Genomic DNA, 72,089 nt, shown 5'->3' with positions numbered 1-72,089 from the left:
GAAGTAGACATTTAAACAAATTATTCACATTATTCAAATTATTCAGTGCATTCGTTGCGACATATAGGTTTGCAAACTGTAATTGTAGAAGTCCCTTATTTCTATAACCAGAGTCTTTAAAAGGTATAAAAAGATCAAATGTGGTACAATTAAAATTCAGTGGTGTCATCCGAAAGAGATGTCTCTCATTGACTTATCTGTTTTGATAGTGAGCCTACAACATTCAGTAAAGTTCTTTGTGTTCAGAAATACAAAATTAATTTCTAAGAGAAAATTGTCTTAAATAAATAAAATATTGACACTGTTAAAATTTGTGAGATCTACCATTTGCAGATGAATGAAAGCCACAAATGAATGCTTTGTGAGGAAACAGTATCTAAAAGGAACAATTGCAAAATTGAGGGAGTAGTAAAAGTGTTCTTCACTAATAAAGGAAGTTCACAAAATATTGGTAAGTTCGGTGGAGTAAATTCTAGGTCCTGAGTATACATTGTGCATACTCCTGGGTCAACAGCAAGGATTTACCACTTTTGTAGAACAATGTAATTTTCATGAATCTCTCTCAATGCCTTAAATAAGACTTTGAACAAATTGTCTGGAATGTGGCAGGTTGGACATAAGTATTTAGAGTGAAAATTAACCTCAAAAGGGTGCTTAATTGACTGACTGACTGACTGACTGATTGGATTTACAGCCCATCCAAATCAGCCATGACTTGGGGCAGCATACAGAATGAAAACAGTATAAAATTCTAATAAATGTAGCCCAGATATAAAAGGTATCTGGAGAAAACAACAAGACCAAACAAGCTAATAATCTCACATGGAGTCTGCCGGGCATACTAGCGCAAGGCTTGGGGGAAGGGCCAGGTTTTTAGAGTTTGTTTAAATAAGCTCAGGGGCAGAGCCAGATGAATCTCAGGGGCATGTTGTTCCAGATGAGAGGTGCTATGAGAGAGAAGGTCTGCATCCTGGGTCCCATCAGATTTAATCAGTGGGATCTGGGGCATGCCTACTCTGCTGGATTGCATAAAGCAGGTAGAAATTATGGAAGTTAGAGGGTTCCTCAGATAACCAAGCCCTATGTCAGCGATGGCGAACCTTTTTTGGCTCGCGTGCCATAAGCGGGGGGAGTGCAGGGGGTCGTGTGCGGGCGTGCCGCACCCATAATGCAATGCGCGACCCCCCCAGTGTGCATGTGTGCACTACAGGCGCTCCCCCCATTTTTACATGCTTTTTTCGCCCTCCCCAGGCTCCAGAGGCTTTATATGAGCCTGGGGAGGGTGAAAACAGCCTCCCCCGCCCCCCGGACGGAGGTGTCAGGGAAGCCTCCGGAGGCTTCTCTGACATTCCGGTTTGCTCGGAGGGTCGTTTTGAGCGCTCCAAAGGTGTCAGGGAAGCTCATGAAGCTTCCGGAGGGCCTCCGGGGGGGGGTGCTCTTTTCGCCCTCCCCAGGTTCCTATAAAGCCTCTGGAGCCTGGGGAGGGTGAAAAATGGCTTTAAAAGAAGGGTGAACTCAGCTGGCCAGTGCGCACATGCGGGCTGGCCAGCTGACAAGGCAGCACCTCGCGTGCCCTGACAAATGGCTCCGCATGCCACCTGTGGCACGTGTGCCATAGGTTCGCCATCACTGCCCTATGTGATCACCCTTTTGCTATGACTTAAAATTGCGTTTAAAACATTGTTTGCTAAGAAGTGAAGGAAATTCACCCACAAAACTTATTAATCTGAAGATTCTCAATATCTTAAAAATAAATTAACAAGCAATTTTCAAAAGTGATTAGAAAAGGAAGTATGCCAACCCAGTGTCCATAAAGGTGCCAACCAAGGTTTGGGTGAAGATGCCATTTCCTTGTCTCTCAGAGCTCTAAACTCAGCGGATACTGCTGTCTTGTGATCTCCATGCGAGGAGCAACTGTCCGGAGCACTTGTGGGCAATCTTAGGTCCTTTTCTTGTTCAGAGAGGAATCTTGAAGAGCCAGTTCACTCACCGGCTCTTTATTTCTCCATGGAAAACATCTTCAGTTTGCCATTTCTACCCTGGAAGTCATTTCCAATTTACTGCTGATCTATCAAAATAATTATAAAACCTTTCCGTGAAGGAAGAGTCTCTCTCATTCATAGGCTCCTATTACCTAACTTTTCTCCACCATGATAAGACAGTGTTATTTTTTTCCCCTTTCTAGCAAGTTGGAGTGGGAACCCTGGTGGGAATGAAAGTGCATGATGAACCAATGTCCCAGCTTGTCCTGCAGTGAAACTATACAGCTGACTCCATTCCTGTCCTCATTAGCGAGGCAGAATAGATGGACTGTCAGGGCAGAGAAAATTATACTTGCCTGGGGGAAAGTGTCTTAAAATGGTTGCATGGATAAGTTAATTGCCTTTGCCATAATGCCAGGCAGAAAAGAGGGCCAGGAATCTGGTTGATGAAGAAATTTGGTATAAGAATGGATTCTTATTTATTCTTGGCACTTAAAAAATGGTTTTATTGTTGATTTTACTGTTTGTCTTTGCCTAATGCTAAAATAATGGAAATTAAAAAAAAAACATTACAAGCCTTTTCCAAAAGGCAAAAAACAAGGGTAAACATTGCCAGATTAAGGATTGAAGCTGTGGGTTCATGCAAAACATTACACAGTGATTTCTGGCGGCCTTTTAGCTCTGCTCAGAAGCTGAGCAGAGAGATCAGAAGAAAATATTACTCGAATATCGAATGCGTAGGTAGCAATATTTGCAAAAATCTCTGGTCATATGGTGCACCCCATTGCATGGCTGCAGAAGGAGAAATGAGCTAGATTGGCATGAAAGCAAGGAATGGCTGATTTTAGTGCAAAGACAAAGCAATGGTAATAATAATTACTGGTGGTAATGATTGAAAAAAAAAACCCAAGTCACCAGAGCAAGGGTACTGCATTTAGGAAAACGAAAACAATTTATAAAATGGATGCAGTGCTCAAAAAAATATTGAATTATCATTTGAAGCAGTCGCATTAGACACCCCTCCACCCCCATTTGAAAGCACCCTCCATTTGAGAAAAGAAAATTAGTTTATTGCTTTCATTTAGAGCAGTTTACTTCTGTGAGGCAAGTACATTTTGAGCATCATCTGCTGCTGTAATTACTTTAGAACTCATTATCATGGAGACTACAGAAACATACTGTACATAGTGTTAGCGATATGAACAATACATGTTTCAGTCTGGCTATAGCATTAGCAAGTCAAACGGTGCACTGAAACTGCAAATCTAGCTAAATGTGTTTATTATGCTCAGTTAAGATTCTGTGGGTCATGACGCTTGTAAAACTAAGGGCTGGACGCTAATCAGGATTTGCAATAAAATTGGCTCCAAGTTTATTAGCCTTCTGAAAGTGTTTTTTGTTTTGTTCTATAGTTTAGTATAACAAAATTTACCGGGCATTTCTGATGCTCAAAAAAGCATATGTGAAAAGTAAACTCATTAAAAATATTTAATCACTAGTATGGGAAAAGTGTGCTTTTAGTTTTATTATCAATACCCACAATGTAGAGATAGGTAAATGCATCCTTTAAATACTGTTTTGGAGGTAGGCAAACAGATGCATGAGTTGCCTTTTATTTCTACTTAAACTGTTTCCATGTAACAAAATAATTTACAACCATAATATAACATTTCAGGAAAACAATGTAATTTGTTTTAATGATAGAATGATGCCCTGCTCTTTGAGGCTTAATTAATTGACAAATCCAGCATATCTGCATGTGAAGGTCTTATCTACTTTTTTTCACTCTCAAGCTGACTGCTCATAAATACATCAGTAATAATCATTATTTTTTTTTAAAAAAAGAATCTTTTCTACTTTTGGAATTTTTAACAATAAGCTTTAATTGCAAAACTGTGAATGTTAAATCTGAATGGTGTAACTTCTAATCCATCTTTTCCTCTGTCATAAAGCTTGGTAAGTGACCATAAGTTCTCGTATTTTTCAAATTCATGCTTCCCAGTTCCTGATTTATGATGCTTTTCATGCACATCTGACTTATGCTACTCCCAACTAATCTCTTGCACTCCTCCTTCAGGACCTCCCTAACCTGCACCCCACTGTATCCTTCTCAACCTGGGTTGTACCCTTGCCTTCCGCTTGCTCCCTGCCTTATCCAGAAATAGCCACTTACCAGTCTGCTGGATTTGGATTTGAGATTTCCTGTTGTCTTCCCCACTGTTGTCCACTGTTGTCCTCCCTCAAATTTCCCATGAGCAAAATAAAAGGGGAAGCAGCAGGAATTCTAGGCAGGGATGGAGGAAAGGGAGAGCTGAAAGAAAAAAAAGGAAAAGGAGGGAGGAACAAGGAGGAAGGTTCTTTTTCTTGTTGTCACTGACCACATGCTTCATGTGGCTGGGCTTTGACTTTGTTACAGCTCTGGTCTTTTCATATTCTGATCACTCTTTTGGCTGAGTACTGGCAATCTAAAGTCTTGCTCCCTAATGAGTCTCCCTTTGTATTTCAGTACAAGAAGAATTCCTGATAAACACACTTTGTTGCAAAGAGAAAACTTACATTGTTTTTTCACAGTAGTTTTTCCCCCCTGTAACTTCAAAGAGGCAAGGACTTCCATGCCTTTCTCTTAGTTCCTTCTGCCTTTCTTTAAAGCAGGGGTGTCAAACTCATGTCATCATGGTACGTCACGTTTTTTCCCCTTCGCTAAACTGGATGTGGGCATGGCCAGTGCGTGACGCATCTGGCCCATGGGCTGGGAGTTTCACAGCCCTGCTTTAAAGTAATGTTTTTCTAACCTGGCAATCTTATGAAGTGTGGACTTCAATTCCCAGAATTCCCCAGCTACCTTTGGAATCCATTTATCTACAGCAGGGGTCCTCAAACTTTTTAAACAGGGGGCCAAGTCACGGTCCCTCAGACTGTTGGGGGGGGCAGACTGGCTTGGGGGGGGCATGGCTAGGTGGTCATGTGACTGGGTGGGGGTGGGTAGGTCATTTGACTGGGTGGGCATGGCCAATTTAACAGTCCATTGAACAATGCACACAAATTAAACTTTAATTTGTATTGCTCCTGGGGGTGTTTTATTTGCTTTTGTTTGCATATTGTTTTTTTAGTTGCCTTTTCTTTTTACTAGATCATTTTTTTCAGTTGTTTAGGAATCTAGTGGTCCACTTCAGGAAACTCAGTTTTGCAGCAATTCTTTTCAGCCCCAAGGAGCTTAGAAATCTCTTTGTCTCTGTCTTTCTCTCTTTCTGTCTCTGTCTCTGTCTCCCTCTGTCTATCTATCTCTCTTTATCTATCTTCTGGAGGTGGGGGGAGATGAAAAATGGAAAGTTTTTGCGGGTTTTTTGGCCTCCTGGGACATCCCGTTTTTCACCCTTCCCCACCTTTAGAAGCATTCTGTAGCCTAAAAACAGGCAAAAACGCTCTGGGGTTTTGGCCAAAAACAGCTCATCTTTTGGCCTCCTGGGGTGTCTATGCACCCCGTTTTCCACCTCCCCCACCGCCAGAAGCATTCTGCAGGCCAAGAACAGACACAAACGGCTCATTTTTCACCGTTTCTGGCCTCCTGGGGTGTCTATGTGTCCCATTTTTCACTTTTCCCATTTCCAGAACATTTCTGCAGGCCAAAATTGGCCTTACCTTTCAGTTCCAGCACGTGGGGCTTGCAAAGGTAAGTCCTGTGCTTGGCCAAAGGGTGGGCGTGGTGATGTAAGCAAGGCAGCCTCGTGGCTCTGTGTGGGCTGGATTAATGGCTTCGGTGGGCCACATGCAGCCTGCGGGCCATAGCTTGGGGATCCATGACGTACAGCCTTTCTGTCTATAATACACAATTTACTTACCACCTGAAAGGTAGAAAAAATACCTAAACAATTGTCAAATCCAGGTGCCCCTGAACACAAGCAGGTCTTTCGAACAGTTTATTTAGGTGTTTGCAGATGCTGACTCATCTCTTAATAGCACTTATATTTTTACATAGAACTAGGAAGTGTCTCCACAGTTACTACATAAAGTAATTTAGGCTGAAACATTAGTGGATAATCACCTAGTGAGCAATGTGATTGAGTAGAGATGAAAACCTGGATCTTCCTGATCTAAATCTAACACCTTAAATTGCTGCTGAACAAAATACGGACTGAGGTTTTATAAACATAGTCAGATAGTGTCTGAACAAATTGGTAGGCAAAACATATGTGATATGAATTTGCTGTGGAGAGGGAGAGGACAAAGTGTAGCACTCAACTATTGATTAAAGCTACCATCGAATGTGTTTTCTTAGTGATAACAGTAGGAGGTAGCAAAACAAAATCTTTCTGCATTTTATTAGAAAGTGACAGTTTCCCAATGACTAACAACGGACTCACTGATTTAAGTTTTGCAATCAAAACTGTTCTGCTGAAGAACATCCCTATTCTATCCACTGAAATAAACAAATGCATCATGAAGTTCTGCTTTCCTCTTAGCAAGTCCCAATATATATATACTATATATCACCATTATCCTGAAGTGAGCCTCCCTCCCTCCCTCCCTCCCTTTTCTACAGCTGACCATCTCAATCAATGACTCTGGATGGCTTACAGTTCCAAAAGTATAAAAATAATAAAGCGCCCCAAATAAATATACAGCAGCTGAGATACTTAGCCCTTTAACAGTAAAGCCAAGAAACATGGTCCTGTAGGAGGTTAGCACCCACCCCTCTCCTAGAAAAATGAAATATCCTGGAAATATTGAAAATGCGGAATATTATATTCCCCTGGATCAGAAATGGGGAAACATGCTTTTAGGTAGGAAGCAGACTCACTCTTAATAGCCCCCACTTTTGTCAATGGGTCAGTCTATTCTACATAACAAATATCTCCCCCTTCAGCTCCAGGGTGATGGGATTAAGGCATGATAGTATTAGTCCTTTGCCCATCTCACCACAGGGCACCTGGAAAGAAGCAAGGCTCAACCAAACCTGGATTCAAGACAGCCTACAGAGTTGCTCCTGCATGGCCCCATGGGAGTCTGACAACCTATCAGAATACAAGATCAAGATCAAAGGCCAGAGAGGGCACAAAACCAGGAACTTTCAGGCCTTCTTTCTTTCTTCTTCACCCAACATCTTAAAGCATGTGACCCTCTTTTCTGTTCAGGAACTCAACCCCTGTGATTCAGTCCACCATTAAACCATCTTTCCAAGCAGCCTCCATGTTTCCAGTGTCTCTTTCCCCATTTGGAACTGAACCCAGGAGAACATTTCTTCCAACAATCCTTAATATAGTCAGCACTCCAGGCTTTGGAACGCAGTCACATTTTTAACGTCTTACAAAAGGTCTAGAGCAGAGAGGTGGGTTGTCAAATTTTTTTTACTACTGGTTCACTCGTGGATGAGCGTGTGCTCGCACATGTGTGCAACATGTGTCCGGGCAGATGGGTGGAGCCTCCCGCTGTCCCTACTACAGGTTCACACAATATGTGCCAAACCAGGAGCACCCCACTTTTGGCCTAGAGGGCATTGACATTTCTGAGGGGAGGATATTCCACAGAGCAAGGGCTACTTCAGAAAAGGCCCATATTCTAATCTCCGACAGCCAACACTTTTTGGCTAACAGGATCTGCCCCTTGCCTAATCTGCTAGATTGAACTGGTCTCTTGGAAAAAGACGGTCCTTCAAGTAATCTAATCCCAAGGTGTACAGCTGAAATCCACATAGTTTAAAGTTCTTAAGGTTGTGAAACCTGTAGAGGATGATATACTTACTACACTGGTATCCCCCAGCATTTGTACCAAGAATAATAATTAAATGTTTTCTAGTTGTTCATGTAATTATGTTAAAATATTTGAATGGTAAATTGAAATTTCTGAATAAATCTTTCTATGGATAAGATTAACTAAATTACGTCAGTGAAGGACTATTTGCATATTGAAACTAACACTGATTGAAAAGATAAAACCAAGGAAACGTCTATTTTTATTATATACAAATTTTATTTCACTTACTGTTTAATCTTTACTGAGCATTTCCCGTAATATATTTAGATTTTATGCACTGCACTTCCCACATGTAATATGTGTCAAAGATAAGGGTTTTCAGAAGTTTTAGTTGAATATGTAATTTCGGTCATATAATTATAAAAACCTTGAATTAATCTCTGTGGTTGTTTTGACCATAATGAGATCACTACTATCTAGGCTTTACAAATCTGGCTTTATAAGATTTTACTAGTTGTTACTTTTCAAATGTACATTGTTACATTTTTGATTCAGCAACTGCAAATGTGAATTCTCAAAAGCTATACGGCTGAGTGAAAATCATGGGTCATGTATTCATATAAAATATTTTTAAAATTTATTGTGACAAATTTCAGGCAAGACATTTGAGCTCAATTTTCCAATAAGATCTTATGTGCCAGAACATCTGTTTGGCTTTTGTTCTTATAGTTTCAAATGTCAGTTATGAAATCTTGATGGATTTAATTTAATATTTGGTATTGCTTTTATACCACTCACTGTTTTCACACTCTAGTCTCTCACAAAGCCCTGCTTTTGAAAATCTGAAAAGACTCGGGGAACATGCTGAGCCAATCAATATTCCCTCCAAATCGCTAATAGGAAAACTGAATCATTTGACCAGCATCTTGTCTCCAATTACCACCATTCCTGAATTGATAAATACATTCTCACCTCATCACTCCACAGAAGGGCCATAAAATAAATTGCTAACACCTCCATAATTGCAATACATGCTGTGTACATTTGGACCATTGGAAAGGGGACAGAGAGAGAGAGAATGAGTAGTTGCAGTGAGAGAAGCTTTCTGGCTGCAAACACACCATTCCTTCTGCCCAAAAATGTGTTTTGCAAACTGTGATAGTGAAAGAATAATATGTTAGCGTTTGGACATAGCTTTTGCTGTGATTTCTTGGCTGAGGTGAGGGAAAGACACATTCTGAATTACGCCATAGGCACCAAGAGCAAATCTCTTGATTGTGGAGAATAATGTGGAAGTAAAAACTTGTTTATGTTTTAAGTGTTATGTGGCATGCGCTAAGCAAAGGTAATATAAGGGAATAATATTATAAACTGCACTGCATCTATAAGTTTAGCAATCAGTTAACCAAATCAGTCAATCATTTGTTTTGAGCAAGGTTACAGTAACATCCGCTGGTTAGATAAAATAAAAAGTTTGATATGCAAATATATCTTACAGAGTTCTTAGCAGATCATCACTGCAATTTTTAAAGAAATAAAATTTAGCTCTGCACTTTGTTGAATCTAATGAAATCTGATGGTTTTCAGAGGGCCCTGAGGAGTTTGGCCAAGACCCTGGTCTCTTCCTAGAATAGAAGAACACCAATGCACTTCCTAGAATAGAAGAACACCAATGCACTTTGTGAGATGCCAAGTAGTAGCCACTTCCCTCTTCCAGATCCTCTATTGCTCCTTGATTTTCTATGAAACTTAGGGAGCTGATGTACCAGAGAAGGCTAATGCTAATGGAAGAAGAATCATCTTAAATCTGACCAGCTATTGCTAAAACCTCATGTCTTGCGCATACGCAAGGGATGACATAGGCAGCCACATGTTTTTATCCTCTCTGTTGAATACTACCCAGTGGCCTTTATAAGGTAATTTGTGTCCTGTCTGAGGGAAGGAGGATTTCTAGCCAATCTGACAGGATACCATGAAGAATTCTTGTGGTACAGTGTTTGTAGACAAAACTGCTCAGGTATGAACCAGGTCAGACTACATCTAGACAATCCAATGCCAATGGAGCTAATTTGACACCATTTGATGAAGTTACCTGAGAACAATTTAAATCTGACAATGCTTAGTTAATGGCTAAGGCTCCCTGTAATACCAGTTCTGCTACTTCTCAGCTGGAATTTGGACCTTTTGGTTGGTTAAGCCTCTTGTGGGTGATGGGATGTTGGAGCAAATGAAGGGAATACTGTTGATATACAAGATAGGGTTTTTGGAATTCCTTCACGAATCCTTCTTTACATAGAATGGGCTAGAGGCAATTATGGGCAGAAAGCAAGGTATGCAAAAACATATCTATTAAATATTGTTAAAATAATAACTTCTTTCATACAGGAGGTTGAGTAGAACAAGAGAGAATAAAACTTTTTCGGAGCACTGGAATGTTGTAGTGGGTCTGGAGCAGATAACCCAAACTCTTTCCCTCCTGTACTATTTTCTTAATAACTAAATATAATGCACAAAGGGAAATTAGCAGGTGAGGAGCATATGGTTGTGCCATTAGATGACCAAAAAAAAAAAAGGAAATGTTTTTCAAATAAGATGAAGTGACCAGAAAGAAATTGAATAAATTCTGTGCATCTGCCATTATTACAGAAAATATATGACAATACCTTCGTGTATTTATGTTCTCAATGACACAATTGGCACAGTGAAAGTAAACTGAGGTAATAAGTCTAGACACTTGAAAAATTATAGCCACAAATCATCAAATCCTGATGGCATATACACCTCTGGTTTCTTAAATAAGTCAGATGTAAAATTGTTGACTTCATAGTAAAAATATGTAACTTTCCCTTCAAAGAATACCAAACAATCTGAAAGTAGTTATGTGATACTTGTTTTTTTTAAATAACAGGGAAACCAGAATACAAGAACAAGCCTTGCTGAAGGGAAATTATAATGGACCCTTTCAGCATTTCTGCAAAGTTCACTGTCTTTTTTATATACAATGATTTTATTTTCCAAATCTGCCTATCAACAGAGGAAGAATTTCTCATGCCAGAGTGGCATTTTCATAGAAAAATTCTTAGAATGGAATTTTTCAAAGATGAGAATTAATGCTTTCACAAGCATTAATGTATCGTGACTTTGCCCATTCTCTATTATAGTATGCTGTATGCTGTATTCATATACTTATCTGTGCATTTCTAGACAGAAGATTGTCACACCACATATAATTAATCACAGATGGTTAGTTTTTTTATTCACAGGTCTGTTTATTAAATATATTTCTTTCAAGGACACATTGCTTTCATGAATCAGTTTATATAAAACTTCAAAATACATCTAATGCAACAAACTGACATTGTAAACCATTAAATAAAAACAGCAACTCAACATATTTCATGCAAGCACATTAAAAACCAAACTCCAAATGGAATTTAAAAAAATAGTGCTTTTTAAAAAGGCAGCAATTTTAAAAATGGTATCTGGGGAATGGAATTTCCTAAACCTATTATTTACAATTAAGTTCTTAAAATTCTATATGTTGGCAATAGGTTCAAAATAGACTTGTGCAATAAAATCCACATACTTGTTTCTCTTTGCAAAAATAATAAAAGAATACAATAAACATGACTGTCGTTAACTAAAGTACTGCTGTACATAGCAACATAGACCAATATCAAGGACAAACAGAGTGTAATCTCCTCTTTGAATAGTCTTTTTGATTGTTGGATTCACCTACCTTTGTAAACCCCTAAACTTAGATTAACAAAATAAAATAGCTGCATACATATAAAATATTTTGTCTAAGGGAAACATATTTTAGCTTAACATGATATTATTCCTACAACTTGCTAAAACAATAGCTAGATTCCTATAAATTCCAAATCATAAATCACACAGCATAATTTAGACAATTATGTGAACTCAGCCTTTGAGTATGTTTTAAAATGTCATACATTTAAAAAAGGGGCTAATAAATGGGGTAATTTTTGTGTACAAGGGAATGGACATATTCTTTTAATGAATACAATTGAACCTGTTTCACAACCACATACGTACATAACATAGAAAGGAACAATGAGTCGTGTCCTATGGAAACTTACATTGGAAGATAACAGTAACTCTTAATAAATGCTAGAATTTTCCAGGCAATCCACAATCTGTTTAAAGATATTTCCTGACACAAACAGAGAAACAGAATGACCAAGGGCATTTTGTGATTACTAATATATTCTCCCTTTCATCCTTATTTGAGCATGTTCAGCTTTTTTTAAATTGTTTGCAATTTATTTGGCAGTTGCCTCATTTTGGCTACAATTCTATCAACTTTCAGGATCCAGTACTCCACTGTTAGCCAAATAAATATAATTGCTCTTCTCAAGCCTCTCTACTAATTTTACAGTATAACCACAATTTCACTCCCAAATCCTCATTTATCCATGGAACCATGTCAAAGGATGTAGACACCAATATCCTTCTTATATAAATACAGACATACTCCAACACAAATTGTGTCATATTTCACATGAGTTTTGCTTCATATGCACCTTATGAATATATAAAGGAGCAAACTGCCTGTTTGTGAACCCAACAGTGCGATAACTTATTCTTGAAGAGATGATTGGCCTTGAATAGACCTAGGAAGATATAATTTCACATTTTGCACAACATCTCTGACAGGCTCCAGATCTTTCTCATTTATTATTTTGAATTGGTTCCTTCTTCTGACAAGAATAATATCTGTTTACTTACAACTCAACTGGCATTAATTTAGAATTGTGTAACTCTGGAAGGATGATTGTTCTTCCATCCAGACAGTAAGCCTCCCCCTTCTCTGAAAGGAATTTTCCTAGGGAGAGCTAAATGGTAGTTTGAAAAAGAGGATTAATTGGAAAATGTTTACAACTTAGGTTGTAAACTGTGGTAAGCAGAACTATGCTGGAGTGGAGTATCTGTTTAGGTGTTAAAAACACAAGTGAAGGAGAAAGTTAATCTGTTGTTGGAAATCAGTTGTATTTTCACAGTCTTGTTTCACTTTGTTGAGCAATGTAGGTTGTGAGCAAAACTTTTTGATTATTTCTGTGTCTTTTTTGTTCCTTGCTTCCCGCCTATCTGTCTTTAACTATCTCTTTGAAGTTTGTATACCACATATCCTTTCTCTAGCCAATCCAGAGGCTGGCCTGAGCGTTGGATCTTAGCTTTGATTCCCATATGTCACCATCTTTGGCTAGAAATAGTGAAATCCAAGTCCAAGACATCTAGAGCACATCATACATTAGCATCATCAAAAATGACCATAATTTGGATATGTGTGATAGAAAATAAATAATTTTCTTTTGGAAAGGCATGACCAATGTACCTTATCCATGCCTAAAAGATAAACATTCCTTTGAGTCAAGCTTGATTACATGGGCAAATCAATCTGGTTTTCTTGACAGCTACTTTTTTCAGCAAGGCGTTTTACAGATTTCCAGATCTAACATACAATGCTGTGTTTTTGTTTTTTTGTGGAATCTCATTCATGTACTAATAAAGCCCAAGCCTGTTTTTTTTTGCAGCAGCAGCAGCATCAGTGGTAGGTAGGAAGGGATCATCCAAAATCAGCTAGGTATTGTTTTGCCAAGTGTCAGGCAGATACCAGTCAAATGGTTCTTTGGAGGATCCAGAAACAATGAACAACCAATACATAAAGAAAATTTTAAGCTTTATTGTTTAACTGTAGCAGGTAAATTGAACAGAAACCTCCAAAGGCAACATACCAAGCTAGATATTCTTCCTTCGGCTGCTGGAAGCCCTGTTTCAAGCAGTGGAGATATTCCAAAGCCCTTGGTGAACAGCACCGGATGTTCAAGTCTGTCACTGCGTTAATTGGTTTGACAACTTGTGCTTATATTCTAAGTTATACAGTAGACTGAACTGTTTCTTATCTGACAATGATTAATGCGCATGTCACACAATACGTCACACATTCTTTCCTTTCCTTCTGATCTTCTGTTCGCCTGCCAAGAGGACGCAGGCACATAACTCTGCCAAAAATGTAGTTAATTGAGTTAGCAAGATTTGTATTTTATTTTATATTAAAATGTTTTTAATTAGAACACGCTCCGGGTTTTATTTCTGCTTGTCTTCAGAAATATGCTGCTAGGAGAGCCAACGGTCCACGCCTCATTAATTCAGGGTGGAACTTCCCCTGACAAAGCCTATGCAGAGGCTCATTCTTAGTGAGCAATTTTTAGGACTTTTATTAAAATTTGGCACCAAGATGAACATTTTATGGCCTTGCTTCCCAGATCACAAGACTGCAAGACCTGAATGTGCCTAGATAACTCTGAGATGCAACTGAAAGTCTGATAAGACAGTGCTCTTCACAGCTGTGTGAAGATTCCCCAGTATTTTTCAGCAAGAGAAAAAAGTAAGTTCAGAACTGGCGATAAACTTCTATACTTTTTCTAATATGAAGTGGAAATCAAACTATGTCACTAAACTTGAAATATAATGGTTTTCTAAAATGCCTCTTACAAGTATGTATTAACAACTGTTTGTGGCACCAAGATAGGATCTGCTTCAAATGAACATCGTTTCCCATTGGCTTGTGAATTTTTCAAAAATTACTTTCCTAAAAATAAAGTCACAATTTTACAACATAGTAGAAACAGAAGAAAAAAAATATGTTTAGATAAATTAGTTTTGCAATTAATTGTAGAAAAGTACAATTAACATAATTTGGTTATTTAAATAATTGATTTTATTCTGTTTATTTTCCTTTTTTTTAAACAATTCTTGGGTACAATTAAATGAGGAAACATACTTAAGAAATATAATACAAAATAGCTAAATAGAATAAGTTAATAAACAGAAAACCTGAGGAAATAAATCATACTGCTTGGATGAAAAGGACAACTAGACCTTATAGGTGCCATTACAGCTGCAAAGCTAAAAGCTTAACAAAAAGTTAAATAGTACTTTGTCTTAACTCCAGTGATCCTACATATCTGTTATAAAATATTTTATTCAACTGAGGAAATTGAAATAATTTCATTGGAACTAATTTGGTTGCAGAGTCCTTGGTGCTCTCTGAAATTTGTTTTCATGCAAAAGTTGCCTTATCAGGCTCAGTAATGTTTTCAGTGCTGGAAGGGAGGGGGGGGTGGCTCTCTGTTTATGTATATATTATAGTTGCTTGCCCTGTCAGTGTTGGTAGGGGTGATGTTTTTGCCTTGATAATTCCTTGATTGGACTGTTGTTTACTGCTTGATTGTCCAAGTTGGTAGTTCCTTGATTAGGGTCTTGGTTACTGCTTGTTTGCCTGGTGTTAATCCTTTTGTTAATTTCTGCTTGTTTGGGTTTTGATTGCTGGACAGAATGTTTTCCGCTCTTTTTGTTTCTTTTCTAGCTTTTAATTATCTCTTTTGAATTTTATGTAAATATGCTTGTTGACTTCTCTGAGAACTAAATTCTATGAAGTCCATGCATTATGCCAACATGTATATATTATGTAATGTATATTTCTCTAATTTAGCTTACCTAAATTTTAGATTATAACTATTGCCATACGTGTCCATCTGTCCAGTGATTGTAGTGTGTGAGGGTGAATGGAGTTCAAAAGAATTGGAAGATGCCATATACAGAAAGTCTGATTAATCCACATTTTTGCTAATGGTCTATCTTATATAGAAGGATGCCCAGTGAAAATTATACTTAATTTGTAAAATTAATATTGGATTAAAACATCATATGAAATATTTTAACGATAGTATGAGCCTACATTAACTATATTTAATAAAAATACACATATATGTCAATATATATGTAATATGGATTGGTTTCAGGACACATACGTCATTGAAATAATTGAGATTTTAGCCTGGTACTTCCACATTTATTTCAATAGAATACAAATTTGACTGTTTTAATTGGACCCAAGTGACCCAATACAGTCAGTAGGCATATAAAATAAATGGGCAATTTAATATAATTACTGAGAAAACATCCAAATATGCACTACTGCATAAACAACTACTTCAGAACAATCTCTATTTGGAATTCAGCAACATTTAAATATAATGGTATTATAGAATAGATTACACAACACACTAAAATTTGGTTGGTTTAACACATTTCTTTTGGCTGGGTTCTTACAACATATTAACAACACCCCCCCAAAAGCACACATTGACTTGATGCAAGGTGGGAATCAGTCACATGCCCAATCCGATCCTCAACAGAACACTCTCAAATTTGGCAAGTTTTTACTAAATATAAAATTTGACACATCTGCAATATTGCACAGGCCCTGGAAACATGATTATTCCCCAATGCCCCCTGATATTGCAATAGCCTATTTCCATTCATAGTTCTTGCCCCCAAATGCAATGTTGATTACCAGAATTATTTTAATTGTGGTGATTTCATGGACACACAATTTTCTTGGCAGCATTTGAGAACTGATTTGTCACAGCCACCTTCTGCCATTTTTTTAAAAAAAAAAACACCCTAGTCTGTCGCCTTGATCTAATCAGGTTTACCCCCGCTTAGATAAATTTAAATTAGTGAATTAAAAAAAGAACTCCACTTAACCTTAACTTCCCCGCAATTAATTTACAGACACAAATGGACATGTGCTGGATGCCCAGATTCACAGTAAGGAAAACACTTGAGCTAAAAGAAAGTACTGGTATGAAAGTCGATTCAAACTGTTGTACGTCTGATTTTGTTGGGTAAAATGATATGTTGCCCTTTCCATTTGTCCTGAGAGTAGCATGAAATGGCACGAGCTACCTGACAAAACTTCTGCACGAAGATCTTCCTAAGCAGCAAATAAACCCAGGGGTCCAGGATCTGATTCAGTGAAGCCAAGCGGATATGGGTTAAGGAGAAATTGCATTCTGGCTGCTGTTCTGTACTTTGGGTTTGGTTACAGGATTCTCTGCATTGATTCATAGGGTTGGGGTTAAAAGTCACTTTCAACATTGTCACCTAAAAAAAAAGAAAGAGCAAAAAGAAGTATGCTATTATTACTCAAAGCAATACTTTAAATCATTCTTTTATACCATGGCTGGCTGGGGAATTCTGGGAGTTGAAGTCCACAAGTCTTAAAGTTCCCAAGTTTGGACACCCCTGTTTTATACAGTACAGGTAGTCCTTGACTTACAACCATAATTGTGACCAACATTTCGGTAGCTAAGTGAAACATTTAAGTAAATTTGCCCCATTTTATGACCTTTCTTGCCCACAATTGTTAAGTGAATCACTGCATTTGGTACGTGAATCTGGTTTTGTCCATTGAAGTTTGCTTATAAGAACATCACAAAAGGGCATCATGTGACCTCAGGACACGGCAACTGTCATAAGTATGAGTCAGTTGCCAAGTGTCTGAATTTTGATCATGTGACTATGGGGATGCTGCAATGCTCGTAAGTGTGAAAAACAGTCATAAATAACTTTTTTCAGTGCTGTTGCAACTTTGAATTATTGGTAAGTGAATGTGTAAGTTGAGGACCACCTGTATAATAGTAATCTTAAGGCAGAACAATATTCCTGTCTTGTGGGGAAGAGCTGTCCTAGTTGCTTGAATTAAAGAGTCATAGGAGAAGCATAGTATGACTGAGTAGCTCATTCAGTGATGCACTTTCTTCACAAATTCTTCTTCAAGTTCCTTTCTGGCTGCTCTGAATCCAGAACCAAGACAGTTGCATCACTCTAAAATTTAGTGTGAACTTTGATACATCAAACCCAGAAGATCTCAAGAAATCCACAAAGAAACTACTGAGAGTCTTGTTTTTGTGGAACAAGAAAGGCATTTTGCAAGTTGAGGATTTGTGTGTGTGTCTGCTTAGCTGTACCATCTTGCTTAACATACTGCTTTCAAGATGAGCAATGAGATAACCTGTATACCTTATATCAGGAGAATGTGATGGCACACACCTTAATTTCCTTTGCCAGAAATAGATACTGAGAAACCGGAAATAATATATAGCTATTATAACTAATTAGCTATTATAATATTATCCTTCATACATTTGCCCAATCTTTTAAAATTGGTAACCATCATAGTATGTTGTAACAATTCATTCTACATAGTATTAAGTAGGGCAGGCATTATTCTACTTGGAGGGAGATCACCAGGCATTTCAGGGCAACAAACAATGCAGGGAAGTAAAAAAACAATTCTCTTCTGTATGGTTGCCAAAAATTTGTAGAGATAGATTTGATTACGGAGGTGATGGCTGCACCATTGGAAGACTTGAAAGGATATTAGGGGTAGATCATCTTAGAGAAAATCTTTGTGGTTGCTACAAGCAAAGAACTTGATAGAACAGGAATGCATAAAGTTTCCAGAAGGTGTGCTTGACTAGAAGGAAAAATTTTCCTCTTTTCTGTTTTCAGTTACATCTTTTTCTGCTTTGCTAGAAGGTATCAGAATCTAAAATTGGGAAGGAGGAGATGGAATTCTCCTTATCCACTTTTTAAATTCTCCTTTTATTGATAACTTTTCTGAACAACATACTCTCAAAGACTCTGTTCCTTCTTTTTTAGGCAGTTATTCAAGTCCTTCAGTAATTTTTGGTTGCTTTTTCTAATATTTCTCCAGAAGAATGGCAGAAAGAATAACTATAATTGTATTATTCAATTTATACCTATATTAAATATATGGCTTTGTTAAATATATGCCTATGTTAAATATATGACTCTGAGCTTATGGCAATTAAAATACAATATAAAAATACAAAACAAATCCAGTTTTTAATATTGCATATGTTAGAAAAATCTTGCCAATAAAAATTATTTTTATTTTAAACCATCTAAATTCAGTTCTGTCATAAATCCAAAGACTTCTGGTATAATCGATTTTAAAAAGAAATTCATTATTTCCAATTACTTTTCTCTCAACTATATTGATAATAAAAATATTTTGCGGGTTTTAAACCATTATGAAAACCAGCTGAATCAATAAAGAAATCATTGTTGGAGAAATAAATACATTCACATTTAATCATAATTACTCTCAGGGAGGAAATTGCCTTTTCCTATACCCTATTATCTTATATCCTTAGAATCAGTCCATTTTCTTCATGCAATAATTCTGAAATTATATCAGTTAGATATAAACTTGCAGTTTGATTCTATTTCATGCAGACAAGGAATATATTCTGATAAAAAGCTAAGTGGTATTTATTTTTCCGTGAATTATTTGGCATTCATTTTTTTTTTACCCTCAGCACTTTCTGTAATTCTCCATTTCCTTCATAAATACTGAAAGTACAGCTGCCTTTTAATTTAATTCTACATGAAAGGGATAAGGACAAATATAACCAGACTATCAGATTTTAATGTTACATAATTTTTTCATTAAGACATTTGTTACAGAATATTCTGAATGGATACTTTTGTAACTAATATTAACCCAACTGGTATATTCTGTTCAAATAAATTAGTACAATATGATATTGTATTACATGTATCATACAATGAAGCGGCTGTATTTAATTCCCGTCAGGCAGAGATCACCTGACCTCCTGCCTCCTTTCTTTCCTGCTTCCCTACAAATAAAAGCATTGTCATAATTTTGACCTTTTTTATTTTAAAGCGTGAGCAAATTTTTGAAACCCATTTGTTATTAATTGCGCATCACTGTATATTGTACCTATGCACTAGCTGTATTTGTGTAACATCCTTAAGTTGATTGCACCTGGGGCATGACATCATGCAATAGTCAGTCAACTGCAAGATTACTCAAGAGCAGTTTTCATTAAAAACATGCTCAGGGCTGTTTTGGTTAAAGGATCCTCCCTTATTCAGCCATGTCATGCAAACAAAGTCAAAGGTGTGGAACAGTTGCCCAGCCATGCCAAATTAGCCTTCTGAGAAAAAGTGGAGGATATAAGTAAGGATATAAGGCAGCCAGGGTTTCTGTTACAAAATGCACTGAAATGTGATGGCCCTCAGGCATCAACAGAATTTCACCTCACACTGATTGCAGGTATTCCTCCTGGAAATGCTTACAGCCAGCAGTTATTCCAAATGAGAAAAAGAGTTTCTCCTGCCCAGCTTCTGAACACATATCATGTATTTTCTTTCAGTTCAGTCAAAAAATATTGCTTGGGGGGGACAGTTTGCATAACTAACTTATATACGATGAATCAAGAATCTAGATATCAAGATTGAAGTGTGTTTGACTATTAGTAGCTCTGGTTGGTGTTTAGGCTGTTGGTTGGCAATTTGGTTGCAAACATTTTGTCACCATTTTGAGAAGACATCGTCAGTGGGTTTTGAATTGTGCTCGTCTATCAGAACACAGGTCTTTAACTACCGTATCTTTTTAAAGACCTATCTTCTGACAGACGAGCACAGTTCAGAGTGTACTGACAATATCTCCTCAAATGGTGATGAAACGTTTGCAACCAATTTTCTAAGCTCGGCGCTCAAACCAACAGCCTAATCAAACACATTACTTGCATATGTTGTATTTTGCTCCCATCCTATTCTTACCTTCTTAGTTGCCTCGTGCACCCCTGGAGAGTTTGCTGAGGTTGGGTTAGATCTCTATTGTTTCTTTCTTTCCTTTTTTCCCAAGAATGTTTTCTTATCATGGGAAACTATATAACTTTGCAGTCAGGGTCCCACCAGAGGGATGATACTGAATACAGACTGATATAACATATGCTGTGGGGTGGAAATGGGGAAGAAGGGAGGTTGTAACCAGGGTGAGTGGGGATTGTATGTTTTTGTGTGCATTGGAGTGCTGGATTGGAGTGCCATTTCCCCCCTTTTTTAAACTCTTCCCCCCACTATGGTATATGCCTTGGTCTCTATCTGCCAAAGGGAAATGGATAAGTAGTTACCTAAAGCTTTACCAGTAGTTTCCTGGCAAAGGGATTTTGCAAAGTATTTCATACAGTTAGTGCCAAGCTGCTCGTTTGTGTTCCGAATAAGGTGCTTGTGAGTCAGTACCTTGGAGTCCCTGTTCAACTCTGAATTAATACATTCTCTTCTATTAGCTAATTTATTTTTTATTTAAAACATTTATGATTCTTCCTGAAAGCCCCTCCAAAGTGATGTAAAACCTGGAAGTCAAATTAACCTCTTATGAAAATTTTATAACCATCAAATTAAGCACAAACCATCTTTAAAATAAACTAGGAAAATTAATTCTATATAAAAGCCATAAAAATGAGCTGAATGAAACAAAATACAGTCCTTGATTTACAACACTTCATTTAGTGATTGTTCAAAGTTACAGTGGCACTGAAAAGTAACCTATGTCCATTTTTCACACTTAAGAAATAGCAGCACTTTGTAGCAGCCCCATGATCATGTGACCAAAATTCAGTTGCTTGGCAACTGGTTCACTGATGAGTGTTGCTGTGTCCCAAGGTCATGTGATCACGCTTTGCAATCTTTTTGGCCAGCAAAATCAATGAGAAAGCCAGATTCACTTAACAACTGTGGCAAGAAAGGTTGTAAAATGGGGCAAAACTCATTGAACAAATGCCTCACTTAACAGAAATTTTGGGCTCTATTGTGGTCCTAGGTTGAGGACTACCTGTATAAAACTAATCTTAAAAATCATTAAGAGTATATTGTATATTGTGTGGTGTACCTCTTACCTTCACACACTATTTAAGAAAAGAAAGAAGAGAGGGAGAAGGAGAAGGAGAGGAAAAGGTCCCTCATCTGTTTTGGTGAGGGAGTCCCTAATTTGGACTCTGCCACAGAAAAAATATTAACAAAAGATGAGACTAGGAGAGAGGAAATAAAGTGCATGTCAATGTAAAATATACTAAGAGTCAAAAAAACCACAACCCTATAATTTAGGTGCACAAATCTGGGGAAAATAACCAAGGTGGTTATGACTTGACCCAGTACATTAAAGAAGCAAGATTGGCATATTATGGTTCGAATGTCAAATGTTCCTGGATGGTATTTGGGGAAAGCAAGGAATTTGATAGCATGAGGCACTGATACATGGCAAGGATAAAAGTGAGCTCTGGCTCTCAGCAGCTCCAACATCTGGTCATAGGTTTCCCATTGCTGTTTTGTTCTTTCTGGAAGTTTTATTTTACTTGAAAAAAATAAGACTTGAAACTTTTTCTATTAATCTGAATGACTGAATTTATTACTTTTTTTTTACCTCAGAGTTTGACGATAATGCGGAGACAAAGTGCTAGATTCAGGTAATGGGGATTATGGGAATTAGATTATGGGAATTTTTTTGTCCTTGAGACGCCTAGGTTTCCTTCACCCAGTCAGAAAACACTTCCTCTTTTTTCCTTGTTAGCAACATTTATCTCAAACAAATTTCAGCTGCCAACAGGGTAAGGTTGCGACTAGCACCAAATTACGTAAGGTTTTTTTAGAACAGCAAATGAACAAAGTTAATTTAGGAGACATGTATTTTTCCATTTGGAAATTTGTATCAATCTTCCAAATTCTCACTGGGAAACTATGTTCTATGTTCCACTGAGGCTCTGGTTTCTATAGTGAAAGTCAACATCTACAGGAAATGTCAACATCCATACCAAAGATAAAACCTTTTGGTGTTTGAAATGTTCAAGAGTGTTATTATATCACATCCACTAGTTATTAGGTGATTCAATGATTCAACCTACATTTTGAAATACAAAGGATAATAATGAAAATGACTTTTTGTTTGCATGTCTCATTGAAGTTGCAGTTATATGCATACATTAGTCACTTTAAGAGCTTTAACTCAGTGCGTGACAGATTTAAAAAAAATAACAAGTCAGGGTCAGTTCAAGTCATCTTGATCATTTTAAAGAGATTAAAAAAAATATATCTCCAGATCATTGGATATTGTCATATTCTGGATATCCTAATATCTATAAACATGCTTTAAGGCTCTCAACAACTAATAAAACTGTAAATACTGTTTTGATAAATTCTAAGCACATATTAGGGACATATGCTTTCATGGTGAGGCTGCAATGGGTAGATATCATTAAATTTATGCAAAAATAAATATATTTAGCTTTTAGTGGCTGAGAATTGCCTACAGCGAGCCAAGATTTCCTTACACGCTGACCCCATTGCATACAACATCATGAGACATGTGTAACAGTGGTGGAGTTGGCACTGAAGTACTGTACACTCTATCATTAGCTCTCTCCTTACTAAGGGTAAGGAGACATGGTCACAAGACTGTACACTCTATCATTAGCTCTCTCCTTACTAAGGGTAAGGAGACATGGTCACAAGACTTTTTTTTACTGCAATGGCTTAACTTGGCTAGATTGCCAGAGATAATCTATATGATGTAATGCTTAAAACTGTTGGATTGGAACAAGGAAGATCCATCACCAGCCATGGAAAATAAACAAGTGATTTGGGGCTAGCTACTCTTTCAGCCCATCTTAGCTCACAGGAACATTGTTGTGGAGGAAAAGTAATACATACAGCACTATGCTCTGAGTTCCTGGAGGAAAAATGAGATATAAATTTAAACTTATTTTGTTCAAATAATTGGAAAAATGTGGTATAAATTAATAAAGTAGAGCTGCAAATAAATGGGCATGTAGCATAGATCAAGCCATACCTACACTATATTGCCAAAAGTATTCGCTCACCTGCCTTTACTCGCATATGAACTTACTTTTTTGACCATTCTTCCAGAAGCGCATTTGTGAGGTCACACACTGATGTTGGACGAGTTTACGTAGCCTACCACTTTGTGGCTGAGTTGCTGTCGTTCCCAAACACATCCACGTTCTTATAATACAGCTGACAGTTGACTGTGGAATATTTAGGAGCGAGGAAATTTCATGACTGGATTTGTTGCACAGGTGGCATCCTATCACAGTTCCACGCTGGAATTCACTGAGCTCCTGAGAGCGACCCATTCTTTCACAAATGTTTGTAAAAACAGTCTACATGCCTAGGTACTTGATTTTATACACCTTTGGCCATGGAAGTGATTGGAACACCTGATTCTGATTATTTGGATGGGTGAGCGAATACTTTTGGCAATATAGTGTATATGCCTTATAGTCAAGCAATTAAATATTTAACATATTTCTGTCGTATGTATGAATATAAGATAAAATAGCATAATTTATAATTCACTCATCTTAATTCTTCAAATCTATTGGCAGTGTTTATCATAACCTTTAGGAAGTGCAGCATTTCTTAGGCATGTAGGATCAGTTTACATGGTACAAGGGAAACATCAGAATGAAATCATGGTTTCTTATGATACAACAATCATTGATCTCATTTGAGATGGTGATGAGTCTGCATACAAATGGCAGGTTGGACAACTGGCCCTGTGGTGCAACCGGAACAATATGGAGCTGAACACACTTAAAATTGTAGAAATGGTAGTGGATTTTAGGTGAAGGCCTCCTATTCTACCACTTCCTACAATATTAGACAACACAGTATCAATAGTAAAGACCTTCAAGTTTCTGGGTTCTATAATTTCTCAGGAATTGAAATGGACATATAACATCAAAAACGTCACCAAAAAAGCCCAACAAAGAATGTTCTTCCTGCACCAACTCAGAAAGCTCAGACTGCCCAAGGAGCTGCTGATATAGTTCTATAGAGGAATTATTGAGTCTGTCATTTGTACTTCTGTAACTGTCTGGTTTGGTACAGCAACCAAACAGGACAGCTACAGGCTTCAATGAATAGTTAGAACTGCAGAAAAAATAACTGCAACCAGACTGCCTTCCACTGAGGACATGTCTAATGGATGAGCCAGATAGAGAGCTGAGAAAGTATCTATAGACTTCTCACTTCTTAGAAATAAACTGTTTCAACTCCTCCCCCCCAGGACACTGCTATAGGGCATTGCATGCTAAAACAACTAGACAGAAAGACTCCCCCCCCCATGACATCACTCTGCTAAATACTGTACCTAAATCCCACAGCATTTTCTTATGCCTAAGAATATTTACCCATGTACCCTGTTTCCCCCAAAATAAAACCTCTCCAGATAATAAGCCCAATCGGGCTTTTGAGTGCATGTGCTAAAATAAGCCCTCCCCTGAAAATAAGCCCTCCCCAAAAATATTGTGACATAGCAGCAGCCATGAGGTGACCATGCTCGCCGCCTCTTGCTCCTCAAAAATAATAAGACCTCCCTGAAAATAAGGCCCAGAACTTATTTCGGGGGAGGGTCAAAAGAAAATAAGACCCTGTCTTATTTTCGGGGAAACACAGTAGTAGGACTGTATTGCTATTATCCTTCTCATCTTTCGTATTATCTTCTCCTATTGGTATATTATGATTATCACTTGGTTCTTTGTATGTACACCGAGAGCTTATGCACTGGAGACAAATTCCTTGTGTGTCCTATCACATATGGTCAATAAAAGAATATTCTATTAGTACTAGTACCATTACTGCTGCTGCTGCTGATTACTTAGTATTATTACTGATATTGTTATTGCTACAGCTATACAAGAACTCAGACCTATAGCTACCATTAAAATATTTAGACTAAAAAAGGAAGTATCAGTCATATATATATAGGTTAGTAGGCTGAATGCCACTGAATGCTAGTGTCTGAATGCTCCTGCAAATCATTAGGTGTGCAGTTTTTTTTTCTATACCAAGAGCTGCACTTTGCCTCTGAATGGCACATTTCAGAAAAAATTTGAATGCAGCAAGTTCAAATAGCCTGTCTACTCTTAAGTCTACAAGCCATAATCATTTTAATTTGTAAAGGTGTGGGTTTCTTGGAAAAACACAATTTTACAGTGTGCAGGGATATGTGTGTGTCAAATAAAGAAGGCAGTGTTGTGTCAATACAGTGGAAAATCTGTCCCTTTTATATGTGTTCCATAGTGTCACATACAAATACAAAGGGGTAGAGCTTAGTATGTGATACTGCTTTTATCATTTTAATGAAAGCATTAGATTATGCAGATGTCTCTGTTTACAGTCGAATTTGTTTTCCCATCACTGTACTAGAGGAAAAAGAGCTGCTTCCCTGCACAACTTGGAGGCTGGTCAAGATTAGAAAGCTAATTCATATATCAAAATGAATACAAGGTACTATAATAGTCATAAATGGAAATAAAATGCCACGAATGACATTTTGTTGTACTTGTTCGTACAAATATCCCAAGCAATTATTATTTTTTTGCTGTCACTGGTAATGAAACTATTTTGAAGTAATGTGTGTAAATTCAGTTTTTTCTTTGCAAAGTGCTGCTAGGTTTGGAGAAAAGGCAAAATGTTTAGTTCAATACAGATTATGTTTGCTGAATAAGATAAACAGAGAGATATTCAGATTTAAAAACTATCATTTATTTTTAGTCCAAATTAATCTATAACTGAAGTTTAGTCAAACTAACTAGCTCTATGATTAAATTATCCCATGAGTTCTATGACAGAGCGATGAGATTAAGAACAAGTGAAAATGTGCCATAATGGATTGCAGACTAATTCACTCACTAAACCTCATTAAAACCTTTTTCTCTGATACTTGTGGGTGAGCCTTCAAGATCATAAGTAACACAATTAGGAAGTTAACAATTGAAGATAAGGTTTTTCATGTATTTATTTATTAAATGAATAAAGTTTCCTATAAGTAGCTCCCCAGGAGCAAAAACTGCAGATTAAAATGCACAGCCCTCATCAGTAGTAGAAAACTAAAATGAAATACCACACTGATTGCATAGAACAAGGTTCTTTGCTTTGGTCATGGTTTATGACCCTTAGGAGATTAAAAGTAGATTGGAGAGAGGTTAGAAATTTGGGGTGGGGTGCTTGTGAGCAAAATCACTGTTAGAACTTGCCTCTCCTGTTCCTGGAGAAGGCAACATCCAGCTTGTCTCAGCAAAGCTTGTAATGAGTTTTGATGAGCGTCCAATGCTAATGATGGGGAAAATTGCTTGACAGTTACCTACTTCTACTGTGGCCTTTCATATACATGTAATCTTTGGAGTACTTTTGGAAACAAAGTTCAGCATTTCTGCCCACTGTTCAGATTTCATCTAATATAGCAGTGATGGCGAACCTTTTTTGGCTCGCGTGCCATAAGTGGGAGGAGTGCAGGGGAGTCATTTGCAGGCGTGCCACACCCATAATGCAATGCGTGACCCCCCCAGTGTGCATGCGCACACTACAGGCACGACCCCCCCATTTTTGCATGCTTTTTTATCCCTCCCCAGGCTCCAGAGGCTTTATAGGAGCATGGGGAAGGCGAAACAGCATCCCCCCCCCGGAAGCCCTCCGGAGGCTTCAGGGACCTTCGGGAAGCTTCCCTGAAGCCTCCAAAGCAATCAAAATGACTCTCCGAGCAAACTTCCGGTTTGCCCATAGGGCCGTTTTTTGCGCTCCGGAGGCTTCAGGGAAGCTCATGAAGCCTCCGGAAGGCCTCCAGGGGGGCAGGGGAGGTTCTTTTCGCCTCCCCCTGGCTCCTATAAAGCCTCTGGAGCCTGGGGAGGGAGAAAAATGGCTTTAAAAAAGGGTGAACCCAGCCGGCCAGCTGACAGGGCAACACCTCGCGTGCCCTGACAAATGGCTCTGCGTGCCACCTGTGGCACACGTGCCATAGGTTCGCCATCACTGTAATATAGCAATAGCACTTAGACTTAAGTGCCACTTCACAGCCCTCTCTAAGCAGTTTAGAGAATCAGCATATTGCCCCTAACAATCTGGGTCTTCATTTTGCCAAACTTGGAAGGATGGAAACTGATTCAACCTTGTGTGGGTGAGAATCAAACTTCCGGCAGTGAGTAGAGTTAACCTGCAATACTGCATTCTAACCACCAGGGCTCTTAATCCTTATTTTAACCCTTTTAATTAAAAACACCGTTTTAAATTTATTTTCTTATTTAACATGAAAATATTTTAAAAGTTGCAAACTTTAGCATTGTTTTGACATATAGATTAAATTATTTCTATTCTTATCACATAGAATCTTACTATATTAAATACAGCTAGCCAATTCCAAAAGACTCTTTGCAAGCATGCTCACAACTGAGCTCAAAATTTCTGTTGCTAAGAAAGGCAGTTAAATGAGTTTTGCCTTATTTTATGACTTTTTTTGCCACAGTTGTTAAGCGAATCAGTGATTAAGTGACCATTTCACATGGTTGTTAAGTAAATCTAGCTCCCACTGACTTTGCTTGTGGGAAGGTTACAAATGATGATTACATGACCCCAGGACAGTGTACCTGCCATAAATATATGCCAGGTGCCAAGCAACCAAATTTTGATCACATGACCATGGGGATGCTGCAACAGTTGTAAGTGTGGAAACCGGTCATAAATCATTTTTTCCAGTGCCATTGTAAGTTCAAACAGTAACTAAATGAATGGTTAAGTTGAGGACTACCTGTGTTAAAAGCAAGTGGTATATTTATTTCTTGCAAAACTTTCTTTCTATAAAATACCGTATTTTTCCGAATATAAGACACACCCTTTTCCCTCAAAAAAGAGGGTGAAAATCTGGGTGCATCTTATACACTGAATACAGATTTTTTTTGCCTCCCGAAGCCCCACCCCCTTCACCAAAATGGCTGTGCATAGCCTTAAAGAAGCTTTCAGAGTGCTCCTGGGGCTACGGAGGGCAGAAATGAGTGAAAAATGGGCCGTTTTTTGCTCAATTCTGCCCTCCTAGCCCCCAGGATCACTCTATAAGCCTCCTAAAGGCTATGCATGCCCTTTTGTTTGACAAAAAAAACAGACTCGTTTTAGCAAAAAACGGGCCATTTTGGGGAGGTCTGCAGAGTGCAAAAACTTTTTTAAAAAATTTGCCTCTTCAAAATCTTGGTATGTCTTATACTCTGAAAAATGCCGGAATTAGTTTATTTGAATGAGTCCTATAAATTACTTCAACAATTTAGGAGCTATGGCATCATCCAGTTTGAGAATTTCTGGATACTCTGGATTGTTATAAGGTAACAGTCTCTTAAAATATATTAAAGTATATGGCTTGAGTTGTTAATGTGCTAAAGGAAAGGATGGTACTACTTGCCTTTAGATAGGCCATCCTTGGACCCAAACTTGTTAACAACTCTTAGTATGTCCTATCCTATGCATGTCCCTTCCCTTAAATATTGCCATTTTGCAGTTCCTAGGCAGCATGCTTTTCCATTGCAACCTCTGGCCTATGGAACAACCTTTCCTTCAGATCCAACAGCCCCTCCTCACTTTTAACCTTCCAGAAAGCTCTTAAGGGTTGACTTTCCCCTCATATGTTGGGATAGGAGAAGGTTGGAGTAGAAGAGCTTTGTGGACTGCACTGGGCAAGCTTGATTGTGGCACCAGATTTTTGTTTCTATTGTTTTCTGTTTTTATGGTTCCACATATTGTTCTATTCTTTGGTTGTGAGTTAAATAGAATCCGATTTTCAGATGGATGGCTTCAATGATTGTAACCTATTAGTTAACAAAATAATTCATAAACTAAAAGCTATTCAATATTCTCCCCTATTCATCTGAGAAGTGTTTTAAATCTTTCAACGTCCCCCAGTATAACAAGAGTTATCATGAACTGAATTTTGTTATGTAGACCATGCCATGATTATGTCTAGCCTACAGATCTAATGGCTGAGATGCTATCTAGTGTTCACATCAGAGGTGGGTTGCTGACCGAACCGGTAGTGGAATTCAGGCCTGTGTCGCAGAACCGGCAGCAACCCAGGCCTGCCACGTCCCTGAACTGGTTCCCTTGCCGCTGCTGGGCCGCTGCCATTTTGGTTTTTAGTGACTGTGCATGCACAGTTCACTGTAAATTGTTCTGTGCATGTGGAAAGAACAATTTACATTGAACAGCACATGAGCGCGCAGCTGGCACGCGCGAGGGTTGCGAACCGTAGTCAAACTGGCAGTAAGCCACCCCTGGTTCACTTTTCTCTTAACTTCTGTTAATTTAACACAAAGGGTTATAAGTCAACCAGGTATTCTGTGCTGATCAGTTGGGCCTTTTCATTCTCTGAATATATACCTTATAGAATAGTTATTCAGAAAAAGCTTTGTGTGGCTTAAAAACTTACATGTTTATCCAAGTCTGGTGCTATATCGTCTTCATCTTTTTTAATTAAAGATAAATAAAGCAGCAGCATAATGCAATGCAATTAGTTCATTCCTGTACTGTTGGAAGTCAACTTGGTTTGGTAGCAAAGCACATGCTTTGCAATGAATAAATCCCAGACTCAAAGCATAGTTTTAACTTATTACAGAGGTCTGCCCTGAGACTCTGGAACATCACAATTAGGAAATCAACAAATAGTCTGACCTGTTTTCAAGTACTTTCCCATGTTTCTTTTGAAGGAAGCAATTGAAGTTATAGAATATACAACTGCCTCATTTTCACCTTGAGTAAAGCATTTCATATTTCCCCCCAAGATCTACAATACCGAGCAGAAATCTCAATAAGACCAGGAAGAAAACAACAAAATGCTATGATGGTTAAAATGAAATTAAGTATATCTACAACCACTTTCAGTTATAATCATCTTTAGCTAAAGACAATGAGAAACGTGTATGGTTCATCTCAAAAGATGTTTGGACATAATTTTAATAAAGCTAAAGACAGGACAGGGGTTATATAAACAGAAAAATTTCACTGACCAAAGTTGCATAGCACACTAATTAATAATGAACTTAAATGCCATCTATTTTCTTTCAAATTTTTAAACCAAAAGGAATATCAGAGCATTGTTTAAAAAATTGACACACATGTTGTAACAAGTTATGCACTTTTGCCAGTTTTCTCTAACTAGATGCTTCCCACAAATTAGATTTACTACAATAATTTGTAGCCTGGCTTTGTGCCAACAGACCACTCTGTAGCAATTGGACACATCGAAAAAACCTACCAAAAGTGGGGACCAACAAGCAAGGAGGACACACATGATTCCCAGCAACTGGATAAAGGTTTCCATGGTAATCCTGCCCCACTGCTTCCTTGACCGGGATGTTGAGCTCTTGGACCAGCAGCGACACACCAGTGAAATTATGGTTGCCATGTTGCATGCCAAAGTTACAGTGAGGGAAAAGAGCCCCAAGAAAGCAAACGTAGAAGCAAAAACAGCATTGCCCATCCTGGCATTTTCATGATCCTTTATACTGATGAAGCACCAGGTGCCCGGCCACTGAAGTGTATACTTCCCAATGCCCATCATGGGCAAGAGAGCAAAGGCAAAACTAGTCAGCCACACACAAAGTAGCACCATCTTGGTCAACCTGGTCTTCATGTGGCCTGTGTACCAGTGGGGGGCCTGGATGGCCAGGGCCCTTTCCACGGCCATGGCACTTGCAATGAAGAGAGGGCAAAGACCAAAAATGGTCATGGCCAAGCCAAAAAAGACACACAGGCCCTGGGAAGGGTCCACCGCCCGCCATTTCCGATTGGCCAAGTATACTGTGATGACCACGGGGCTGGTCAGCAGCTGCCCGGCAAGGTCCGTCAGGGCCAGAGAACCAATGCACAGCAAGAACGGTCTCTTCCGCTGGTTCTCCTTCTTCTGGTAAGCTCGGTAGGCTAACAGCATGGCCAGGCCGTTGCCCACCATGCCCGTGATCATCATGGTCAAAGGGAAAGCCACCGAGACGGAGGCGCATTGCTCCGCGAGGGTCCCGCTGCCGTTGCCTTTGTCCCGGCTCCCAGCGGCGTCGAGGGGGTCCATGGCGAACGGCGTGGAGTTGAGCCGCCCCCCATAAAGCCCGGGGAAAGTCATGCTGCGCGCGCGAAGGGCGAGAGGAGAAGCCTGGGCGGCAAGAGGGAGCGCAGCGCGTGTCGATCTCCTTCCATTGCGGCGCTCCCGCCTTTGGCGAGCCGCCTTCGGGGTTTCAAGTGGTCGAGGAAGATAACCCGCCACACTCTTAAAGGCGCGGAGGCGGAGCTTTCATTCATCAGGTGCCTCTCTCGTCGCTCTCTCGGAGAGTTTATGAAGCGCTCCCACTTTGGCGTTTCTTTCTGGCTCTCAAGCCCGAGCGCTCAGGACTCTCCCGGGGCGTGGTGTTTTTCTATAGCCCAGTCGTTTTTCCTTATCCTGCCTTCGCTTTCCCCATGTCCTATCCCTTGGTTGGGTTTTGGGTACGGCTCGTCGGGTTTTTCCTCCCTGGGTAGTGCACAGGCTCGCAAGACGCTTGGACCCCCGTTTCCCCCTTCTTCCTCAACGGCGAATGAAGCCATGGGCTTAATCGAGGGAGGGAGTGCAGTCCATGGCTCAAGGGAACGGTGTAAAAGATGAAGCAGAACGATACGTGTCCGAAATCCTGGGATGGTAATGATACCAGGTTTAACAACCTGATCTATGGAGAGTCTCAAGTTATCCCGGTCATGATTGTCCCCAAGGTGCTTTTTCAAGAGGCAACTGGATTCTGAAGCGAAACGTCTTGGAAGAAACAAACCAGAAAGTCCAGTTGCCTCTTGAAAAAGCACCTTGGGACAGGTTTAACCTTTCCATATTAGGTAGCATTACTAGTATTATCCTGGATAGGACTAGTAGTCTAGTACTCCCTTAGCTTTAGGTAATGGAATATGGGGTGAGCTGTGTGCGTGAAAATCTGTGAGGGGATTATGAAACATAGTTTCTGGGGTATGGGAGTGTTACGATGAGGTATTGCACTGCAACAGGCTTCTGTACAGAATAGTAATATAGTTTTCCATGGTTTGAACTGAGCCCTGTTAAGTCCTTTTAGGTCCATGTGGTTGGTGAATTGAGTTGGTTGGCTTTCCAGTGACAGTCCCTTTGCAAAACACAGGCTTCTGCTGAGGCCAGACAGCAACCGTTCTTTTAACTTTTCCTCTAGGGCAGGGGTGTCCAAACTTGGGAACTTTAAGACTTGTGGACTTCAACTCCCAGAATTCCCCAGCCAGCATAGTTGAAGTCCACAAGTCTTAAAGTTCCCAAGTTTGGACACCCCTGCTCTAGGGCCTTCTGGCTATTCCCTGGTGACTGAAGGTGCCGATTACCAGGAAATGTGTATTTTGTAGTACTGTCTTGATGCTATCACTTTGAGTTGCAAGTTTTAAATATTGCCCTCCTGTACTTCTCACACATCTATTTCTGGCTGCAATTTTGTTTCTAAAGGGCATTTTAAATAAACATAGCAGTAATGCCACCTAGTGAGAAGTTATATGTAATTTTCTCTAGTGCTTTAAAACAGCATTTCATTAATAATGATTTAGGCTAATTATTGAGAAACAATTTATCTGCTGTATAATGTTGACTAGTTAAACAACTCTCTCTGTGGTGCAGCCAGAACAATCTGGAATTGAACACTTAAAACTGTACATGCTATTAGATTTTAGTAGGAGCCCTCCTATTCTATCACCAACACAGTATCAGCAGACCTTCAAGTTTCTGGGTTCTATAATCTCTCAGGACTTGAAATGGATACCTAACATTAGAACCGTCATTAAAAAGCACAACTTCTGGTGCCAACTCAGATAGCTTAGACTGCCCAAGGAGCTGCTGATATTTTTTCTACAGAGGAATTGAGTTTGTCATTTGTACTTCTGCCTGGTTGGTACAATAATCAAACAATTCCAACCAGCCTGCCTTCTACTGAGGACCTGTATACTGCACAAGCCAGAAAGAGAACCAGGAAAATATGTACAGACCCCTCACATCCTGGACACAAACTGTTTCAACTCCTCCCCTCAGGTCACCACTATAGAGCATTGCATGAAAAAAAACCCTAGTTTTCCACCCATCATTCTGCTAAGCAATTACCGTATTTTTTGGTATGTTAATGCAATTTCTCCCCCAAGAGGGTGGAAATGTCTGTGTCTTATACAGCAAATGTTGCCAAAGCCCTGCCCACCCTCCGGCCCGTACCCTTTGACCTTTGCCTCCCAGCAATTTGCCTCCTTGCAGCAAATAGCGAACAGCCTGGTCAGCTTCAGCACAGCTTCATTTAGCACAAGCAGCTGATTGGCTGTTGGATCTGCCTCCCGGAATACCACCTATCAGCTGTTCCAGGCTGCGGGGATTGCCACTGCCTCTTGCCGCCATCCATTTGCAGCTCCTGCCTCTTGCCGCCTCCGTGCGTCCTGTTTTTGGCCTCCACGTGCCTCATTTTTTGGCCATTCCAGGTGCTGCCTATCCCCACCTGGAACAGGCCAAAAATTGGGTGTGCAGAGGTGGCGATGGCGATCCCTACAGTATGGAACAGCTGATAGGCAGTATTCTGGGAGGCAGGTCCAACCGCCAATCAGTTGCTCATCCAATATTCTAATTCTAAAACATTCCTCTATGTCAGTTTCATTTTATGAGTTTTTGAATTATACAACAGAAACAGCCAGTACTTTATTAATAATGAAATAAAAATTATCCAAGGAGTTAGAAACCTTGCAAAACCCAATCTTTGTGCACAATTAATGGGATTAACAATTTGTTATCAATTTGTGAATCAATGGGATACATTCCTTGGAAGAACTGAACACAGTATGTCCAAGCAAAAAGTAGATAAGAAAGAATAAGACCCCAATAACAAGTGGATGTTATATCAGAAGCAAATGGAGGATTGATGAAAGCATTTTCGGGGAAGATCTGAAAATAATTTATTACTTTCCTATAATTATAGAGTGATCATCTGTAAATTTACAAAGATTCTGCATTCAGGTTGAAACCTCCTATAGGCTTAAGATTTTTGTCAAGATCCTTTTAAAATAAAGTTATGAAATACTTCTCTTATAAAGCAATGAAATCCCACAATTCCTTGTAAAACAATTGTTCACTGCTTTGCCTTGTCCTACAATGGTCTAATCAGACTTTCTCAAATGAATCTACAGACCAGATCATATTATCTAGCTATTTGTTTTGTAGCTAATTTTATGCTAAAAGTAGCAGCTGAATAAAATTTTTACTTTGCTAATTCTTTTTCACTCACTTTTTGTAGACTTTGAAGAACCTTTTTCATTTTGCTAACAATTACTGTAATTCCTAAATGTAATTTATTTGTAAGTATGTTTGTTTATTTGGATTTATATGCCGCCCTTCTCCAAAAGGACTCAGGGCGGCGTACAACATTAAAAAACACACATCCCAAAAGTTTAAAAAAAAATTAAATCCATATCCAAAAAAACAAACCAAATTTAAAAGACAATACATTTAAAATAAGTTAAAATTAACAGGCCAGGCCAGCTTGCTGGAAAAGCCAACTTTTTAGGGCGCGTCGGAAGGACCGGAGGTCAGGGATTATGCGAAGCTCCGGGGGCAGCTCATTCCAGAGGGAAGGCTCTCCCCCTGGGGGTCACCAGCCGACACTGTCTGCCCGACGGCACCCTGAGGCCAACTCTGTGGGATCGTACTGGACGGTGGGAGGCTACTGGTGGCAGTAGGTGGTCTCGCAGGTACCCTGGGCCTAAGCCATGGAGTGCTTTAAAGGTCATAATACTTTGAATCGCACCCAGAAAACAACCGGCAACCAGTGCAGGCCGCCTAAAAGGGGTGTAACATGGGAGCACCTAGGTACCCCCATGACAACCCGCGCAGCCGCATTCTGGACCAGCTGAAGCCTCCTGGTGCTCTTCAAGGGCAGCCCCATGTAGAGAGCATTGCAGTAGTCCAGGCGAGAAAGCATAATTTATATTATGCTAATTTGATGAATACATTTCCTCATTACTGGTTCCATTGCTTCCCATTTTATCTAGGGAGATATTTGAAAAGAAAACCGAGGTGGGAAGAATTTTTTGCTGATTGGGTAGTAAATACTGGATCAAACAACTAGAAATGTATAAAGCAGGGCTTTCTAGTTTTAGTTCTAAAGTCACTGGACTGTGGTCAGATAGGCAATTAGGTATTGTTTGCTGCTTGATATATTAGGTTTATTCTTGATTTTGATATCTACATACATATTCTTACCTGAATAGGAGTTATATTTATTAGAATTTTTTTTATATATAAAACATATAAAACATATGTATATATAAATGATGGGGTGATGCTTCATAATCTATCATGCGTAGTCCTGGAGTTTGCAACAAAATGACCATATTGAAGATAGGTTCTTATGTAGTTTATATCTGCTTTCCCCCAAGATATGCTTGTGTTTAAATCCTTTCCTAGTATCAAATTCTAAATCTCAGTTTTTTATAATTTTGTTAATTATTTTGTAAGAAATTGTACCAGATCCTGAATAGGTTTAAAAAACAATGAACTAATAATTTATCTAATTATCCCTTAATAAATATGGACTTTTCATTACAATCCTACATTAATCTGTGAATTTTAAAATTTAAACTAGTTTTAAACAAACTTACAATTCCTTTTGACTTATTGGGGTCTGTAACAAAATATGTTTATTGAAATATAAATTTTTGATGTGTTCTAGAAATTTCTTCTAACATAACAACTGAGATGGAAAGGATCTTATACAGATAGTTCTCAACTTACAACATTTCATTTAGTTACCGTTTGAAGTTACGGCACTGAAAAAAGTGACTTATGACCATTTTTAACACTGATGTCTGTTGTATCATCCCATGGTCACATGATTTACATTTGGATGCTTGACAACTGACTCACATTTATAACAACTGTGTTAGTAACAACTGCAATGATTCACTTAATAAATATGCCAAGAAAAGTCATAAAATGGGGCAAAACTCACGTAACAAATTTCTCACTTGGCAACATACATTTTGGGCTCAGTTGTGGCTGTACGTTGAGGACTACCTATACAGGGTTTCTAATTAATAATCTTTTTAATTGTAGTCCCAAATTTCTAAAATTCAATGAGATATTTTTATACAACTTTAAAAAATCATTTCCACTAATTTATATACTTTGTATCCTATGAAAGAAACCAAATTCATTTGGGTTTACAAGAATATATTTTTGATGGTTTGTTTTCTCTTTGATTCCCAACCCTTGTTATATCCTCCTCTGTTGGACTTGGTATGGAGGAATCAGCAGCCCCACTGTTACTTTTATCTCCCATGCTAGATTCGTTTATTAGTCTATCTCCAGGTTTACTTGGGATCAAAATTTCCAAGTAAATTTAAATTGTTTCAACTCATAACATTAAACATAAATGAACTGCAATCTATGCAACATCTGGCAGTGTTTAAACAGAAAGGATATAAACTACAAATAAATGACATTTTTAAAACTGGCATGCTTTATTTACACATCCACAGAATTGGATCTTCATATAACCAATACAATTTGAATCCAAGCCAAATGAAACCCATAATTTTCCTTTAGTTATTCTAGCCTATCATATGCCGAGATTAAAACTTGTTAGGTACAATACTGTGAATAAAAGCACAATAATAGCAAATTGTTAACATGTAGCAATTAGCAAATCTGGTTTTCACATTTTTTTAGACTTTGAAAAAGTCAGGCACAGTTACAAGACTATTTGTACTTGTGCAATCTATGCTACAATTTAGCACAAGAAAGAGGATACCTAAGAGGAAGCAATATAGGATTACAGGCATATTTTTCTGCAAAATTTATCCAAAATATCCACACAGCAAAGCCTTATTGCTGTCATTGATCAGCCCCATCACCCATCAACTTTAAGATGTTCATGAAAGGGGGGAAAAGTTGATGGCAGTTCTGCTCCATTTGCTATTGAGCAGTTTGTTTTACGAAGCAGATCTTCCAAAATGCAAGATATTGAAGGCATAGCCTATTCCTTAGATTTGTTAATTTCCCTTAACATACTTACCTTAGATGTGACTGAAGATGACAAATACATTTCCCCCAATCAATTTAAGAGTGGTCAGTACTTAACAAATACATTTGATAGTAAAAGAAAAGTGAAAATGAAACATGCTAAGCCATGAATTAGTTGAGAGAGATGTGAGGTTTTAGGATTTCTACCCTTTTGCATAAACAATTTCAAGAACAATGCTTCTTCTCCAGATCATATCAATTTGGCTAGCTTGTAGATGTTAATTCACCAAGTTGTTCTTTGTGGTTTTCCAAAGATGGTATTCTGGCCAAAACAGGCCTATATAGGACTGGACTACTGCCAGAGCACAAATCAGTTCTGGTTCTGAAAGCTATCTTCTGGAAAAATCACTGAAATGGCAGGTTTTACACAAGGGGTTTTCTTATTTATTGCTGCAGTTTCACCAAGTGACATTAGTTTAATGTGTTCTGGTAAGCAGGAGTACCATCAATGATACATAGCTGTCTTGCCTGAAGGAAATATATTTATTTCCATATTTTATCTGCAGCATAATGCAACTATAAATTTGCTGAGTCAATAAAGAGTGAAGGACTATGGAATCAAATATGTTACATGCCTTATGTAATACATTATAAAATTCTGCAGGAAATTATACAGAAAGATTTGGGGTGGGGTTTTTTTGCAAAACATCCAGGAAATAATTTATACTAGGTTTCTTCTCTGTTAGATATCACAAACCTATTAAAAAGAGTTGTTTAGAGTTGTTCCTCTAAAGAATTATCCTACTCTGAAACTGAGATACATTTGTGCCTACTAATATTGAAAGGATGACAAAGAAAAATTAAACTAAACTTTTTCAGAAACTAGATTTTGAAATTTACATGATGACATAGCAAGAGATTAAGATGGTACTTGGCTGATACTTTCAAAATAGACTAAATTAAAAACACCTGTTAAAGTTTAAGCCCAATTTAAAAAAAATAACATATTTGCTTTTCTGGGATCAATTTATGGCTTAAAATATTTCATTACATGTTTTATGAGTTAAACTAACTGCAGTTTTCCATTAAACATGCATCTCTATTAGCAGGATGTACCATTTCTGACCAAATAAAACATCAACTTTTTTATATAGTCTCATGCAATGGACTGTTGGTTTGTTTGTGTGTGTGTGTTTGAATTTTGTACATTATTTCTTTTTGGAACTTGTACGAGATCCAGAATGAGAGGAACCAGAGGATGACCTGCGGTTTCTGAAAGATAAAAAATGGGAGAAAGCATGCAAACAAATAAGTTTTAAGTGCTATGAACGTCACAGGGAATGAAAAAAGAGGAAGAGACAGTAGGATTTGAAATGTACTTATTAGACTTCCTATTTGCATCTTAACAGTTCACATAATTAAGACTCTTCAGTTAAGAAGAGTTTGTACATTTTTAAAAAATGCAACTTCACAAGAGTGCTATAAGAATCACATGTTTTCTGCATTGCATGTGTATGATTATCTTTAAGATAATTAAAGGTAGCAAGAATATATTTTTTTAAAGCCACACTAGACAGAATAAAATGGCTATCACTCCACATACACAAACACAACATACGCACAGCTTAAAATATTCTGCTCCTTGATCGTTCCAAAGCCAGCATTTAAAGAACAACCATTCTTATTCTACAAAACCCAAACCTTTCAGGTGACCGTGATCCTGTTCGCCTTTTTTTGCGATCACCAGAAGAAGATCTAGATCGGCTTCTCTTTCTGCTTCTCTCAGTGGAGGAGGATGAATGAGAGCTTGAGTAAGATCTTTTCCTTGGGGTTGGAGAACCCCTGACGGACCTGGAGCTGGATCTTTATTAAGAAATAAATCAGACTTAATCCAAGCATAAACAAAAATGCAACACTCTACATCAAATGCAGAAATATAAATTCAGATTCAAAGAACACAATTGATGTATGAATACTTACTGCCACGTTAACAGGGACCTAAACCTCAACCATTTTAAATTAGTATTTCTCTAATAGCCTGTCCAGAACTGACTACATAATATAAAAAAGCTCTTTTTGCTGGTTTAATTTTTTATTTTCAGTACTGTAATAGCAAGCTTGAATATTAAGATAAAGAAATAATAGAGATACAAATTACTCATATGCTGAAGAAAAAGGAGGGGGTCAATTTAAATAATGTAATATGCTATATATTTAATAAACCCTTGAAAACAAATATCTGATGGAAGTGTTAAGTCATTTATATACTGTAACATCGAGAATGTTGGTATAGGTAGTTCTCAGCTTACAACTATTCATTTAAACATCAGCTCAAAGTTATGACAGTCTTCGAAAAAATGACTTAGGACCCTTTCCTTGAAGTTATGACCATCTGCGGCCATGACTGCAATTTGGGCACTTGGCAACAGGCCTGCATTTATGAAGGTTGCAACGTCTTATGGCCATGGGATTGCCACAACAGAAATCAACAGAAGCCAGATTTCCTTAACAATTGCCATGATTAACCCAACCATGTGGTTTGCTTAACAATGGCAGTAAAAATGGTTGTAAAATTGGGCTGGTTACATGATGAGGACTTGCTTAGTGAAGTATCACTCAGTGACTAACATTCAGGTCCCACTTGTGATCATAAGTTGAGGACTACCTGTAAGAGATTTGCATTTGCAAATACAGGAAAGTAAAAAGCCCCATGTTTATGGCGATTATTTCAGCCTGAATAGGTCTAAAGCTCAGAGATACTGTATAAAGCCGTAATGTTTCAGACTGATTCATCCATCCATCCATCGGCAAGAGCATATAATCATTCAAACCAAAGGGAAACATCTATTTTCAGGCTGCCAATTCTTGACACAAAATATTTGGCCTCATTACCGTATTTCCCAGAAAATAAGACTGGGTCTTACATTAATTTTTGCTCCAAAAGATGCATTAGGGCTTGTTTCCAGGCGATGTCTTATTTTCAGAAGAATATGGTACTAAATGTTTCTGTCTGGTAGACAATCTTAACTGGGGCTTATTTTGGGGGTAGGGCTTATATTACAAACAGTTAGGTCTTATTTTCAGGGAAACACAGTAAATATGGAAATTGCATAGAATATGGAAGATTAATAATTTTGTGCCTTACAGCTTTGGAGTTAGCTTTTTATTTTCTTTTTAAAAAAGTTAAGTGAGTTAACATGGATCCATTAGATTACAGGTAGTTCTCAACATAATGACGGTTCAGACAGCCTAGAAAAAGTGCTTTATAATTTGTAAAGCACTTCTGGTTGTCGAAAAACATTGCATCATCATTCACACAGTCACAAACTGGGTGCTTGGCAAACTGTTCGCACTTATACGACCGATTGCCAAAAGTGCCATGATCATGTGATCACCATTTGCTGGTTTCTCCAAAACTTCATTGTGGAATCTGGCAGGAAAGTTGCAAATTGCTGTTGCCTCCTACAAAGTCTCCCACTTGTCTCCAGGGGCTGACTGCAAGAGCTGTCTGCCAAAGACACATTCTTTGGAGGGTGCAGAAACAGAACTGAAAAGATTTGAGCTCCACTCTTGAATGCTGCTGGAGGATTTCTCTTTTGCACTTGGAGGGGAGTTACATTTTGGTGCGGTGCAGAAATGGAGATCAAATCTTGAATGCTTAAGCTCCCTGAAGGCTTCCCGCATGTGGAGGGAGCTGATCTCTGGCTTGGTATAGAAATCAGTTCAAATCCTGAAAATATAAGTTCCATTCCAGCGCCCTCCCAGAGGACTTCCTTCATGCGCATGGAAGAAAGCAGAACTCTTGATGAGCTGCAGAAATGGACTTCAAATCCTGATGATTTGAGTTCTGTGTCCTGCAGTCTGCCAGTGGAGTTCCCTTCCAGTTATGCAGAAAAGCTGAACTCCTTCAGCAAGCAACTCTTTCAGCCATCCCAAAGACAAGAACGAGCCAAAATACAAGTAGAGAATGGAGAAGGGTAGAATGAGCATGGGGTGCTTGGGGCGGATGAGGGATGTCCTAGAAGACCCACCATAGGTCATGTAGGTTTCTTCACTCAGGAGCCGATAATCCTGCTTGGATTTCGTTGGAGTGATTTTCAGCTCCTGAGTCTCCCAGAGCTTTCCCCACCCAAGGAACCCCCTACTTGGGGTTCTGTCTGCTTAATAACCCGTGAAATCACTTAACTACTGCAACTGGGAAGGTGGCTGCAGAACGAAGCAGTCATGTGATGTCTCACTTAATAACCGCTTTGCTCAACAACCAAGATTCCAGTCCCAAATGGAGTCCTAAATAAAGAACTACCTGTAAAACAAAATAGAAACAATGAGCTGAAGCCAACTTTATCTATATTTGACAAGTTTAGCTCAGTCACTAAAGAGACTATAGTGGTGTAGACTGGATTCTGAAATCACCTTAATATTCTGATGCCTCATAAAAAAATAATCAAAGAAAATAATTTTGCTGCTAAGCTCTTGTTATCTCATTTATCAAACGCTGAACTTCAGCGTTATTCCTTAATTGCATTCAAATATGCAGAATTTTTTTAAACAATGTACAATGTAGATATTTTGTCAGCTTCTGTTCACTCATAGATTCATTGATACATACAATTTGCTCGCAGTGCTTAAACCTTTGCATGCAATTGTCAGAATTAATTTTTAAAAATCCTGCCCTATACTGTAGGCAACCATATTAACTGCAAATATTTTCAGACAGATTTTTGGGAAAGTAAAGATCAGACTAGCAAGGCAGTACTTTACCTATATCTGTTTTAGACATGGGGAAAATTATCTTTGGATATACATTTTAATATAATTACTGTTTTTTCCTATTTTTAAAAAATACAAACCACCACCAGAAATAGGGAAAGAGCTTTGTTATTTTAAGATTGAATATTGAACATTCAGCATGTATGTATATAGTTTAGCTTACAATACAGATTAACACCTGCTAAATGGTAAATTGAATGTACACATACATTTTAGTTGGTTAGATTTCCTGCCTTTCCTCTAAAAACGCAAATAATTATAATCATACTACTTCTCTTATAATTTTCACAGTCTCTTGTAAAGACTCTGAGGGAGATGGGTGGTTCAAAAATGTGAAGAATTAATTAAAGCAATAAATAAACACTTTCACTCTCTTAATTTTTAAATACCTTCTTGGAGAATTTGTTATAATCATTTTGCTACTTTAGTAAATATAATTTCATTTGCTATTAAAATTATATTAAAAGAAAGACATTTGTAGCAAATGCTTATAATAAAGTAGTATGGACTTCTTCATCTCTCTCTCTCTCCCTCTGATAAGCAGAGCTTGCTACCTCATTCACCTTGATTTCGACCCACGAGATCTAGAACGTTCTCTGGAGGTGGAATGAGACCGTGACCTTGAACTGGAAGAGCTTCTGGACCTGAAACAACATGAAGATTTATTTTTTCTTTTTGGGAGCAACAGAAAAACAATAATCCAATGAATTTAATATTTTAATTTAACAGTATTTGATATTAACATTATTTTATCTCCTTCACCTCATTGGGACATTTTTTCACAGAGTGATTTAAAGAAGCAAACAAAAATTTGGTTAGGAATTAAATAGCTGTTTGATTTAATAGCAACAGCATAAGCTAACTGAGCAGGACTTATTTTTATCTATCTTGTTAGGTCAATATTTTGAAATATTTTTCCCAAATAATTTTTCATATATTATGTTTGGAAGTTATCACAGAAGATAAGCTTATTGTCTTTTTGAAGTCCAGTCAATAAATAATAATAATAAAAGATTACAGGTAGTCCTTAACTTATGACAATTCCACCACTAAAAAGATTTGGTCATGTGTCATCACATGGTTGTGCCCAATTTTAGTATCTTTTTGCCTTAGTTGTTAAGATAATCCATCTTCCCTCATTAATTTTGACTACCAGAAGTTGGCTGGAAAGGTCTCAAATGGTGATAGCACGTGACCTTGGGACATTGCAGCCATCATAAATGCATGTCGCTTCCAAGTGCCCAAATCACAATCCTGTGACCATGAGGATGCTGTAATGGTTGTAAGTACAAGGATTTTTCAGTGCTATTGCAACTGGTTGCTAAATGAATGGTTATAAGTTGAGGACTACCTGTAAATTTAAATTACATTCTCTTGAAATGATTTATTTTAAACTTTAAGAACATTTCCAATGGGTTTTGATGTGTAAGTCACAGACAAAAATGAATCTTGTAAGTTAGTAAGAACTGCACAATTCAAAACAGAAAATAATCAAGTTAAAGTTACCTATGTTCCACAATAACTTGAAAGCAATTTAAGTACAATTCAATAACTCTTGATGAAAACCAAGTTGCATGAATCTAAATATATCTACTCAGAAATTAGCCTTAGTGGAATTTGTTCTGACATAATTTATTTTACATATTTAGAAGTAAATGCTAGTATACTCTATGAGATTTCTTTTTAAATAAATGAGTATCTTCTTAGGCGTAATTAATTTCAATTCTAGGCATAGCCCTAGAGTTCAATAAGTTATTTTCAATATTTATCTATTATCATTTGGGAAAAATGTTTGTAGAGCATCTGGAACATTGCTGATTTATGATATATCGAAGTATTCATATCTTTCACTTTTAAAACTGTACATCTCTGATTATATATATTTCCTGAACTTAATGATAGGTTTTATCTATTTTAGTTTAAATAGTAGCAAACTGAAAAAACTGATGAGAGTAGTAAAAAATTTTAAACCACTTTTTATACAGCTTGCTGTTTACAGGACAAAAAATTGTTAACACAAGGAAAATGCACATGGGGATCCCTAGACTGCATACATTTATTCCATTGTATTTAAGTACAATGACAATAAAGATTATACTTATAATTTTAAGTGCTCCCATAATAGATCTTAGAAAACAAGATAGGTGTAAAATTTCATTTATCTTCAGTAAAAGAAATACTGGATTTTCCATTTAAGAAAATATTTTATTTTAAAAGAACTCTAGAAAATGAATTTAATATTACCATTCTGGCCTAAATTTTTGATTTATCAATCATACAAAGATCTAGCAACATTAAATAAATAAATTACATTTTCAATCTGAAACATCTTAATTAATTTAAAAAATGGACTAGATCTGGAAACTCTCATGAGCTGAGTTGAATTAACATTCTTGTTTGATGAATAGTACTTTTGATTATTCTTTATGAAAGATTAAACCCCCTGGAAAAATAATAAAGCATATTTTTGTAATCAATATAGATGAACTAATAGTGACTGTCAGTAGCATATTGTTTATGTGACATTGGTCAAATAGTTTGACTCATTTCATTTCTGACAAAGTTGGCCTTGTTGAAAGATAAAAGACCAGTAATTGAAGAATCTGCTTGCTAAATTCAGCAGAGGTTACTCTATATACCAGCCAATCAAATTCATAGGGACATCTAGACTCATGTATTGCACATCTAATTAGAGGCATCATATCTAATTAAGAGTCAACAGACATAAAGTCTCAGTGAAGAAAAACATAAGCACAAAGCCTTTGCTTAGGACGAGTTAAATCATGGGCGTCAAACTCGCCATGTCACACATTGCAATGTTTTCCCCTTTGCGGAGCTGGGGTGGGCGTGGCCTGTGTGATGCATCTTGCCCGCGGGCCACAAGTTTGATACTTCTGAGTTAAATACTGATAGCTGTACTGATAGTACTTTTTAATGCTCTTTCATATAATGAGAATGAAGGTTTAAAGGGGAATTATCAGCTAGTTCAACCCCCTATCAAAGTAGGATCGTAACAGAACATCAGATGGTCATCTTGACGCTTTTAAACATCTCTATGAAAGGAAAATCTACTGCCTATTAATGCAGTCTGTTCCATTCTTGAGCAGCTTTACCTTCTGGAAATTTCTATTTGTCTGATTATCGACAGATATGCACTGGACCATAGACCTAGGTATCTGTTCACTATTCAGCCCATTTTCCTTAACCTGGGAGCATGCTAGATATAACTCAGAACCATGAATTCCATATTCATCTAAAAACTTTTCAGAATATTATGTTCTAACCAGACATTCTTCTTGGGAAATTGTAGTACCCAGATGTCTAGCTAGCTAAGCCTATTGAAACTGCCTAATGAAACTGAACAAAGATCATAAAGAATTAAACACCTCTAAGTACAATCTCCTTTTTAAAGTCAAACACCAAGATCTCCATCCAGAAAGCCAGAATTCTTGCTTTTCTGGTTATCTGCAAAGCATAGAAATCAACTAAGTTCAAAAGTTCACTTGCTGAATCAATCTCCTGGCTTTATTCCTTATCTCTACCAGCTCCTTGACAGCTTACTGCAGTGCCTTACAATGCAAATATGGATTGATTTAAATCACCAAGAGAAAAAGCATAGATTTAAACTTCTCATTTGATCTAAGATTCAAACTTGTGTATTCTCTCGAAAATTATCTTCACAGCTTTCTTAAATATTTGAATACCAATTCAATTAGTTTCTGATTCACAATTCCTTCTTATGCTTTTTTTTACGTGTATGATTCTTATGTTAACTTTCCTCCCCTTAGAAGAGTTTAATTATGATACAAGGATTGAACAAAGCTATAATATGTGATTTTCCATATTATAGAGTCCAGAGGGGGGGAAAACATGTTGAAGTACGTAGTTATTTAATGTGTTGGATATCTTTAATTTATTTTATACAATTTTAAGTATAGGCTTCACATATTTATAATAAAAAGTATAATAATACTGTTTTTATACAATATTAGAAGTTTTTAGAATTTTTTTTTAAATCTGGAAAAATATATTTTTTTAAAAAATCTTTTAAAAAATTGTGTGTCTTGAGTTCACCATTTCAACAACCGAGTAAAAATCTGTACTTTATGAAGTACCGTTAATTAAAATCTTTAAGAAACTATTTTTAATTTATTTTGTAACCAAATAGTTTTGAACTTCATGATCCTTGATCCACCTGCCCTATTATTGCTGCCCAAGTGTTATTAAAAAATGTTTGGTAACAGTATTTGGATGATTATCTACAAAAGCCTGAATTGTGTTCCCTTCAGCGCACGAAACAATAACTTTATGCCGCATTTTTTTCTAATAATTTATGAACAAGAAAGAGTGAAGTCCTTTGGAATTCTATTATTTTTGCAACAAATATTTTTAATTGATTATGTGTTTTATTTTTCTTTCTCAAGTATCAATGTAACAAATGCTGTTTTTCTTAGTCCATACAGCCTTTCAAGACTTGATCTTCCTCTAGCAACATTACCCTTCCCTTTATTTATATTCAGTAATTATTGCTGTCTTCTCTCTATTTTCCAATTTTAGATCATGATATATACAATTAAGTTGTTGGTCTGTGTTTCCTAACCAGCCAAGCCAAGCCATATTCTCTTCTATAAAATAGATAATTATTTCCCCATATGTTGTTCGAGCTGTGACAAATTGTATTAAACCTCTGAATGTTAATATTTATCCCAGTAAATTTTTCCATCTGCATGTTAAGCTTATTTATTATTGATTTTCAAATGTAAGCTTGAGCTAATAAATCAGAAAAAGCTCTTTACATACAAATAAAAACCAGGGGTATTTGAGTCTATATAAGCCTGAACTCTGAGCTTTAGGACATTTCGTAGTTGTACAAATAGAGCATATGAATTTCCACATTATGGGAAATTCATCATTTATGATGATTCCCCAGTAGTAGATGGAGTGGCAAAGAAACAATTAGCAATTTCACCCTTCCCTTTTTTCCAACAAGGACTACATCACTGTACTGGAGTCCTTTCCAAAAGTGAAAGGATGTCTTTTTTTTTTTTTTTAGAATGTTATGTCTAAATATAATCCAATATAAAGAATTTTATTTTGTTCCAGTAATATCATTTTATAAAAGGTCCTGGGCTATTTGTAAGCTGATGAGGATAGTAAACATGTTTTAAATCCATGAAAAAAAAACAATCCCAAAATATGGAGACTACAGAATCCTGAAATCATCAAATTCCTTAATTGGAGTGTTAACTTTTATCCAACTTAGTTTTGCTTTAGGGATATTTTAAAATATAACTTTATTTGTGTTTGACAGTTTCTTCATATACAACTTTTTATGAATAATTCATCATAAAACTGATACAAAATGGAGGTGTGTAATTTTTGTTTAAAACAATGCTGCCCAAAACTAGGCTCTTTAAGAGGTTCACTAGGGAAAGGGCTAATATGTATACAGAGAGCCACGTTTATTTAGAAGTTTAAATAAATTACAAGCTCTTCTTCCTTTTAAAATCCAATCCCTTCCCTTCAAAATAAGGATAACTTTACTTTTTAATAAATTTCTGCCAATAAGCAGATCATTAAATACTTAGATTAATAGTTGCCTCTCACCAGCCCATTAACAAAAACGTATTTGAAATCACACAATCTCTAGGAATCAGCAGGACTATATTTAGCTGCTACAAAAATACTAAAATTAAGAACCAAATCTTTAATTTTCATGGCTTCTAAACTCACAACTGTTAAAAATCCACCTCCAATTCACTCTTTTTAAATGCTGTTAATCCCTGCAGTTGGATACGTAAGATTGATTAAACTAACTAAAACTGCAAAAAAATAATGTAAAAGTTAATCACAAAAGAGATGTAAATAAAGAAAGTTAGATACTGACATTTTGTCTGGCGTTACCCTTGACCTGTACCCGTTTACCTGGACCTAGACCTTGAGCTTGAGTGGGAGGATGAGCGAGATGAAGATCGTGAAGGAGAAGATCGAGACTTGGAGCGACTTCGTGTAGCAGCGGAAGGCTTCTTATTGGCAGAATCTTCTTCTTCACTACCATCAAGGTCATATTTAGAGAGATCAGCATCATCCTCATCTTCATCCTGGAAAACAATACTGGCAGCTTTTTATGCTCATTAGGAAAAAAGTAGGTATACTAGTCTGATAATAAATCCCAGAGGATGTCCATAAGATTCCTCAATAAGGACAAGGAAGTTTATGCAGACTGTTCACATATGTAATACAAATGATTCTATAAATATTAGATTTAGACAGAAGAGTTGGACATCTCATTTAGGTTAAAAAAAACTGATGTGGCCAGCTACTATGTTTTGACGAAGATTCATCAAAATGCCACAGAATAATCAGGTTTGCCTGTTTATCCCTAATTCCACACAGAATGAATAGTTTAGTTAAATCTATTAATATCATTTATTTTGAGGGAAAAAGAAACAATCTTTAAATATTAAGTTTTTTTCTTTATTCAACCAGATCAAACTGATATTAAAAAGTGGACTTAATAAGTTATTTAACTGACAGGAATTATGAGTTCATGCATACACTCATACATACTGTATTTTTCGGACTATAAGACGCTCCAAAGTATAAGATGTACCTAGCTTTTGGGGAGGAAAACAAGAAAAAATCTGCCTCTGCCTCCCAGCAATTTGCCTCCTGGTAGCAAATAGCAGTCAGCTTTAGCACAGCCTGATTTAACACAAGCAGCTTATTGGCAGTTGGATCTGCCTCCTGGAATACCGCCTATCAGCTGTCCCAGGCTGCTGAGATCGCTGCCACCCATCGCCATTGCCACCTATTGCTGGCTCCACGCGCCCCATTTTTGGCCTGTTCCAGGCGGCAGGAATCGCCGCCACCTATCCCTGCCGCCTGGAACGGGCCAAAAATGGAGTATGGCGAGGCGGAAATAGGTGGCAGCAGTGATGGGCAGCAACAGTGCTGATGGGCAGCGGTGATCCCTGCAGCCTGGAACAGCTGATAGTAGGTATTCCGGGAGGCAGATCCAAACGCCAATCAGCTGCTCGTGCTAAATCAGGCCGTGCTAAAGCTGACCACGCTTGTTTGCTATTTGCTGCAAGGAAGCAAACTACTTGGAGGCAGAAGCCGAAGGGTGAGGGACGGTGGCTGGGCACGGCTTCAGCAACATTCAATGTATAAGACGCACAGACATTTCCACCCAATATTCAATAAATATTTAATTCATATTAGAATAATTGTTTCCTCTCATGCAATGTTAAGCTACATATCTCATACTGTGTGTGTGTGTGTGTGTGTTTTTCCTCTAGCTCTCAATCTCAAGTGACTGTGGCAGCGTACGTAATAAAACATAAAACACAAATGAAAAATAATTTTTCAATTGATTGTGTATTTTCTTTCTTAATTTTTGAAAGTTCCTTTGAGGACCAAACAAAAAGGTATTATTCAAATATACAGAGTTGTTTTTAGAACCATTTTTAAGTACTCTCCGCAAGCATTAATAGTCATTTCATCCCTAAATGTACAAACACATCTTTTGTAAGACATTTACTGAAAACTGATCTAATTATACATTATTTTCCAAAGATGTTTCTAAAAAGTCCAGCATTCAGAGGACCTTGCATGTTACTTACCATACAGAAATAAAAGGCCTGAAGTTTCCCATCTTGCTGGATAAGGTAAGTGATCTCTGACATATTAGAGTTGAGAAGTTAAGGTTAATACCATTCTACACATTTACCTATGGATGGAGTATTACACCTTGAAGATTTTCTTTTACCTCATCTAATTTATACTTAGACAGATCTCCATCCTCATCCTCCTCTTCTTCCCCTTCAGATTCCTTATCTTCAACTTCCTTTAAGATAGATGCAGGACCAACAGGTTTCCCTCTATATTTTTTCTTTTTGCGGCCAAACTAACCAAAAACAAAACATAAATGTAAGCTGTTGGAACATGCTTACGTAGGAATTAAGAGACATTGGCTTTTTGCAGAATATGCATACAGTTTTCCATGCACAAATGACTATATTGCTTCATTTTCTTGTTGCAAAAAGGAAACAAAACAATCCAGGTTATTATGAGTTAAATAGATCTAACTCTAGCACAAGCCCAGCTATATATTTTAAGATGAACTCTTAAGAGTTTAAGTCAATGTTTGCTGAACTGAAATTTTCATTTCCTGTCTATAAATATTTGTCTATATATGTGTGCATAATAGGTACAGGCAAGGGATAAGTTTGTATGTGAAAAAATGATCTGTTTTGATATGAAGGATCCATTATTTTTACTCCTTATTTAGAGGCAGTTTATTCATTAAAGGAATTAATACTAACTTTTTGTCTACCTCACATTTCTTTGGTTTCTCGCCAATGAATATGTATATTTAAAATTCAAAATAAAGTCTCATGTATATATTGGCTGGTGGAAAAATATATCCAAAATAGTTTAATTTTTTTTTCTTTTAACCGTTTTTTTCTGTTTACGCCTTTTCATTAAATTCCACACAATTTCCTCTCAAGCAAACAGAGTAAGTAATTTGATGTACAAATTGAATTAATGGAAGGACTGGTTAGTATTAAAAAGAATCTATAGTTTTAGGCAACATTTTCCATCCTAGATATGGTTCTCCGGAGCTATCTAAAGCTGCCAACATGGAATTGTAACATGCTAAAATAGGGAAATTATGAACTATTAAGTGTAATCACAGTACCAATTTTTACTAAATAAAAATCAAATTTTGCATTTGCACTCTATGCTTTTTATAACTTGTTCGATATCTCAGGAATTTCTTCCTCTATAAAGATATTAAAACTAAGCCTTATGGTGTTACAGCCTATAAGGTTACTTTTAAAACCTTTTTTTTGTAATGTCAAACCAATGTATTATTTCAGCATAAAAATATAACTGACATTTTCAGAGCTATATTTATGAATTAGGACTAAAGGAATGGATTTAGGTATGAGTTTTCCCATTAGTATATTTAAAAAGTAACATTTCATTGCATACAGGTATGTATCACTCACCTCATCATATTCCCCATCTGACTCTTCACGTTCTATATATTCAACATTCTCTCTTTCATTGAAGCCCCCACCATATCCTACAAAAAGAAGTTTCCAGAAACCTCAAAAACTAAACCAATACTCAAGGATATGACATGTTATTTTATATTAAGTAAAAATAACAGCAGAGATTTCTACGTCAGAGCCTATTAGTTTTCATAAAAGGCTGTAAAAATTGAAAGGGAAACAGAGGTATGGAAGCTATCCAGGGTGGATAAAAATTGATGTTTTTTTTTTTAAAAAAACTAAAAATCAGATTTTAAAAAATTTAAATTGGATTTTTTTTCATTTTTATCAAATTTTGGAGTAAAAACTATCTAAATATTTTTATTTAAGATATATTAGTTTGTTCAGCATGAAATGGAGCTTAGTTATGTAGCATGAGGCTGTGTGTCTTCTGCAATATTGGGACTGTTGGTGAGTTAACAGTGGGTCAGAGGAGCTGCTGCAGGACAGAGATGAGAGTTGCTCTTTAAAAAGTATGATTTAAAAGAGTTGATTTAAATCAAGCCTTTTTACTAGGCATTTAAAACAACTCCATCTTGGAGTTATCTATATATTATTTCATTAGTTTTACTGTGCGGGTAAATTAAAGTATACAGAAGCAATGGCATAGTAAACAGAACTTCCTGGCAGTTACTTGAAACTAATCTAAGCTAAGGCAGCTGACAGATTTGAGTTGTGGTACAAGACTCTCTAAGAGTTTCAGAGAGGAAGAATAGATTGTAGAAACGGAAACAAAATCATGTTGTGTGAGCTTAATTATATGGTCAGAAACTGTTCCAGGAACCAACTGAGATGCACATTTTTCAGCCCCACAAATTCCGTTTAGATAGTACTGTTAAGGCTAAATATGTAAATCACATCTTGAGCAGCATGCATATAATACACAAATATTTCACGTCAAACTTTGTGTTAGATGCAACATCTGCCACTGTAGGAAACATTTTCATATATTGAAATTATTCCGCCCCCCTTTAAAAATCACCATCTGCCATGGCATTAAAAAACATTTACACAGCTATGGACATACTCACTAGGAAGCCAAAGATTCTTCCCCAAAACTGCAGTCCCCGTGGATCCCTCAAAACCATTTCTACAAGTTATAAAGTTCTACAGAGGGCGGTTTATATGCAGTATCAGTAGCTGCACATGACACAGGAATAAATTCTAGTATACAAGCATATATTAAGAACTTTCCTTAAATTTACTCTAAATCAAAATTAGCAAATTTCAATTAAACTGTGTTTTGTATGAGTAATATTATTTCTGTGCTCCACAAGACATCTTTTCCACCCAGCTGATGCAAAGGTTTCGGTTACAAGGGATTATGGCTTTCTGTGTCCTGAGCATTTTTTGAAATCTAGAACAAGGAAAGTGCAGTAGGCATTCTTTCACAATATTCAATACCATGATGATAATTCTTGAACTCAAAACTGCAAGTGATTCCACATTCCAACAGTTATCTCTCTTAAAAATGAGTTTCAACTTTTCTGACACCTGTCAAGCCTTAATTGCTGCATTGTGCAATGTTTATGGTTCTCACCTCGAATTTGTTTCTTTTAGGGAAAAAAAGGAATACATCACCAGAGATCTTGGGACATATTCAACATTTCACATGCTAAATATTTCTTAATACAGAGAGAGGGGCACTCCATGAAGCCACTAGTAACATTTGATTTGAACTCCTCTGAAATCTATTAGCAAATTTATCTTGATCAAATTCCTAAACTGATGATCTTTTATTAAATTGGTTGTCCCAAAATTAATTTAATGTCAATCTGATGGCTTTTTTCCTGTTCAAGGAATCAGACTGATTTGATATGATAGCCCAGCTTGGAAATCTGCAACAAATCAGTACGAAATTCCAAATGAATCAACTGAGTTATTTGAGCCAGATCTCTGCCATGCTGTACACCTTAACTATTTGGTACAGAGTATTTTCTAAAGCATGTTTAACTAAGGCTATTACCTGTTCTTTCTTCGAGTTTGGCATACTTTGGAGTGTTGCACATATTGCATTCTGACCTTCGTGCCCAATTAACATTACCACATCTTTGGGAAGAAAAATACATTAGTTTAAAAACTGAAAATAATACTAGTACAACAATTAACAAGGTAAATATTATCTGACACCTGAAGAACTGAGAAGTTTAAAATAATTGCTAATTTAAAGAGCCAAGTTTCTCTCCTATATTTCAAGATACAGCCAATAGCATTTAAATGCCAAGTAAAATATGTTTTTTTTTTGACACATAAACGGGTATATATACATCTTTGATAAATATTTAGTGCCCCAAAACTTTTGCTCATAGTTATACTTAAACCTAAATCTGAACAAAATACAAGAGAAGTAAACAAAATATTTTACTTTGACCAAACAATTCATTGGTTTGTTTGGGTGAGTTTTTGCAAGTCAGCGAGTTAAAGAGATGGAGATATTCTTCTATCATATATAGATTTTAAAGCAATACAACAATTTCCATATGGTATCAATGAAAAAACCAATAAAATAAAACTGGCAGACAATACGTAATGAAATCAAGTTCAATTTAGCTAAAACTGACAATTACATCAGTAATGCAAATAAATATATAATTCAATTGCCTTGTAATAGATATCACAACTTGTCTAAAGTTATATGGAAACTGCAAACGTTTTCATTACTATTTATTCATTTTTCAGGCTGCCCACTTGCCAAATGATTCTAATTTAATGCACCAATTTGCTGGATCTACTAAATGAGTCAATTTAAGTCTGTGCTCTTACAGAACAGATTATCACAGTAAACCCAAGTACACTTATTTGGTAGTAAGATCTTCTGTATTCAATGAACTATCCTTATGAGTAAATAAGTATAAGAGAAGGGCGAACAAATTATAAAAGAGGCACATATGGATAATATCAGCAAAAAACCCTAAAAGTAAAGGACAATGAGATTAAACTAAGAATAAATTCAAGTTTCAAGATCAACATACGTTTTACATTGCCAGTCATTAGCACTAAAGAGACCACGGCTCTTTTCAGCAAGTGTCTTCCCTATTTCAGTCCCTCCGGCTTTCATCATTTTAGCTTCTGTAGTTTTTTCTGAAAGTAGAAAACAGGCATGTAAATCAATCAATTTCCTGTACGTTTAATTTTGGAACAGTCCCATCAAAATAAACAGTTGATATAGTCACCTCGACCACATCTGTTACAGCTGGTTCTTCTAGCAAAATTAACATTACCACATCTGCAAATAAAAGAAACATTATTTTAAGAACTTTCAATGCAATTAATAGTCCCAAGTTTTGATTCAAAATTATGCAAATTAGCTCAGAACTCATCCAAACTCATGCTTTTAAAGATGATTTTATAAACAAACATTTGTACTCACACTTATAAAATAATTGCTATTCCATTTTAATTACACTGATCTATAAGGCGAAAAGTTTCGGAACTGAAAGTAGCTGAATTTTTACCAGAATTGGGTAAAAAAAGGTAAGGAAATAAAAGAAAATGAAGTCCTGAGTATTAATTGGCTCCAGTTCCCAAGCTACAGCTTCAGGTAAAAATTGCATCAAAATAATTCAAAATTATGAGGGGGATGTGAGATTATGCTCCATAGCTTTTCTGCAAAGTGTGATACAGCAATGAGAATGGTGCCACACCAATCACTGTAAATTTATCTTTTTATTGATATCAATAGCATAGCTTTCCATTCATTTATTGGTTTTTCTTGTAACATTTTCATGCTTTTTGCATGAAAAACTGACAAGCTCTAACATCGGATTAAATGACAAGGTTCCATCTTTATTCATCTAAATGAATAAACGGAGCTTTTTGGCTTGTCTCTTGTGAACTGCAATAGGATCATCCCCGGGGAGATGATTGATTTGGTTCCCTCCACACCATTGGGACTCTGAAAGGCACTGACTTTTTCTGCTTGTTTAGCCAACGATCTTTAGTCTCAAAGCGAAGATAAATTTATACATTTCCATGTGGTACCATTTTCATTGTTCTACCATACTTTGTTGAGAAGTTATGGGGCATCGTGATCATTAGACATCTCCCTCCCTTGTAGGCAAATATACTCAACTGTGAAAAATTGTTATTGTGAAATATTTTGAAAACTTTAGTCAACCAGCATCTGCTTTCTAATCCATCTAATCAAAATATGTAAGGATTAACACATTTTATCTTGGAGGTCGATAATTTCCCCAAATTTGTAGCCCGGTGTTAGCTACCACAATTCTCCCAGGTAAAGCAGAAAGATCATAATATACCAAGCCAGAAAATTATTTGACCTTTTTTAGAAGCATGTAATGCAATTAAATCCAAATGCAAATGGACACCCTTTGAATTTTAAATGTGAATCAGAAGGTACTTTGAAAAGCTTTACTTCTTTACTGGGCCTAGGTGGCGCAGGCTACTTCTGCTGCACACCAGCAATTAAGCAGTTTGAATCTCACCAGGCTCAAGGTTGACTCATCCTTCCAAGGGGGGTAAAATGAGGAGCCAGATTGTTGGGGGCCATAGGCTGACTCTGTAAACTGCTTAGAGAGGGCTGTAAAAAGCACTACGGAGCGGTATATAAGTGCTATTGCTACTTCTTACATTTCTAAATTACCCAGTTCATTTCCTATGTAACGCATTTAACGTGTTAAAAAGAAGACGACCACTCAATATAATAATTCACTTTGCAGGTTGAAGAAATGCAATCAGTGACACGAGGCGATTCATTACGCATTAAAAAAAAACACCCTCATTTTTTCTCCCAGGCAGATAGCTTCCCACAGAAGTTACTATTCATAGCACTCTTAACTCTTATTATTCCTATCATGGTTCCCAGGTAATATCTTATGCCGGGATCCTACCCTGGAAAAGTCAAGCTGGTGGTTTCTGACCTTGCGCTGGCCGTTCGGAAGATGGAGGCCTAACGAGGAATCGCAGTGACCGCGACTAACACGGGACTACATCCGGGTCTCCTTAAAAATCGGCCCCCATTGCGGGGTGGGGGGGAGGGGAAAATGAAAGGGGGGGGCAAAAACCCCGCCCGTTCCCCGCTTCGTCCCGCGGTATCACGCTCCGCAAGGCCTCGGGGGCCGCCCGGGTCCCTCCCGTGGCTTCAACGGGCCCCAAACCCAGCCGATTCCCTCCGTCCTAGCTCCCTTACTTCTTGTCGGGGCAGATCCAGTCTCCGTCGCTGACGCGGAAATTCTTAGTCGACATCTCGGCCTCGGGAACGGCCCAAAGCTTTTCCGCTCGGGCGCCTCTCCGGACAAGCCCGAAGGAGGCAGCGGCTCGGCTTCGGCGGTGATTGGCCAGGATTGGCGAGTGGGGTCTTGAGGCAAAGAGAGCTGCCTTTTCGATCGCCTGTTCACCTGTGACGAGTTTTCTCGGTCATGTTATTATTATTATTTTTGGCCGGCTCGTTAGCCGCTCGCTGGAGCGTTGGGGGAAATGCTCCGAACGAATTCAGAAACGAAGGGAGGGGGGAAAAAATCAGGAATTCCATTAGCCGACCCTGAAGGGACAATGGCGCGTAAAGGCTGGGAGGTTCAGAGAGCGACCTCTAGCGTTTGGAGGACTTTATGGCATTGGCATAAGTTTGACTTGAGAAGTTATTTTGTGCTTCGTTGTAAAGTACTGGCTTTTGATTATGGCGTTTGTCAACCTCAGGAACTTTAAGACCAGTGGTGTATTAACCATTAAGCACATGCTTAGGGAACCAGGCCCAAAGGGGGCATCACAAAGTTGAGAAAGAAAAAAACCCCCAATGAAGATTTGTACATTATATACAAAGGAGGAGGACACCAAGATTTATCAGTGCTTAGGGCACCAGTGAGCCTTAATCCGCCTCTGCGTAAGATGTGTAGACTTCAGCTGCAAGGGATAAACACTGCTGTAGTAAATTGTTGGGTAGTCCTTAATATTAAATATTAAAAATATGCCTTGATCACGAAGTAACGGCACGATATGGAGCAACAACATGGTTGAAAATTATGTATATACATCGTATACTATAGACCAGTGATGGCGAACCTATGGCACGCGTGCCACAGGTGGCACACCGAGCCATTTGTCAGGGAATGTGAGGCGCTGCCCTGTCAGCTGGCTAGTGCGCATGCGCGTGCTGGCCAGCTGATTTCACCCTTTTTTAAAGCCATTTTTTGCCCTCCCCAGGCTCCAGAGGCTTTTTAGGAGCCTGAGGAGGGCGAAAAGAGCCTCCCACGCCCCACCGGGGGCCCTCTGGATGCTTCAGGGACCGTCCGGAGCCTTCCCTAAAGCCTTCGGAACGCTTAAAATGACCCTCAAAGCCTCGGAGGGTCGTTTTAAGCGCTCCAAATGCATCAGGGAAGCCTCTGGACGGTCCCTGAAGCCTTTGGAATGCATAAAACGACCCTCCAAGCAATCCGGAAGTGACTTCCGGTTTGCTCGGAGGGTAGTTTTGAGCGCTCTGAAGTCTTCAGGGAAGCCTCCGTACGGTCCCTGAAGCCTCCGGAGGGCCTCTGAGGGGTGTGTGTGTGTGGGAGGCTCTTTTCGCCCTCCCCAGGCTCCTATAAAGCCTCTGGAGCCTGGGGAGGGTGAAAAAAGCCTGTAAAAATGGGGGGTGTCGGACCTGTTGTGCGTGCATGCGCACTGGGGGGGTTGCACATTGCATTATGGGTGCGGCACGCCCGCACAAGACCCCCCTGCTCTCTCCCCACTTGTGGCACGCGAGCCAAAAAAGGTTCGCCATCGCTACTATAGACAATATAATGAGAAATGAGAAATACTGGACTAGAATTAGACATTGGAATTAAAATTGCTGGAAGAAATAGCAATAATTTCAAGCAACCTGATGCACTTGGACAGCTGGAAGAGAAAAAGATTTATGTTGAAGGAGAAGAGTGCTGACATATTACACTGGTCTCAAAGATACATAATATTAAGGCTATGGTTGCTCCACCTTTAATGTCCCAGTAGAGGTCATTCCCTTTGAAGTGAGATCGGTCCCATTCCTACTTTCCTTTTGGAAAGCCCTCAAGATACAGTTTTTCAGTCAACTTTGGGTACCATGGTGAGACACCATGGTGAGACGAATAAGTGATTTAAGGGATAGCTGACTTTCCCTAAATCTTGAGTTTTATCTTTTTTGTTTTTCTCTTTTCACTTAGTGTTTTATTGTTTTTGTCACATTTTGTCAGATTGGCAGCTGCATAAATTTGTTAAGCAAAGCAACAAATTCAATAACAGCACATGTCGGTGAGACACGTTTTATCAAAAAGGTTGAACAAAGATCCATTTGAATTGCTTCAGAAAATTGGTAAAAATATTCACGATTGCCCAAAGATATGCAAGAAAACTGTTCAGTGCTAGTTGATTTCACAAGCATAAATCTACAAGGATTCGAATAAAAATTAATAAAAGTAAAGTGTGTTGCATTATGAGGACTCATAAGGACTTGAGGGATAGAACAATATGGGGAGCAGTAGGGAGAAGGATGAGCAGAAGCAAATTAGGGCGGATTGAACTTGAGTTAAAAGCTTGCTTAGAAATACAATTTTTACAGTCTTTCTGCACTTTACAAAGAAATGGGCAGATGTTTTTGTTCACTCAGATTACTGGGGAAAAGGATAAATCAATTGGTCCTTGTTTTTCTTTGTGTTTTTGCTTTTGCAAATGAGCAATTCTCAGATCAACAGCTGAACCAAAACCCAATAATCCTTCTTCCAAATACTGTGTTTCACTTTTCTGAACAATACGTCAGGGACAAGCACATTCAGACATGCTTAAATTGATATGTGAAAGCGTTACAAAATGCATAATATTGCAGAAAAATATATTTAAAAAAAACAATGTAAAAGCAAACTAGAGAAAACTAAGCGAACACTTTTCATGTTGAGTGCATATGCTAACCAACTAATAAAGAAACTGGATAAAACAAAGTTAAGATTTTTTTAAAAAGAAACTGAACTAATATTAACAAAATTATCCATCTCTAAAATAATTAAGCTTAAAATAATGTTCTCAGGCAAAGTTGCAGCAGATGGCAGCTCTTAATTGGCCATGACTGATCTCCAAAATGTTAAACTGGGTTAGACCTGGTTAGTACACAGAGATAAAAATTTCTAGAAAATCTGAGAGAATTTTGTATGCTACAGTGAGAAGTGGAAAGAAAAAAAATCATCCTGGATCATGACAGTAGCAAATCAGTTGTGTACTGCTGCCCATTAATCTACAGAAAGACTTTTATGAGGTCTTGAAGAATTAACCTTCACTCAAGGGAAATCTTACTTTCTTACTAATGAGAAATATATTCATATGAAACGAGCTATGGGCTGGTTCTAAAATAGTAGACTAGCTGTCATGTCTTTTTTCCTTACTTTTAAACTACAGTATATCATCCTGGAGAGGGCCCCTTGTTTAACATTGGGGATAATCTGAGCCCCTTGTTAAAAAAAGTTTCATAAAAGTTGCAATTTTGGCCTTTCTTTTCTATCACGAAAGTTACATTTGATCAAAAACAATCAACTTTGTTTTTTGTAGTTAGAAGTGTTGGAAGAAATATCCATCTGGTTCAGTTCCAATCCGGGAGAAAGACACTGGAAACATGGAGACTGATTGAAAAGATGTTTTAATGATGAAGCAAAACTACATGGGTAGTTCTGGTGTAGCTGACCATATGGAGTTGAGAGACAGAGGTTTTTATACCTTCTCTTGAGCTTTGAACTTGAGCTTCCTGTTCCTATGCAAGAACATTTATTCTATTGGCTGTTGTAGGGGTCATAGCTGACTCTGTAGGTTGTCAGAACTAAGTTTGGTTTGTCACTGCATTAATTGGTTTGCCAGCTTGTGCTTATATTCTGAGTTATACAGCAGACTGAACTATTTCTTATCTGACAAATGATTTAGTACGCATGCTCATTCACATTCCAACCTTACTTTCTCTTCTGATCTTCCGTTTGCCTGCCAAGAAGGTGGCAGGCACATAGCTCTTGCCAAAATATAGTTAATTGAGTTAGCGTTTTTGTATTTTTATTTTCTTTTATATTAAAGTGTTTTTATTAGAATATGCTTCGGGTTTTATTTTGCTTGTCTTCAGAAGTATGCTACAAGGAAAGCCATGGTCCACGCTTCGTTAATTCAGGGTGAAACTCCCCCCTGACATGGTTGAAGTTTGGAGGGTGATGCAATGTCCTTAGGAGATTGTGCAATGTGGTGAGCTCTGCTGCTAGATGGTAGTGGATTACTCCTACCTTTGTTTAGACCTTGCTGCATGGAGTAATGGATTAACAAATCTGCATTTCTAAAGCTGCAAGGCCGAAGCGTACTGTGAATTCCGAGACCTGGACCAGCTGATTCTGGACCGCATAATTTGTGGCGTATGGGACATTAACCTACAGAGGAGTCTACTCGCTAAATCTAACCTCACTCTGCAGATCGCCTTGGACGAAGCCGGGGTGTCCGAATCAGCCGTCAAATCTACTGAGACTCTGCAGACTCTGCAGCATCAAAGCAAGGCTGCAGAGCCCGAGAGTTCACAAGGCGAAGAAGATGACAGCTGCTGCATGTGCAGTAGCTGCGCCCAGGCGGTGCACAAATTCAAACCGCATCTCCCGCCTTGCACTAGCTGCGGAGGAGACCATGTCAGATCGGCTTGCCATTTCCGCGACACAACCTGCCAGCGCTGTGAGCAAATTCCCTGCCACTGCCTGGCAGCCTAGAAGCACACCAAACCGCCAACAGAGGCCCAGCCAAGGGGCCTGGCAGAAGCCACCATGGCGTTCAGAGGGCGACAATAGAGTCACCCACCACACGTCATTCGGACCATTCCGCACCAGTCTGCCAAAAAAGCTGGAGGTCATAGTCCTCATCGAGGACTCTCCATGTGAGATGGAGATCAACATCGGGTCATCACTGACCATCATACCATGGTCTACACTAAAGCAGGCTATCCCTAGCCTAAAGAAGCAGCATCTTCGCACCCCTGACATCCGCCTACGTGATTACCAGGGAAACCAGGTCCCCATCGTGGGCCAAGGCACCTTCCAGGTGAAGTTCAAGCAGTACAGTGGGAAACTTCCAGTGACAGTGGTCAGCGGCAACCTGCAAAGCCTCCTAGGACTAGATTGGTTCCAAGCCCTGGGCCTAGAGGTGACCGGTATCAACGTCTTGAAAGACGATGGCGCTGAAGCCATCTTTAAGGAGTTCGAGGATGTCTTCAGCACCGGTCTGGGTAAGTATGAGGGGACTCCAATTTCCTTTAGTTTGGACCCCAACATAGCCCCAATAAGGCTAAAACCCAGGAGAGTACCTTTTGCTCTCCACCCCAAAATTGACAGGGAAATTGACAAGCTTGTAGGCCAGGGAATCCTAGAGCAGCTTGATCACGCACGCTGGAGACCCCTATAGTGACACCTGTCAAATCTGATGGGTGTATCCACATCTTTGCGGACTACAAGTGCACAATAAATAAAGTGCTCCAACAGAAAGCCACCGTTACTGTCCCCTTACACTGTCTCCTGGCTAAGAATGCGAAATGGTCCTGGGGAAAAGCTGAGACTGCCACATTTGCCACAGTAAAATGACTCCTGTTGTCTGATTCCTTCCTCATTCAGTACAGCCAGACCCTGCCATTGGTGCTGACCTGCGATGCTTCACCATTCGGCGCCGTCCTCAGCCACCGCATGCCCAACGGAACCAAAGCCCCTATTGCATTTTACTCCAGGACCTTGTTCATCACAGAGCGGAACTACAGCCAGCTGCACCATGAGGCTTTGGCTGCAGTGGCCGGAGTAAAAGTGTTCCATGAGTACCTTTACGGATGGGACTTCGAAATGATTATGGACCACAAGCCATTGTTGGGCTTACTTGCTGGGGACCGACCTACCCAGTGTCTTTATCACCCAGCATGACCAGATGGATCATATTCTTAGCTGCCTACTCCTACCGCCTCATCCACCGACCAGGCTTCACTTTGGGGCACGCTGATGCTCTCAGCCACTTCCCACTGCCTGAACCTCTCGCTGACTCTACCCCTGAGACGCCAGTCCTCCTCATTGACTGCCTGGAGACTGGGCCTGTCTCGTCCACTGATGTTGCTCGTCACTCTGCGAAGGACTCCACCATCAAGCAAATTTTGAAGTGGGTGTGGAGGGAGTTGTCAGTGTGTGAATTCTGCCCTGTAAATTAACGAGATATGAAATTGTGGCACTTCCTTGAAGCATACTTTTTAAATAAGCAAAATAAACCCGACGTATATTCTAAGAAAAACATTTTATTGTAAAGAAAATAAAAATACAAACTTACTAAGCTAATGATTACATCTTGGCAAAATTCCTGTCTGCCTTGGCAGATGGACAAAAAAAAGAAGAAGATAAAATGAAGGTATGGAATGTGTGACATGCGCAGTAAAGCTTAGATAAGAAACAGTTCATTCTACAGTATAACTCAGAAGGTGGGCACAGCTCGCAAACCAAAAAAAAGCAGTGACAGGGGTGGCCCAAGGGGCCTGTTGGGGCTGATTTTAAAATGCATTTTACTAAACTCGATGAGTTATCGGTTGTAAATGGCTGTTTACTGTGGGGGGACCGGGTTGTTGCTCCACTCAAACTGCACATTGCAGTATTAGAGGCTTTGCATGTAGGGCATCCTGGAATTGTCAGGATGAAGTCTTTGGCTAGGAGTTATGTATGGTGGCCTAACATGGACAGAGAGATTGAAGAATGGGTGGCTACCTGCACACTGTGCCATGAGTTCAGACCAGCTTCCCCAGAGGCACCCGCTAAGGAGTGGGAGCGACCTCAAGCACCATGGTCTAGAGTGCACATTGACTTTGCTGACCCAGTTCATGGCCAGACATTTAAAGAAAAAGAAACGAAGAAATAGCTTCACTACTTAACCTGTAGAAAGAAGAAATGTACACATAAAGATCCGATCTTTTGTGACGGGCAGCCCAGCTGTTGAAGGTGGAGATTAAGGACAGGAAGGTGGAGATTAAGAGCCTATTTACGGACTTACCTTGTGGCATTGAGAGCGGCCAAACGTAGATATTGTGCCGCTCTTATTGCGTCCGCTGATAACCGCCCTGCCGCCCTGTTTAGGGTGACCCGCTCCCTCTTATCACAGAGGACGTGGGGGGCGCCCTTGCAGGGCAGAGCAGAGGAGTTTGGGGAATATCTGCAGGACAAAGTCGCTCAGATCCGGAGCGGATGGGCCCCCTTCAGTGGACTGGACGGGCCGCCAACTGCGAGTCTTGTGAGACCATCCTGGGAGGAGTTTGATTCTGTTGCCCCCGAGGATTTGGACAGGTTGCGTGGACGGCTGCGACCCACCACATGTTTAATGGACCCGTGTCCCTCCTGGTTGGTACTGGCATCTTGGGAGGTGACCCGAGGCTGGCTTCTGGGCCTGGTGAATGCCTCATTGGGTGAGGGATCCTTACCAACTGCCTTGAAGGAGGCCTTCACTCGACCCAACGGAGCTAGCTAATTATCGTCCAGTCTCCAACCTTCCCTTTCTAGCGAAGGTTGTTGAGAATGTGGTGGCGCAGCAGTTTCCACGACACCTTGACGAATCCGATTATCTAGACTCACGCCAGTCCGGCTTCCGACCCGGGCACAGCACGGAGACAGCCTTGGTCGCGTTGGTCGATGATCTCTGGAGGGCCAGAGATAGAGGCTGTTCCTCTATCCTGGTCCTATTAGACCTCTCGGCGGCTTTTGATACCATCGACCATGGTATCCTATTGCGCCGGTTGGAGGGGATAGGAGTCGGAGGTACCGTTTTGCGGTGGTTCGGCTCCTACCTCTCCGACCGGAAGCAATGTGTGTTGACAGGGGGGCAGAGGTCGACCCTGAGGCCACTCACTTGTGGGGTGCCACAGGGGTCGGTCCTCTCACCTCTCCTGTTCAACACATATGTGAAGCCGCTGGGTGAGATCATCCGTGGTTTTGGGGTTGAGTACCACCTGTACGCTGATGATACTCAGCTGTACATTTCAACCCCAAACCACCCCAACCAGGCTGTCGAAGTGATGTCCCGGTGTTTGGAAGCCGTCGGGGTCTGGATGGGGGACAACAGACTCAAACTCAACCCCTCCAAGACTGAGTGGCTGTGGCTACCGGCACCTCGGTTCAGCCAGCTGATTCCATCGCTGGCCATAGGGGGCGAACAATTGCCCCCTGTGGAACGGGCGCGCAATTTGGGCGTCCTCCTTGATGCCCGGCTGTCAATGGATGACCATGTGGCAGCCGTGGCAAGGGGGGAGTTCCACCAGGTTCGCCTGGTGCGCCAATTGCGCCCCCTACTGGACCGGGATGCCCTACGCACGGTCACTCATGCGCTGGTGACGTCCCGCCTGGACTACTGCAACGCTCTCTACATGGGGCTGCCCTTGGGACGCGCCCGGAGACTGCAGTTAGTTCAGAACGCAGCCGCGCGGGCTGTGATGGGGAGTACTAGGTACTCCCACGTAACACCTCTCCTGCGCGAGCTGCACTGGCTACCTGTGGTTTTTCGGGTGCGTTTCAAGGTCCTGATTACCATCTTTAAAGCGCTCCATGGCACAGGACCTAGTTACTTGCGGGATCGCATCCTCCCACATACATCCCTGCGGCCAATTCGCTCACACAGGGAGGGGCTTCTCCTGGTGCCGTCCACTAGGCAATGCCAACGGGCGACACCAAGGAGTAGGGCCTTCTCTGTGATGGGCCCAACCCTCTGGAATGACCTCCCCCCCGACATCAGAACCACCACTGACCTCCGCTCCTTCCGGCAAAAATTGAAGACTCACCTGTTCCGATTAGCAGGCCTGGCATAATTACAACTGTTCCTCCTGGTAAACGTACTATTAACTGGTTATTTTAGGGGTATTGTTTTTAATTTAATTTGTGTGTGTCTTAGGGTTTTTAAAAATTTATATTTATATATACTGGCTCTGTACAGTTCTTTTTAATTCTATTTTAACCTCCTCCATATTTAACTGTACATATTTCATTCTTCTATTTATTGTATTTTGATATATTCTTTACATGGACTGTACACCGCCCCGAGTCCCTTTCCGGAGAGGGGGCGGTCTAGAAGCACGGTAAAATAAATAAATAAATAAATAAGAGCTCCCATAAGAGCACCCTGCAGGATCAGAGCATTTGTACATGACAGAGTGAAGCACAGCAGGTGAACAGGATCCCCTTCCCAGCCACAGCAAGGGGCTAAAACACAACTTTGGATGGAAAGCCAGAGAACGCAGCTGTAGATGTCATCTTCCATTTCTGATGACATCTTCCATTCCTGCCTTCTCAAAATGGTAGCTGGCCCACCCTTGTGCCAGGACAAGCAGAAAGTGTGAATCGAAAGATTTGTCTTTCAAAGCTGCTTTCTTAATAATCTGAATGTATTTTAAAATTATTATTATTATTTGTGATAAGCAGGAACTAGAGCCTTGGGATCTACAGATGACCAGAAAGGAGTAGGTACTGAAAAAAAAAATAATGATGCTCAGTAGAAGTATTTTAAGGTTGATAAGGATGAATAAGTCACCAAGGCATTTTTTTCTTTAAAAAGAATAGATCTAGCTACTGTAGGCATATACATAATTAAAGGTGTTTGTTATGTATATATTTTTAAAACCATATATTTCCTGCCATGATATGGTGTTTACGCCAATATTATTTGTGTGCTTGCTTCACAATGCTTTATACACATAACTGAAGAAACCCAAGGTCTTATACCATCAAGGTGCATGCTAATATAATGGATGCCCCTGGAGCTTCTAAGATACTAACATTGTTCTTTTGATGATGGCTTAGTAATTAGACTGTGTGAATTACTGAAGTGGTTTTTTGCTTGAATCAAAATGTCCCACTGAGCTGTTGTGCAAAATTATTATTAAAGGCTCTCTACAGCCAAGGTGTATCAAAAGAGCTGCTTGGAGATATTTGCAAGTGTTCTGTGTAATGCATGCAAAGAAGTCTCTTCTGTTGGCATATTTCATAAAGTAAAATACCTCCTGAAAGCACACAGCCTATCCAGTGGTGGGATTCAAATTATTTTACTACCGGTTCTGTGGGTGTGGCTTGGTGGGTGTGGCGTGGCTTAGTGGGTGTGGCAGGGAAAGGATACAGAGGTGGGTTGTTCCCGGTTCAGCCTGGATCGAACAACCAGCAGTGGAAATGTCACTACTGCGCAGAATGCGCAGAAACATCATGCATGCACATGAGCACACAGAAGAGCACGAGAAAACCAGTAGCGCTGGGATTTGCAACCCCCCTCCTGAAGGATATTGTAAAATCTCCTTTCCCACTCCACTCCAGGGGAAGGTTACTGCAAAATCCCCATTTCCTCCCAATCAGCTGGGACTCGGGAGGCAGAGAATAGATGGGGGCAAGGCCAGTCAGAGATGGTATTTATTGGTTCTCCGAACTACTCAAAATTTCCGCTACCGGTTCTCCAAAACTGGCCAGAACCTGCTGAATACCACCTCTGAGCCTATCTCGATGTTTCAATTCAAGGTGGAGGTCTTTGTTCTTTGATTGAAATCCTATCTCAAATCAAATCTCTGCTTTGAAACCCAATTAAGGCAGTTCCAGATAACACAATACTGCATTGTACAAGTCTGATGCACCATTGAATCATGTGAGAAAACAGAATACATGTACTAGAATGGGCTGAGATTAAACTAACAATGCCTCATTTTTTATATGACCTTTCTTTCAGATCTGGCTTACTGTAATTCCTGTAGATTCTTGATGATACAGTAGGTGGCACTTTAGCTACACACAAAATCACTATGCCATGTTGATGGAATGCTGCCATGGAGGCTTATCTTTTATAAAAGGTGTAAAAATAAATATTTTAAAATATAATTGCCAGTTCTATCTGGCAAAATATAAAATGTATTCTCTCTAGGCATGAGTCATATTGGGGTTTGAAATGCAAAGTTAGCCAATAATGCTGCATTCTGGAATACAGGTATGATAAAATATATCAGACTACTTTGTATATTTGCCTGTTGATAACGTATACCATTGATTTGAGTCCTGCAAGGCAAGCAGGCAAGAGATTTAAAAAGTATCTTTGGAATATAATGGTCAAAAGATGGAAACACCAAGTGCCTCTGTGGAATAATTACATTTTTACTGTGAATTCATATTTGCTTTTACAATAAAGTAGAACATTTGCATTCAGAGTGAAACTAAAAAAAAAAAAAAAACCCACCACCCTACCTTTCCATTTATAAAAGGGCTTAAAGCAGTTTGTCAGCATTTCTTGTTAAGTGTAAACATTTTGTACACATTTCTTAGGATTGGAGCGTAAACCATGTGTGAGCGAAGCACCTGTATTTTAGGCAGAATTCAATTGCATTAATTCCCTTTTATATTGTGCTAAGCGCATTGCTCCTCTAAATGAGATCCAGACTTGTTCATGCTTAGAATAAACCAATTAAATCAATGAAACGTGTTAGTCATGACTAAATTAAGTCTCATTGATTTCAGCGTGTTGACTTTAAGTATGACTAAGAGAAATCCAACTCGCTACCTGTACAGTCAGTTTGAAATTTCTGCAACTTCCCCCAATCCAATTTTCAAAGCTCTTTGAAATCAAGTGACTCAAACTTCTAGTTAAAGCAGCCTAACCTAAGCCTTCTCACAGGGAGGGAGATAGGCAGATAAGAAAAAATATCACGGAAAATAAATCATAAAGAAATATTGATTTCCTTACTTTACTTAACATTGCAGTGAATGTTAATGCTTCTGGGAACACTCAAGAGTAATGGAATTCAGTGTGATTCAGTGATATGAAGGCAGGTATGAATCTTTTATTTAAATCTTGACATACAGTAGGAGTGGGAACTTATTACTTTCTTGATGTTGTTGAACTACAGTTCCCAAATTCTTAATGATGTACAAGTAGGCCTCAACATATGACAACAATTGAGCTCAAAATTTATGTTGCTAAGCAAGACAGTTGTTAAGAGAGCTTTATCCCATTTTATGACCTTTCTTGCCACAATTGTTAAATGAGTCCCTGCAGTTGTTATGCTAGTAACATGATTGTTAAGGGAATCCATCTTCCCCATTGACTTTGCTTGTCAGAACATCGCACAAGGTGATCAGATGACTCCAGGATACTGTTCAGTTACCAAATATCTGAATTTTGATCACGTGACCATGGGGATGCGGTAATGGTTGTAAGTGTGAAAAATGGTCATAAATCACTTTGTTCAGTGCCATAGTAACTTAGAATGGTCACTAAATGAAGTGTTGCCAGTTGAGGACTACATGTACATGCTAACCAGTGTTTGTGCAGTTTATATTTTAAAAACAGTTGGGGGTTACAGCATGAACAAAATGGGTTGTATCCAGACCATTATACTTATATTTATGCTTCTAATCCGCTCAGAGTTTTCTTTAAACAAGATGGTGAGCAAACAAATCAAATCAATCAATCAATGAGTCACTTTTTTAAAAAAATCATCAGGAATTAGATTGGTGGTATCTAATTTAGCTTCCACTGAATGTTGGGACTCACACATTGGAATGGATCCCTGTAGGAGGTGCATCTCATAATTTTAAATACATTTAGTCAACAAAAAGAGTGTTTATTAATTAAAGTATTTAAAATTAATGTGTGGGAAAATGATCCCATTTATGAAATGACTCCCCCTTATGAAAAAGCTTGATATATTGTAACAGGTGTCCCTTGTTACTAAAGCATCACTTGTTGTGATACAAACATTTTGGCTTATCCTGAAAGTAAGATACTATAAATCAATAAAATTCAATCCACAGAAAATAAACATAACTTTGAGATGAAGATGTCCAGAAAAACAAAATTTTAACACGTACCAAAGTACTATACTATACAAACGTTGCTTCAGAGCATGATCTCAATATAGAAAAGACTTTTCTCACTTCACAATATATGCCTATGGGGAAGTACTAGATCAAGGTTCTTCCAAGGGTTCATTCCAAGGGTCATGGGGACTATCCATTAGTAATATTAATTAAAGTAGTATTCATTAAATTATTTTCATGTAATGCATGTTTAGGGGTTAATGAATGATCTGAAGCTTCATGAAGAGGTTCATGAACTTCATAGGCACTGTTGTACTGGATAAATTGATGAGAGGAGGTCTTCAGGGATCTCTGCCTCCCAGAAAGAAGGCTGTTGAAGATTGAAACCATGATAAAATATAGCTTGGATACACACACACACACACACACACACACACACACACACGTTTGTATACTGGGTCTTGTTGTATTCGAGTCTTTTCCCGTGAAAGATTGAGATTGTCTTGGCAACATTTCAGCGAGGTCTCACTTGCCATCTTACATATAGATATAGATATAGATATAGATATAGATATAGATTAGATATAGATATAGATATAGATATAGATATACATATACATATACATATACATATACATATACATATACATATACAGACACACACACATGTGCGTGCGCGCGCGCACACACACACACACACACTGAAGATAAAGAACTGATTTGATGCGCATGAATTCTCCAACTTTCGCTAGCAGTTTGTCATCAAACTGTGGCAAAAGAATATCTTTGGCAAAAAAAAACCCGAATAAAATAGATTGTTGCAGCACACATGAATGTATAAAACAACATGCATATCTGAAAATAGGCCACTAAGTGTTGTGGTTAAGCTGCCATATGATAACAAAGTTTAAATTAAACCACAGATGTCGAACTTGTGGCATCACATTGCTGTCACATGATGTTTGGCAATGGTTTTCCATTGGCAGAGCTGGGGTGGGCGTGGCCTGTGCGTGGTGCATTTGGCCCGCAGACTGCCAATTTGACTTTCTTGAACTAAATAGTAAGGAAATTTGTTGTTGGCTGCATACTCTAAACTAAGATAAAATCACTACAGTCTGTCCCTGGGAATACTCAGCTTTTCTGAAAGATGTATTCATAATTTCTAAAAGTATATTGACAATGTCAGCCTTGCAAAGTAGTCCAGACAAGAAGCACATCCAGAAGTAAAAACGATATTGTAAAGTTACAGTAACAGAATCTTGCAAGCATAAAAGTAGCTTTCTTCACCATTGCCTACTGGTGGGATCCTGCCAGTTTAACAACTGGTTTGGTGATCATGAGCTTCGCGTGCATGCGCTCCACATGTGCCCGTGCCTGATGCATGCTCCATGCGCATTCACAGTTTTAACAAAACTTACCTTCCATGTTACTTCTGGGGAGTAACACAGTTGAGGCATAGCAATCCGCTCTGCCGCATGAATCAGCTGAGAGGATATAGGTAAGTAGGGGCGGGCAGATGGACCCACCTGATTGTCGTAGCAAATCGGTTCGCTCCCCAGCTGATCGTCGGAGCTACCAGTTCACCTGAACTGGTCGGAATCAGCTGAATCCCACCCCTGCCATTGCCTTTATAGGCCAAGAAACCAGCAAGTAGTCGGGCTGATCTTCGCTGCCCCTGTCTTTTTGCTGCCCTACATGTTCTTGAAGCAGGTGCAGAAAGCAGTCCCTTTTCCTCACCACTGATCAACTACAACTGCATGCTTTCCCCACCTGAAGCTTTAGGGCTGTCTTGCTGTACCTGTGCTTCAGCCAAATCACTCTCAGCCAGCTGCTTGTCCAGTTTCTGTCCCATCTACCACTGTCCCCCACTTGGAATCGTAGCCTCGGAGCCATTGACCAACTCTCCTCCTGACATGCCTGGGACTGGTGCATCCTAGTTCGAATTGACATCTGGAGAGGCATCTGGGGAAGCATGTGTGGGAGTCATCACACTTACACCTATTGATACTAAACATACTGCCCAGATTACTCAAAAGTAGCACATCAACCTGTGCTGCTCTCTGGTGTTTTCAATAACAATATCAGAAACGTCTTCAAAGAAAAGTAGAAAATCCAGTTGCCTCTTGAAAAAGCACCTTTGGGACAACCAGGACCTCGATGATTGAGAATCTCCATAGAGAATATCAGGAACGACAATATTTCAAAACAAGGACTCTGCATCTTACATCAGTTTGATACAATTCATCGGTTTCATGTCGGAATAGGGCTGCTTCTTTTCTTTTCCTATTTCCTTGCCTGCTTCTATTCCATTGTTTATAAAATCTTGTATGTGCCAAGGCTATTTTACTTTGTTTATTTCATATCATCTTTTATCCCTTTTACTCATATATCTAATTTAGAATAATGCATTCATTCTCAGATCAATGCCAGGAGCACGCTATGACATTTGCCTTAAAAATGTTTTGAGCGGAAACAAAAGCGCGCTTGCTTTGTGCATGTTCGATTACTCACAGGAATACCATGTGTTTGCTTATTCATTCACAAAATTCATATTTTGCAGGCAGCAGTCCCATTCCATGCTATCTAAAACTTTTGGTGAGAAAAAATATCAGGGTTGACATTTCCTGAGATAATCTTTTGTTAAGGAATAAGATCAGGGTTAGTGAAAGGATTTTGATGCTGAAGGCAAACTGGAAAATATCAGCCTCATAGCTATTCCGGTCAAGGGACTATTATATCCCAAACTAACCATGTTCTCTTAGCACACGAAGCAGAAAATATCACACAACCATCTCCCTGTACCTTGATAACAAAAGAGAGAGAGAGAGAGAGAGAGAGAGAGAGAGAGAGGGAGGAAGGGAGGGAGGGAGAGAGAGAGAGAGAGAGAGAGAGAGAGAGAGAGAGAGAGAGAGAGAGAGAGAGAGAAGAACATGTTACTCTCAGGACACTTAAAATTTGCTGACCCTGAGTGTGATTCTGCTTGCAAAACTAAAATGCATGGGGTTGTCTGTGGTGATCTTTGTTGTTGGTTTTTTTTTTTTGACACTGAGACAAATAGAATTTGAAACCTGAGAGGGTGGGTGATGCAACTTTAAGAAAATAAAAACAAAAATTAAACTTGCTGTTACAAAGCAACGCACCCCGATGCAATAGCAAACAACTTCATTGGTTCAAAAGATTCAATATTACTACACAATATATTTATTAGAAGTCAACATCCAATGGTATTTCATGAAACCCAAATACATAAATCTTGACTTCATAAAGAAAAGTA

General features: G+C 38.7%; 2 protein-coding genes across 5 annotated transcripts; both read right to left on the bottom strand.

Moving 5' to 3' along the window:
* Nucleotides 1-16,157: 16,157 nt before the first annotated feature.
* PTGER3 (prostaglandin E receptor 3) lies at nucleotides 16,158-31,605 on the bottom strand. Of its 2 annotated transcripts, none has more exons than XM_081948003.1 (2): nucleotides 30,397-31,605; nucleotides 16,158-16,649 (listed from the first exon to the last, which is right to left on the bottom strand). In XM_081948003.1, exons 1-2 carry the CDS (start codon nucleotides 31,327-31,329, stop codon nucleotides 16,362-16,364), a joined length of 1,221 nt encoding a protein of 406 aa, XP_081804129.1. In that variant the 5' UTR covers nucleotides 31,330-31,605; the 3' UTR covers nucleotides 16,158-16,361. The 2 variants fall into 2 exon arrangements, with proteins under 2 accessions (XP_081804129.1, XP_081804130.1); XM_081948004.1 differs by having other exon boundaries at nucleotides 30,469-31,590.
* Nucleotides 31,606-36,701: 5,096 nt separating this feature from the next.
* On the bottom strand, nucleotides 36,702-56,551 carry ZRANB2 (zinc finger RANBP2-type containing 2). 3 transcript variants are annotated; one of them, XM_081947440.1, is made up of 10 exons: nucleotides 56,209-56,551; nucleotides 54,233-54,285; nucleotides 54,032-54,140; nucleotides 53,026-53,108; nucleotides 51,015-51,091; nucleotides 49,769-49,906; nucleotides 47,923-48,098; nucleotides 42,561-42,641; nucleotides 38,929-39,090; nucleotides 36,702-38,499 (listed from the first exon to the last, which is right to left on the bottom strand). In XM_081947440.1, exons 1-10 carry the CDS (start codon nucleotides 56,262-56,264, stop codon nucleotides 38,436-38,438), a joined length of 999 nt encoding a protein of 332 aa, XP_081803566.1. In that variant the 5' UTR covers nucleotides 56,265-56,551; the 3' UTR covers nucleotides 36,702-38,435. The 3 variants fall into 3 exon arrangements, with proteins under 3 accessions (XP_081803566.1, XP_081803567.1, XP_081803568.1); XM_081947441.1 differs by lacking the exon at nucleotides 56,209-56,551 and adding an exon at nucleotides 55,940-56,189; XM_081947442.1 differs by lacking the exon at nucleotides 56,209-56,551 and adding an exon at nucleotides 55,858-55,932.
* Nucleotides 56,552-72,089: the final 15,538 nt, after the last annotated feature.

Source organism: Natrix helvetica (assembly GCF_964273705.1).
Source record: "Natrix helvetica genome assembly, chromosome: 3".
NCBI lineage: Eukaryota > Metazoa > Chordata > Lepidosauria > Squamata > Natricidae > Natrix > Natrix helvetica.
This window is presented reverse-complemented; position numbering and strand designations above follow the sequence as displayed.

Coding starts and splice junctions, on each gene's coding strand:
- ZRANB2 (XM_081947440.1), bottom strand. CDS start 56,264: ATGTCGACTAAGAATTTCCGCGTCAGCGACGGAGACTGGATCTGCCCC. Junction 39,091..42,560: donor TCTCGTGGGTCGAAATCAAG/GTGAATGAGGTA, acceptor TTCTTAATAAAG/ATCCAGCTCCAGGTCCGTCA. Junction 38,500..38,928: donor GGATCACGGTCACCTGAAAG/GTTTGGGTTTTG, acceptor TTTATCTTTCAG/AAACCGCAGGTCATCCTCTG.
- PTGER3 (XM_081948003.1), bottom strand. CDS start 31,329: ATGACTTTCCCCGGGCTTTATGGGGGGCGGCTCAACTCCACGCCGTTC. Junction 16,650..30,396: donor CCAGGCTACAAATTATTGTA/GTAAATCTAATT, acceptor CTTTTTTTTTAG/GTGACAATGTTGAAAGTGAC.